The 72,089-nt window shown below is 42.4% G+C and overlaps 1 long non-coding RNA gene across 2 annotated transcripts; it reads left to right on the top strand.

The window, feature by feature from the left end:
• Positions 1–26,800: 26,800 nt before the first annotated feature.
• Positions 26,801–57,790, top strand: LOC126486926 (uncharacterized). 2 transcript variants are annotated; one of them, XR_007588233.1, is made up of 7 exons: positions 26,801–27,030; positions 27,323–27,437; positions 29,369–29,456; positions 33,045–33,107; positions 36,273–36,435; positions 39,955–40,108; positions 45,135–46,185. It is a non-coding gene; the product is annotated as an uncharacterized lncRNA (long non-coding RNA). The 2 variants fall into 2 exon arrangements; XR_007588234.1 differs by lacking the exons at positions 36,273–36,435; positions 39,955–40,108; positions 45,135–46,185 and adding an exon at positions 57,251–57,790.
• Positions 57,791–72,089: the final 14,299 nt, after the last annotated feature.

Raw genomic sequence — 72,089 nt, 5'->3', positions numbered from 1 at the left:
TTTCTGCTGCTCAGTCTTTCATCTTCTCTCACTGTCTCCCTTGCTTGGAGAGGCGTGTAGAGATCATTTGGTGGATGCATGCTGTTTGACTTCTGTTCACAGTAATTTACTGAACATGAGGACAACATACCTAGGCTCTTGGGAATGCACAAATCAGCTTGTCTGTTCACTCACACACGTACTGGAGAAATCAACTTCTTAGGGCTGGGTAGAAGTTTTGAGGCACAGGGATGTCAGACCATAGATTTTGATGCAGAAACTCAAAGGCACAAGTGATTTTTTCCCCTCTGTAGCTTTGGAACCTGTCTTGGAACTAGCTCTGTAGACCAGGCTATTTTTGCACTGGACCCTCGGAGTTCATTCTCCATAAGGCAATGCCCCTCCAACTTTCCCCTTGGAAGACCCTGGTCACCAAGAACAGTGAACAGGCACACAGGGAGGGGTGTCTTGGCTATAAAAGTTCTTTGTTTATGAACAAAACTTTTGTTTTACTTTAAAACTTCTAAAGACTGTCTTTTATTTTTAAAATTTATGCTGTATTTTGAATCCTACTTCACAACATGGATATATTTGTCTCACTCTAGAAAGACTTTTTTAAATCACCGCTTACTTTTTCGGTTTAATGTAAAAAGATTTTATGTGTATTGTACGTGGATGCCAGTTACCACCACACCTGGCTTTTTCCGTGGGCTCTGAGGAGCCAAACTCCAATCCTCGAACTTGCAAGAAACTCAAACTTACTTTATTGACCAAGCCACCTCTCCAGCCTTCCTACCCCTGCCACTCATGGTTCTTAGCTAATGATCTGTCTCCACACAAACTTTGTGGAAAGCCCATGCCTAATTTGCACTCTAGCCAGGTACATTTCCCCCCATTTCTCCAGTGCCAAAAATCTCCCATTATATAGTTATGACTAAAATATTTTGCTTGATATTATCATATTATCTGATGCTCTTCATTCAATCCAAAGTATGATATTGTCTTTACTCACCCGACAATTGATTGTCCAGACTCAAGGATTTGTGCAGGGACTGTTAAAAAACCTGGAATTAGCAACAAACTCATGAGAGAGTATATAAGGATTTTTTTTTCTTTTTGGTGGTGGTGGGGGAGTATGAGGGATATTTTCACTTTGGGAAGGTGGAAGATGGGCAATAGAATATTTATGCTGCAAAGAAAGGGCTCTAGAGAACATTGAATCCATAACACCCTGATTCTAAATGAATAAAACCAGAACCCAGATAGACCATGGATTGTTCATTCTTCAGAGAATGCATTACAAACCTGGCCAAATATCATTGTTTCTTCCATTGATAGGAGGTAACTACACTGCAGATTAAACAGTGGCCATGTACTACGTACTACTTCCTAAGTTATCAAAAAGTTGTCGAAGGGCTAGAGAAATGGCTGGGGGAGGGTTAAGAGTACTTCCTGCTTTTTTAGAGAACCAGAGTTCTGTTCCCAGCACTTACATCAGGCAGCTCACAGGCACCTTCAGCTCCAGAGACTCTGACACCCTCTTCTGGCCTCCGGGACACCTACACTCACATACACAGACACATAGAAACACATATACATAATTAAAAATTAAATAAAAATTTAAAGTTGTTGAACATTTGTAGTTTCTTTTTTTCTTCCTTTTCTTTTCTTTTCTTTTCTTTTCTTTCCTTTTCTTTTCTTTTCTTTTCTTTTCTTTTCTTTTCTTTTCTTTTCTTTTCTGTTTTTTTGAGACAGGGTTTGTCTGTGTAGCCCTGGACCAGACTGGCCTTGAACTCAGAGAATTGCCTGCTTCTGCCTCCTGAGTGCTGGATTAAAAGTGTTCACTTCCACTACCAGGCAACATTCATAGTGTCTTCACTCTGCAAGGAGATCAGTAGAACTAAAATAGACATTTTAATAGGTGATTCTGGAATCCTTTCCCACTTGAATGCTATTATAAATCAACAGCATTCCAATCTGTGTTCAACAGTACCTAATAAACATTCCCATGCCACGAGAAAAAGTTCCTAAGTAGAAATAGAGCGGTATGTGATGACATAATCCAAAAGCACGGGGCAGGGCTGGCAACTTTTGTTATAAAGAGTCTGACAGCAACAACTTAAGGTTTTGCAGGACAAATACTATCTGGTGAAACAAATCAATGAGGCGAAGCACCACAATGTAAAAGCAGCCATAAACAGTGTGCGTAAGAATGAACTTGTCTCTGCACCAATAAAACTTTATTTATAAAAACAGAGAGGGAGCGAGTTGGCTGGTTCCTGACCAAGAGACCTATTGTTTATAGGCTCTAAGTGGTGCATGTATATGAAGTCACCCAGAATGCTTGTTTTAAAAATACTGATAATTTTTCCTTTGGTTACTTTTATTTTCTTTTAAATATCCCCTACATATTTTAATAAATTGACTGTAAATCTAAGCGACAGGGTACTGCTAGAGATACGTGTGTGGCCTGGCAAGACTTTAGGTGATATGACTCATCTCAGTTACTTCGTCCGTAAAATGGCATATGCTGTCTTTATTTAATTACTCATTCTGGACTGGCTCCCTCAGGACTCGTGGTAGGATGTAGTAAAGACACGAAGGGCATAATATTTATTTAGAGGTGGCTTGTTCTATGTCTCTGCCTCTTTATTTTGCTTCTTGAGGGTGCCAAGTTTCTATCATGGCCTCCTGGGTGGCCTCTTCAGCTGTCTCTTCTTCTTTATCTGAATCATAAAGAATAATAGTTTCTTGAATTCTAGGGGTGTGGAGAGGAAAGCTCTCCCGATTTGCCAAATGCCATCTATCTAGCCCTTAAATGCTCTTCAGCTGGGATGTGTCTACACCCTTTAATTGCTTCATATTGAAGACTGCCAGGTCTCCAGCAACCCAAGAAAGGAGATAAAAAGGAAAGAAAGCTAACCGAACAGCCACGGAGAGATGATAAAAGGTAAGGATAATGGCCGGGTGGAGAGAGTTAGGCAACATCTTTCGCTGCTATGAAAAGTGTTAGGCCAGTGTGTTTGTTGAATTCGTCTTGCTGGTGGTCACTGTGTGTTCATTCCGAACATCCAACAGTTAGCTAAGTAAACACACATGACTGATGAAAGAAGAAAGGGAACTATTTTTACAGGGGCCATTAAACTTTAACTACCATCTGGCAGGGGCTGATTAGAGAAGATCAAAATTAAGGCAGTCAACCCAAATGCTGTGCGAATACCTCGGGGAATTAACATGGATAAAGACAGTGAACTTGTGGTTAAATAAAGAGACAGACATAAGAGGGAAGTGGTGAATGCATCCTTTATGGCTTTGGACCTCATGGTCACATTCATTGCCAAAGGAACTCGAAGGGGGGCGGGGGTAACCAGGAGGCCATGAGAAAATCCAAAACACCTGGAAATGATCAGATGCTCTGCACCAATCATAAAATAGAAAGCCGGAGAACGACACAGCACCACATCGTGGGGGCTTCCTCCCTGCCCAGGAAGGGGATGTTTATAGGAGAGGTGTGTTGAAGTTGGCAAGTAGTTAATATTCAGATCAGCCTACTATTTAAAAGTAGGAAATGATTGTATATACTGCTGGGAAAACATTTGGGACTTTCTCCTCGTGAACACTAAAGACTCTATAATCTCTGGGAATCGCTATTTGCTCACTAATTAAACAGACACCCAGCAGGCATTTGAGGGAGAATATGAAGAAGGGATGTTGAACCTTGCTGTTTGGGGGCTGAGCCTCTCTGTGTTCTACGGGTTGGTAACACAGGGCTTAACCCTGGGGCAACTTCACCCTGTTAAAAACACACAGTTAAGTCCTTGGAGAAAGTTTCCCCCTTTCCTCTTCTTAACTTAGCTTTTTTTTCTGTAGATGGATGGGCTCAGGAGGCCACTGTCCTAGCATCTGATTGAGGAACTGCAGTGAATAGCTGTGTTGGGGGTGGGCTAGCCAGCTCCCAGTTCTAAGACAAGCATTTTTATCTAAGGGAAGTACGGGATCTTGACCTTGATCACCGAGATGAACAATTGAGTTAAAGCTAGGATAACCCAGACCCTAACACAGAAATATCCTGAAGGAAGGAGACCTGAAGTTCACACGTTATCTCTCTGGTTTCTTCTTATCTAAGGACTTATTCTATACAAAGTCCAAAGTGTGTTCCTGTCCACTCCATAATTTAATCTTTAACGCACTCCTCAGAAGTTTGTACAGAGGAGAAAGCCGGGACCCACTGCGCAGTGACTAAGTGACTTGTCCAAGGGTAAAATCACTTGGTTGGTAACTGTTGGTGTCGGGGTGTGAACTTTGGTCTTTCTCTTTATATGACTGTCAATTTCACACTCCTCTGACTCCCGCCACAGTGAAATCCTTCCTGTAGCCCTACTGCCGATTGTTTTAGCTCTACTCCTTGGAGTCCCCATTGCTGGCTTCCTTCACACACTCTTCCCTTCTTGAAGACGACTGAACCCAACTTGTCTAGAGGGAGAGTGCTGAAAGCAGTGAACACAGTCTGGGAAAGTGTTGTAGTGAGCCAGCTGTGACCCCCTGCAGCAGAGGTAGAGGGTGCCCTGCACAGCCAGGGAAAGAGCCTAGCAAGAGTCACAGATCTTCGCCAGAAGGCCCCTGGCCCAGGGCACTGTAAGAGCTTCTGCAGATGAAAGCCAGGGAGAAATAAAACAAGTAAAAATGTCAAGCTTTAAAAAAAAACAGTGCCTGGAGACAGCATGTAAGAACATGCACCCTGTTGCTTAATTTTAGAATATTCTAGGGAAAAAGAACCTGATTTTAATTAAATTTCAAATAATACACATGCACGCACACACACACACACACACACACACACACACACACACACACACACACACAAAGATAACTCAAAGGGATGTAAGGGATGCTAGAAACCCCATCATTAACACGTCCTCCTGCTTCAGTACTTCTGGAATCTCTAAACATCTGGTGATTTCACCATCAGGAAACAGTGCAGTGTCCATCTGTTAAATCAGGCTTCGGCTTGATTCACCTGGGAGGACCAACCAGATGTGGGCGTCCCGTGCATTATTAATGATCTCAGCCTTACCTTTGTCCATGCCCTGCGAGGGCGCACTGTGAGCTACAACCCATAAATCATTAAAAAGTGAAGAAGTCATATTTTACACATAATGAGGAACATTTTTTTCTTGTTTCTTTCTTAGTCAGGGCATAAATCATTAGAAACGACTTAAATCTCATACATTAGAGAACTTTTAGCTGTTTTTTTTTTTTTTTTCTCTCTCTCGTTTGGACAGAAAAAGGTTTGCAGATATCACTTCAACACACACAAGAAGTTCCCAGATTCAAAGCCACTCTTTAGCTCTCTCACTGGAGGGGGCGTGCTGGGGGGGGGGCTTGTGATCCTTTTCACCTGTTTATAAATAGCTCCGTACGAAATTTCAGCACACAGTCTTTTGTATTCCATGGTCATTAACAGGCAAGTTTATAGGTTATGATGTAATACTTTTTTGTGACCTGAGACAACACCATGGTGTAATGACTAATCTCCCAGGCTCTGTCCAATTTGATGGTGACCTTGGGCAGAGTTACTCAGTCTCCTCAAGTCTCATTTCTTTTTCAGTAAGATGAATATGACGGCAGTGATAGAACTTACCTCACAGGGTTGTGGTTAGAACCAAACGGCATCAGACATAAAACTGACACACACACACACACATGTCAGCTCAGCGAAGAGTTAGTGTATCCTAAGATGCCATGAGCAAACTGCTTACCAAAGATTTCCTGGGCAAACTTGACTGTCAGGTACACATGCAGCGCCCATCTTTGTGTGCACAGAGCCTTCCTCATAGCCGGCACTCTCAGCAGAACTGGTCGGAGCTGGTAGCCATACAGTCAAACCTCATTTTCACCCAAAGTTCATAGTTGACATCAGGATTCACTCAGTGCTCTACAGTCCACGGGTTTGGACAGATGTACAAATTCCTCGTTCTAAAACTAGTCTGTGCTTCATCCATGCTCTACTCTCTCTCAACCTCTGGCAACCGCTGGTCCATTTACTGTCTTCATGATTTGCTTTCTCGAGATGTCATTGTTGGATCATACAGCAGGTAGCATTTCCAGACAGGTTTAATTGGTAACACGTGCTTAAGACTCTTAGATGTTTCCTTGTGTGTTGGTGGCTCATGAGAAGCTCTATGTACTTAACGGCTTGAGAGTATTCCATTGTTTGGGTGTTAACTACCTATTACCTCCTGCAGGATATCGTGGTTGTTTTCACATTTTGGCAGTTGCAAATCAAGCTGATGAGCAGATTTTGTGTGGACGTAAGAGAGAACTTAAAATTCTCAAAGATATTGTCTGTAGCTACAGAATAAATGCGGTCTTTTCTTCCTTTCCTAGGGTCCTCTAGTCTAAACATCACAGTGAGGTGAGAACAGTGGGCATTTCTTTCAGGAGCAATCTGAAAACTGCCGAGTTGCCACCCTACCCTCAGCCACCAGTGTGTACTTCCCAGGGTGATGGACTTGCTTGCGCCATACCCTCTTTCTGGCTTGGCCGCTCTTCCCTTTCCCGTCCTATGATTTGAGATCAGTTCTAGTCCCGCTCTTATCTGTTGGAGGCACAAGAGACAGCTGCCATCGTTTTGGCTTCCCTGTGTCTCGATTAAGAGTATCTCAGATAGAACTCAAAGAAAATCATATAGGCATCCTCCTGAATATTAACCTTCATCAGGCGATGAAAGGAGACAGAGACAGAGACCCACATTGGAGCACCGGACTGAAATCTCAAGGTCCGAATCAGGAGCAGAAGGAGAGAGAGCACGAGCAAGGAACTCAGGACCGCGAGGGGTGCACCCACACACTGAGACAATGGGGATGTTCTATCGGGAACTCATCAAGGCCAGCTGGCCTGGGTCTGAAAAAGTCTGGGTTAAAACAGGTCTCGCTGAACATAGCGGACAATGAGGACTACTGAGACCTCAAGAACAATGGCAATGGGTTTTTGATCCTACTGCACCTATTGGTTTTGTGGGAGCCTAGGCAGTTTGGATGCTCACCTTACTAGACCTGGATGGAGGTGGGTGGTCCTTGGACTTCCCACAGGGCAAGGAACCCTGACTGCTCTTCAGGCTGACGAGGGAGGGGGAGTTGATTGGGGGAGGGAAAGGGGAGGCGGCGGTGGGGAAGAGACAGAAATCTTTAATAAATAAATAAATAAATAAATAAATAAATAAATAAATAAATAAATAAATAAAAAAGAGTATCTCAGATAAAGTGGGGAGTTCCATAAAGCCCTTCCTTCCAGATCACCTTTGCCCCTTTCTCTCTCTCTCTCTCTCTCTCTCTCTCTCTCTCTCTCTCTCTCTCTTTCTTTCTTTCTCTAATGCCTCCAATAGTGCCCGCAGCTTCGGAACCCCAACTCCTTCCATCTGGCATGGTAAGATAGGGAGGAAGACAGGCAAGACTCACTTCCTTCCAGGGTTGCAGCCGCGGAAATACATTATCAGTCTTGCTAATCTACTATCCTAATTCATTTTCCAAGTGAGACTGAGCCAAGCTGTGGTCATTTTCCGCAGTGCTGGTGGAGACCATATTTTATTCGTGCTCGATTCTGCGGCTGACCTGCGGCACACTGATTTACGAGTCAACATCAGGAGCATGACTTTTTATTAAAAGGGAATGCTGGGGGATAAAACTAACGCCTACTTAATCAACTGTTCTTCAGCCATATTTTATCCAGATATTTCTGGATGTAGCCATGTTTATGTTTTTTTCCCCTCAGCCGGATTGTATTCTAGTGATCTGATCACTTACAGCCTTATGGGGGGTTCTGTAATTGGTGATCTGCCCAGTAACAATCTGCCTTTTGCTCTGCGTGAGAGAAAGCGATGCAGAGAAAACACCGAAGGCTGGAAGTTGTAGGTTAGGGGCCCCTGTGCTGCAGGCTCTTTGGACTCTGTCTTTATGATTGGCCCGCAGGTTTTATGACCGGGACTGCTTTCTAGTTGCCTTCAGATGATTACTGATACAATATGGTGAGATCCAGAGCCTGCTTTCCCCCTGAACTCAAGCCGAGTTCATTTCTATTCATATAGCTGCAAACTACGCGATGATTCAGGGGGAAAATGGGGGTATTCAGAGTACTGTTTATTTTTCTTCTGTAAAGGACAAACATTTGCTGATAAGGGCATGCCAGGATCTTAATCTGAAATGTTTATGAGTAAAAATACTACATGAACTTAGTCCCTAATATTACTTTATAATTTCCTAAAGAAGAGTTCAAAATGTGATGTTATTGAATGATAAATATGATTTATACAATAATCTGCTTTGGTGAACAATTGATCAGAATTTAGAAACTGCCTAAATAGAATAAGAATTCATATTTGAATTTTTTTCTTCTTAAAATAATGTTATTTTACATACCAGTCCCAGTTTCCTCTCCCTCCCATCTCCCCACTCGCCCCATCTTCTCTCCACCCCACCCCTCCACTCCTCAGAGAGGATGAGGCCTCCCATGGGGAGTCATCAAAGTCTGACACGTCACTTCATGCAGGACCAAGGCCTCCCCTCTGTATCTAGGCTGAGCAAGGTATCTGTTCATAGCAATGGGCTCCAAAGAGCCAGTCCGTGCACTAGGGATAAATACCCGGTCCACTACTAGCGGCCCCACAAACTGCCCCAATTACACAACTCTCACCCACCCATTCAGAGGACATAGTTTGGTCTTAGGCAGGTTCCCCAGCTGTTAGCCTGGAGTCAGTGAGTTCCCACTAGCTCAGGCCAGCTGTTTCTGGGGGTTTTCCCATCATGGTCTTGGCCCCTTTGCTCATATTATCGCTCCTCCCTCTCTATGACTGGACTCCAGGAGCTCAGCCCAGTGCTTAGCTGTGGATCTCTGCATCTGCTTCCATCAGTTACTGGGTGAAGGTTCTATGATGACAATTAAGGTGGTCATCAATCTGATTACAGGAGAAGGGCATTTTAGGTACCCTCTCCACTACTGCTTAGATTCTTAGCTGGTGTCATCCTTGTGGATTCCTGGAAGTTTCCCTAGTGCCTGGTTTCTCGCTAACCCCATATGGCTCCCTTTTTCAAGTTATCTCTTTCCTTGCTCTCCCTCTCCGTCCTTCACCCAGCTTCACCTGACCCCTCATGTTCTCCTTGCTCCCATTCTCCCCTCCCCAATCCCTTACTACCCTCCCCTGTCCCTACACTACCACTTTACTAAAGAAATCTTGTTTCCTTTCCCCTTCCTAGGGTGGGGGGAGGGTTCATGTATGTCTGTCTTTGGGTTCTTGTTTCCCGTCTTCTCTGGGATTGTAAACTGTAGGCTGGTTATCCTTTGCTTTATTTCTAATATCCACTTATAAGTGAGTATGAGAAAGAAATCAGAGAACTATCACCCTTCACAATAGCCACAAACAACACAAACTGTCTTGGAATGCTAATAACAAGGAAAGACCTGTATGACAAGAACTTTAAGTCTTTAAAGAAAGAAATTGAAGAAGATATCAGAAAATGGAAAGATCTCCCATGCTCTTGGATTTGTAGGATCAACATAGTAAAAATAGCAATCTTACCAAAAGCAATCTATAGATTCAATGCAATCCCCACCAAAATTCCAGCACAATTCTTCACAGACCTTGAAAGAACAGTACTTAACTTCATATGGATAAACAAAAAACCCAGGATAGCCAAAGCAATCCTGTACAGTTGAAAATTTTCTATATATACTATGTATAAATATTTGGAAAGAGAGAAAAGAGAAATATAAAATATATCGTACACGTTAATCAGATTTTTAAAAAATGTACCACAATACCATTGACACAATTTCAATTTTTTCTTTTCTTTCCCTTCCTCCCCTCCCTTACTTTCTCCCTCTTTCACCTCTCCTTTCTTTCTATTTTTTTGAGAGGTATCTCTCAATGTTGCCCAGGCTGTCCTTAAACTCCTGGGTACAAGTGACCCTTCAACTTCGGTCTTGCAGCCGGCTGGGACCTGACCATTGGGCCATCATGCTTACCTTTGTACTGTACTTTGAATTTTTAGGCTTTGATTGATTTTCATATATTTGGTATTTTATTATAATACTAACCTCTATTCCTAAATGTAAAATAAATGCAAACAAAGAGATACTCATTTAAGTGAGTTAATTTCCCTGTCTCCAGCAAGTTTCTAAATAGAGATATTGACTATTAAAAATAGAGTGTTCTGGGGGCCTACGAAAGTACTCCTTTATGGAAAATGATAATAGCATAATTTATCTGCACTTACTGTGTGCCATGACATGTCAGTCACAATGTGGGATTGGGGCGCTTCTCATTCATTGCTTGTTATGTATTCCTCATTATTGTTCTTCAAGGATGGCAAGTATCAAGCCAGATAGTGGTGGCACACACCTTTAATCACAGCACTTGGGAGGCAGAAGCAGGCAGATCTCTGTGAGTTCGAGGCTAACCTGGTCTACAAGAGCTAGTTCCAGGACAGGCACCAAAGCTACAGAGAAACCCTGTCTCAAAAAGCCAACACACACACACACACACACACTCACAAACAACGGATGGCAAGTTTCTCCAGAGACACTGGCTGGTTTCATTTACAGCACCCACGTCTCAAACTGCTACGCTTGAACCCAGGGCTTCACGCACGTCAGACAAGGGCTCTACATCCTTGGGCTACATGCCCAGTCATGCATTTGTACTCCTCTTCAAGTTAAAACACCTAGAACCACTCTAGTGACATTGTTGTTTGCAAAAGCTTCAAACCATTTCCTGTCCCAGGATCCGTCCATTTAGCAGGTAAAGAGAGGTGTTGGTGGGCTTGCTTAGAATTGCTCAAAGCCTTTACAGTGTGTAGCAGGAAACCAGGTTTTTGGTTTCATATAAGGTCTTAATAGTAGTCTGGTCTGAATTGAAGTAATCTTCCAAGGTCAGCCTCCTGAGTTCTGGCATAAATAGTCATGACATCTGACTAGCCAACCCAGAATGAACAACCCTGTAACGTCTTGAGTGATCTGGTACCAACTGCACTGATACCTTTTGATACCTTTGCAGCTACATTGTTTCCTTCGGCTCTGCCCTAGTCATCCTGACCTTTTACCGTCCCAGGAGCCAGGAATCCTTGAATGTTCTGTTTCCTTTTCTTAGAAAGTTCCAGTCATCACCACCCATTAACAGACTGGCTTAAACACCATTTCAAAGGGGTCTTCTCTACTTCACACATACATACATGCACTTATACATGTACATGCAAGCACACAACACATACTAGCGTGTACTTGCACACGTATTGATTTTCCCCACATACTGAAACCAACAGAAGCGAGGGGCCCATCCCTCGAGCCCCCTGCCCACAGGTGCCCCATGAATCTAGTGGAGTGCGTGAGTGGCTTATAGAATGTTAGGAGATTAAACAAGAACTAAGGATTTGACAGCTCAAAGTCCAGACTTCATTTGAACTCAGAACATAACAGATTAGAGCGATTTGGGCCTGTGGACCCACCTAGCTGGGTGACTCAGGTTTAAGTTTCAGGCCTTGTACTGGAGACAAAACACCAAATTCGGAGGAAGATGGTCACGTCTTCTGCCTTCTGTAGGATTACTGCTCGCTTTGTGCGGCTAATCGGTTTGTAGAGCATCTAGATATATTTATTCGCCCTAAGTTTCCTGATTAAAATCTCAACATTTTGAAAAGTTAGGAGCTGGGTCCCGGTTGTCTTATGCTAACTTTCTTTTAGCCCTGTGTGTGCCCCGAGGGCCCAAAGGCTGTGACAAAAAAGCATTCTGCATAGAACATTTACACGCTTGATGTAGTACATGGCAGTTGCTAAGGCAGGAAGGCAGAGGTAATGAGCACCGTGAGACTGGCGCACAGATCCTCTTTGCAGCTCTCTCTGCCTGTAATTGAACTATCCCCTCCTGATCCTTCAGGTGCTATCAGCCTGCTTTGCTGCAGACTTCAAGAAAAATCCCTCAAGGGCCAAAGACACTTTCCTGGTGTTACAATTCTTATTTCAAGTGAGAGGCTAAATGTTTGGCTCCTGAGAGGTTTTTTTTTCTAAGTTTCAAGGAAAAGGCAGTTCTGTATCTGCTGCTCTCTGTCATCCCAGACAAAAAACAGAGCACTTAGATCTGTCTGTCTAATTATTGCTGTGCTGAAGGAAACACGGAACATTTAGAATGATACAAGGGTGAGACAAAACTTCATTTTTCAACTGAAAGTCAACACGTTTGTGATTTTGTGTTTTTCAATGATTCTTTTGAAAAGAAGTTAAAGGGGAATTAACATTTTATTAAACAAAAAAATTGCGGTATCCCTTTTTAGGGGTAAACACACGATCCCTTCGAAGATCCCTTTGACAGTAAACATGGCTGTGGCTTGGAAACTGCAATTTAGAGGTAGAGGTTTGGTTTCTTATTGCAAGGGAAACCTATGCCCTTGTCCTAAAGTAGTGTTTGTCTCAGTTATCATAGGCATTATTTTTTTTCCGACGTTAGCTAGAAATTGCTTAAATTCTTCAGTAACTTGTACCTGTGGTGTCGAGAGCCTAGAGAATGGCTCACAGTGGTGCTACAGCAGGTTTCTCTGTAGCTTTGGAGCCTGTCCTGGAACCAGCTCTTGTAGACCAGGCTGGCCTCAACCTCACAAAGATCCACCTGCCTCTGCCTCCCGAGTGCTGAAATTAAAGGCGTGCGCCACCATGGCCTGGCTCGCTTTTTACATTTTAAAGATCTAGCCTTTAGCTTTCTATTGAATTTGTCCTTTCTCTTTGTATATCTTAAAAATACCTTTTTTTTTTTTTTGGTACACAAGTCTGACCAGAATACATTTATATACAAAATTTCCTCATACTAGTGACAGCCACCACACCGTGGATTTGCACGAGGCGCTGGCATCTCTGGAGTACGTGTCATTTCTATGGAACAGCATAAAGACTCGGAAGCATGAGGAAATTTGTCAAGGTGCTGCAGCTGATTAGAGCTGAGTCCTGGCTTCACACCTCGCTTGTCTGGCTCAGAAGGCTGGCCCCTTGGCCACCCAGGACTTCCTCTGCTTAACTATCTCATCTGTTTCTACCTTGCCCCCCCCCACTTCTTTTCCAACACAAAAAAGAAAGGGTAAAATATATTTTTTTCCCAGAACAGGATCAATTTTAAAAGACATCTTTTCCTGTATTAAAATGTAAAGTCTCTATTGTCATCAGGCTAACGTTTACTCAGTTTTTGTATTTAAAAGGCACTTAATATAAAAATAAAAGGGGAAGGATAAATAATTTGGTCTATTTTCCAACTCTAGTCAAATTCCAGCGTGTTCACACCTAAAATGGCCCTTTATTTTAGTTACTTGTAATTTTCATGCGTTTGGTTATTCTGAAGTAGTCTCAGTCAGTGGGTCTTTTCTGGGAGTCTGGGAGTAGATTTTAAGTAGTTGTCTTCTACTTAGAAGTAGCACTTCATTTCCAATGTATGTAGATGATAGGATTCATGAAATACAAGTTAACTTACAAGAAATCATGAACTTAGCAGTAGCCTCCATTATCACCCTTCCGACCAGAAGATATTAAAGAGTTAGGATGTTTAGTGCTGTATGGAGGTGGGGTGGGGTGACGGGGTGTGTGGAGTTTTCAGGGTTGCTGGGCAGCTTGGTTCTAACCAGTTGGCGGGTTCTGGGTTTTGTAAGAGACCCCATCTCAAAAAATAAGGTAGAGAAATAATTGAGGAAGACGCTTGGCATCAAACTCTGGTCTCCACACACATGTGCATGAACACCCACAAGCACACACTCATGCCCCACACGTACACCCGCATACAGAGATTCTCAAGCATATCCATTTAAAACTAGAAATTTCTCCTATGCTATTATTGTGTGTGTGTGTGTGTGTGTGTGTGTGTGTGTGTGTGTGTGTGTGCATAACACTTTGGGGAGAAACCAAAAATACACAGGGACCCTAAGAGAAGTCCTGATCTCATTGGTTCAGTAGTTATAGTAGTTATGGAGAGAATGACGGGACTCAATTCCTACAGAAAGGCCAATTAGCATGACCTATTTGATACTGCTTTCTGTTTAAGCAAGGCTTGTTGCTTTGAGAAGACAATGGGTTAGGAAGTAAGTCTTAAGTTTTTCTTCTTTTTTCCCCTTCTGTCTTTTTAGTACTGAGAGGAAGAAGACATCCTCCAGTCCCCAGCCCTGCTGGAAGCTGCACAGGAGGAGTGGGGACAGGTCTTTTCTGTGTCTCTGTACACACACATCAAAGGCTCTGCCATGGAGATGTCCAGGCTGTCCTCTGTGGGCAAGTGAATACTGGTCAGGTTGGCTGCCAACCCTTATCTCTTCCTTTCCCCGCTGGGTTCCTCCAGGGCCTCCGGAGCTGGGTTTGCATTCAGGCATGGAAGAAGAGACCTGTCCTTTCTTCCCTAGTGTAAGCCTAAGGGATCTCTCTCTGGGTCTGTGACAGCCTGGACTTAGTCAAGGGACTGTGTCAAAATTGCTTAGTGGAGTTAGCAGGTGATGCAGGCTCTTTATTTTATTAGGCCCTTGAGATTATAAAATGTACATTTAAATCTTGTTTCCTGAGGTTATGTCTAGCCTAGAGGTGTGTGTGTGGTGTGTGTGTATATGTGTTTTCCAGTCTTCCATTTTTTCCAATCTGAGTGGTAATTTGGTTTGCATTTGTACACGTAGATGCTGTTCTTATTATTGGAATGTCCACCTCTGGCATCACCTTTCTTCTAGGTAAACAAGCTGGTTGGGATACATGTGAAACTAAGAGCAAGTCAACTACACAGGAGAGGTCATAGCCTTTCATTGTGAATAAAGAGAATGAACTTGGACTGCCGTTATTCTTCTGATGCCCCTTCAGCTTTCATCTGACTCTTTGGTTGTTATAGCCTGCAGCACGGATCAGTCAGACCTGTGAGATACAGTTACAGTATGAACATACTTTCGAACATATAGTTAAGTTGAACTTTTGACAAAGATCAAGAAACCAGTATATGGGAAGGGTGAGCAGAAACCTGAGGATCAGAGGACAACAGATTTCAGTTCCACGAGCAGTTTCTGGAGTAGAATTTGTGGAACGCTTGTCAATTTCATCGGTCTGTAACAGCTGACTTGGAAATGTAATTGGAATTGGCTTCTTGGAAAGTTATATAGAGGTAAAATGCTAACAACTCAACAGAAAAATAAGAAATATATATATTTGAAATTGAGTGTATCTTATGGTTACACAAATATCATAACTTCATATTTCTGGTCTTTATTTCCTTATTTTAGGATATAAACAACATGTATTCTAAATAAGCTTTTCTTTTATTATGGAAATAATAATTTCATGTATATTTTGAGACATAAGTAGTCTTAAAACAATTGATAGGTTTTCGAATTTTTACTGACTCTATCAAACAAATATAAATCTTCAGGCATACTTTTTTCGGCCAAAACGTCTTCAGTGAAACATTATCAGTTGTAGTGGGGAACAAGGACAAGCCTGCAGGTGTCTCTGTGTTCCAGTGCACAGCGCAGCTTGATTGTTCTTACGTCTGCAGGTGTGTCTGTGTCCCTGCATACAGCACAGGTTGATTGTTCTTACGTCTGCAGGTGTCTCTGTGTTCCAGAGCACAGCTCAGGCTGATTGTTCTTACATCTGCAGGTGTGTCTGTGTCCCTGCATACAGCGCAGGCTGATTGTTCTTACGTCTGCAGGTGTCTCTGTGTTCCAGTGCACAGCACAGTTTGATTGTTCTTACGTCTGCAGGTGTGTCTGTGTCCCTGCATACAGCGCAGGTTGATTGTTCTTACGTCTGCAGGTGTGTCTGTGTCCCTGCATACAGAGCAGGTTGATTGTTCTTATGTCTGCAGGTGTCTCTGTGTTCCAGTGCACAGCTCAGGCTGATTGTTCTTACATCACGTCACTGCTTTTCCCTGCAACCTTGATAGATCACATCTATAAATATCTCTTGGGGTGAAAAGTAATTTAATCTGTGGACCAGTACATTAGGTCCCCATGACCATCCTATCACTTGTCAGTGTACCTTCATGATGCACATGGAACTGAAACCACCAAACCTATTTCACGGTGGCGTGCTAGTTTAGGCCAGAGTCTTTATTCTCAACTTCTGTCAGTAAAGTTTGCTAAAAGGTTGTTCACTCGTGCATGGAAAAAGATGCCGAAGTTCATGATTTGGTTTCAAAAGACTGTCTGCTTACAGGCCTGGGGAGCTGAAGTATTCAGTTGTTCTCACCTCGAAGTTGACATAGAACCCAGGTAATAGTTCTTCAGAATCTTAGAATTCTGACAGACAATCTTGGAACTTGGAGTTTTGAGACACAGGTCACCTTCTGAACTCCGGCACAGTGGATAATGATAAAGTGTGACCTCTTGGATAAAATGTCTCCTGTCAGTATTGTTTGCACTCGCACAATCTAGCTGAGGACTAGCCTTTTCTAAAGAACCTTCTAGAACCCTACCTGGCAGAGCTTCACATGCCTTTCTTTTCTCTCCATTCATTTCACTTCCAGATTCCTTAGCTAAAAACAGTTCTCAAAAGACTTGAGTTCATTAGGAAGTGAGTAGGGTCCTGTAAATACAGGAAGGCAATGCAAGAGATGATGAAACCTAGAGAGTGGGCTGGAGAGATAAGATGGCTCAGAGGTGAAGAGTTCTGCCTCCTCTTCCAGAGTCCCTGAGTTCAATTTCTAGCACCCACAGGCTCACACCCATCTGTAATGGGATCTGCTGCATATGTACAGCTAAAGCACTCATATACATAAAATACATAAATAATTTTTTAAAGTTAAGAGAAAAGAAAAAGAAAGAAAGAAAGAAACCTAGATAGCTTTAAAAGTAACTTCTAGTTCTGCTGTGTGTGGCAGCAGAGATTCCACACAGGACATCATCCACGCTTGGCAAGAGTCCTACCACAGAGTCCGTCCTCTGCAATCCTTTCCTTGATGGTTTTTCATTAAATAGCTCCCAAAGGACACTCTTTGGAGCCCAGAGATAAGCCCAAGGGTCTTTTCTATGAAGTCTGTAACTTTGGGTCACTTAACCCTTGGGATATCTGTTCCTAAACAGGAATGGTAGCGTCTGCTCCAGCTTGAGGAGGTTAGGATGAGGTGATGCTGACAGGAAAGACAACTCTAAATGTAAAAGCATAACAACATATATGCCGCAAGATAGCTGCTAAAACCATATGCACGGGCACACAGCCTCTCAGGGCTCCACTTTGAAATTTTTCTCCAAATTTTTAATATAATCTATTTGTTATATTAAGATGGAATTATGTCTCAAGAAGCGATTTTCTCAGTTGCCCTGTGGGGTGTATTTATGTCGCAGAGGAATTATATAGACAGGGTAAAGTCGTTTGGGTGTCTACTAAATCTTCCCTGCATCTCTATTAGTGGCGCAGTTTCTGTTCCATAAGCTAGTGGTAATAAGTTGTATAAATAATGTTAAAAATTACTTGGTATAACTCTGGCAAATATTTATTTTAAATACAAAATAACTCAATTTTCTGTGATGAAAAGACTAATTAATTCAACCACAAGAATATCACTTAATCTTTAGTGGAAAAACCGGGTGGTTTATAAACCAAAACGCTTGGTTTGATTGCTTGCGTGTCCAACAGTAAATTTAGCGCTGATATAAATGGCAATATCATGGTGATAACGACATTACCCTCATTTCGGAGCGCTCTGCTAATTTGTCACCTTTCACCACCAGCAGAGGGAGCCCCGAGAATTAGATCCTCTCGAAAGAGCTCTGCTAATTCCTTTGTGTTTACATATTTAGTTCATGATGGGAAATAAAAACTCATCGCAGATGAATGAATGGGAGTCATCATGCCTGGATTCAGCTGTCTGGTAGCGGTTGGTTCTAGGCTGCCTACTATAAACAGCGTTAGTTGAGCAAGAACATCTCTAGCTGCCTCCCTCCACCCTTTGAAAATATCAGACGCGAGCTTGCACCACCTAACAAAGTCCATCACAATACAGCAAGGCGCAATCTGCTCTGCGGGACATCAGAAAGGGAGCGCTCCCGAGGAGCTATTTTTTATCAAGGGCACTGCAATAGTCCTCCGAACGACTTCCTGTTGACTACATCGCATTCACAGAACTGGAAAAGAGACCCAGATTACACAGCCAGTTTAAACATAGCTATCCAAAATTATAGCTTGTTTTAATATAAGAACATACGACAATAGTCTGAGTACAAGGTGATGAAGCTTCAACACGACTCATGAAAATCTTTTATTTATTTATTTATTTTTTTAGTCTTTGTTGCTTTTCTCATTTATAGCTCATTGAAAAATAGAGGGCACAAGGGCAAGCATCGCCACTCATGTAGGGAGCACATTTTCATTGTCTTATTTTCCTCAGTTAGCTTCAACAACACAAAGAAATGTTTATTCTTCATGCACCTGTCACTAAAGAAACCTATTAAAGCTAAGACTGCAGTAACTGCATTTGGTTATTCCACAGCAACTCACACCTTACCAAAGGCGTTGTCGTAACTGCTACCTATAATGATAACACCCTTCACACGGCATTAAGAAATTTACAAGCATGTGTCTACCTTCTAGGCTCGTAGAGTGTGGCCGGAAATCCAGCAGTAGTGACTATTAAGGAGTTGACTTACACAAACATCGACTAAGTACCTCTTGGGAGCAGGCACTGTGCTAAGTACTCAAATGTGCTTAAGAGAGCATACCTGCTCATAGCTGAGAGAGTGGGAACGCTGAGGACACAAGGATTGCCAAGCAACATGGTCCAGGCTTACACCAGGTGACACACCTATCAGCTTGAAGATTGCCGAGGGCGGGTAACAAATCTAATCTTTGTAACTATAGGACTTGGCATATCTTTTGAATATACTTAGTGCTCAATTGATAGGTAAAAAACAACTTGTTTTAGGTCAGAACACTGGTAAAAAATATGATTTAAATTTGAATGCAGGACTCGTTAAGGCTGGATTTTTTTGTTATGAACGACAGTCCTTTGACATCTATTTGGAGTCTCAAAAGACTGTTAGTCTATTAATAGTCTAAATCTTATACTATTAGGAGGTGGTTTTAATCAGTAGTAAAAATGCTTTCTTGGAAAAGATGACTGACATTCTCTGAGAATATCATAAGTAAATTATTTTAATTTATCTAAATTAAATTTTTGAAGTTGCTTTGCGAACACAGTAAAATATGTGGTTTACAGCAGTCCAGATGAATCAGCCATTGATAAGGCGTTCTGAGCAGCACATTTCCTCTCAAACTAAGGAACTTGCTCTCCGTTATTGACAGAATGCCTTACAATGTGTTTGCCAGTGCTCAGCAGACCCCCCTCGAAAGACCCCCCATCCCTGGGATGCGGTGCAGTCTGCTGTGGGGTGCTTAGGGGCTTTGTTTCCCTGACTAGGCTCATCAGCAGCTCCAGGTGGTAATAACTATCCAACTGATTTGCACTCATAGAAAAAAAAATCTGCCTGAGGTCACCATGGAGATTCTTCCCCCATCCTCGGCTTCATATCTGACCTGGTGTGTTTCTGGAAAATAATTATGCATGGCAGGAAGTTGCCATACAACAGTCAAGGTGTCCTGGGACTCTCTAGAATCTCTGATCAAATATGCTTTGTTGTGAAGAATAAATTGGAAAACATGGTTTTCACCAATGTGGTGCACAGTGCAATTTATTTATTGCCTTTTCTACTTTTCTGTTCATTTCATCAGTAAAGACCCAAATAAAGAAAATTATTCCCTAGCACGGGGAATGTTAGCACCGGTGTCCAGCATTCAGCATGATCCCATGGATCTAAGGGGGAAGCAGACCCAGAGTCTAGCCAAGTTAACTAGCACAGAAGAGATTTAAATAATGTGCTGGACATTGTTATGTACCAACTAGAAATTATGAAGAAAAATGTGAAAGCCAAAAATGGCATCTTAGTTACCCCTTTTCCACTTTGAAGGCGTCCTTAGGTGGCTAGCTCTTTTTTTTCCTGCTTTTTTTGTTCTTTTTTAATCAAAAAGACGATGCTAATAAGGGGAAATTAATGTGAGGGTACTTTTTATATGTCCCCACTACCTCCCAGTGCAGATGAAGTCACATTGTAGGATCTGTGCTATCCAACATAGAAATTACTAGACAGATGCTGCTACTGAGAGCTTTAAATGTGACTGGCTCCAGCTGAGACATGCTGAATTGTAAAATACACAGCAGACTTCAGGAAATGTGAGTAAAAAATGCAAATTATCCTATTAAATGTATTACAGGTTGAAAACTTAATGCTTTGAATATAACGTTCAATAAAACACATTATGAACAGTAGGCAGCCTGGTATGGGAGTGAACCCTTTTAATCTAGCTCTTGAGAGGCAGAGGCAGGCAAATCTCTGTGAGTTTGAGGCCAGCCTGGTCTACCAGCTTGGACCAGCCTGGTCTATCAGCCTGGTTTAGTGAGTTTTTGGTTTAGCCAGAATTATATGGCAAGGCACTGTGTCAAGCAAAACAGAACAAGACAAAAATGCATTGTGAAAATTATTTCCTACTAGTTTAAAAACCATGACTTCCATAAAATGTAATCAGTTTCATATTCTTTTTCTGTTGGACAGTGCTGTCTGGTCTTTCTCTCTCAGATATCATTGCTCCCTGAGGACCAACTGCTTGCGAATATCAGCAAAATTCTCAATCAGAATTGAAACTCAACCCAAAACGGTTCTGAGAAGCAATTTGTTGATACCACATTAAGAGACTTAAAAGCGTCACAACCTTTTAAGCAAGGGTTATATTCCTAGTGCTATGTCCCTGCAGTTCCGTTTCTAGGTTTCATATCCAAGAGGTGAAAACACAAGTTCATGCAAAAACTTGCCCACACACATTGATAGCAGAATCATTCATAAAAGCCAGTGTGGGGACAACTCAAATGCCTGCCAATGATAAATGGGTGAATGCGATGTGGTATAAGCATACAATGGAGTATTCTGTGGTTATAGATAGGAATAACCCACTAACACATGCTGCAATGTGGACGAACCCGGAAAACCTACTAAGGAGAAGAGGCAGATTAGAAGACCACACTTGGCTGTATTCATGATCTCTAGAAACAGAAGGCAATCCACTGATGACTTAGTTCTGGTAGCAGCAGAGCCACTAGTGAGGGGAGACACTGACAGCTGAAGTTGCTTTTTTTGGGAAATAACAATGTCCCAGTATTGACTGTGGCACTGGCTACAATATACCTGCGCCTACAAGGGTGAACATTCAATTCTGTACTTTAAATGGGTTGATTATATATTGTGTGAACTGTGTTCAATGAAGTTGTTAAAAATGATTACATTTCTGGGGTCGAAGTTAAGAAAAATTATCCTAAGGAAACGAGAAAACCCCTTCTGTGCGTGTTACACATTTCGGCATTATGCATAATAGCAAAAAATTAAAAACAACCTAAGCGGCCAAGTCGAGGTGTGACTAATAATTTATGATATGACCCCATCATGGAATGCAGGTATTAAAATAGTGCACTGTTAGCAAACTCTTGTAAGAGTTTATAGAAATATGAGGAAATTCCTGCTTTTTTATGGGTAAGTGAAAAAGTCACCCAACTGTGATAGATATTATTTACCTAATACCATAACCGTATAAAATGCCTAGAGAGAAACTAGAAGGAAATACTGGTCCCCAAACGCCAGTGTCTGAGTTGTGTGCTATGCGAGGCAGGGAACTCTTCATAGTTTATTTTCCATAATTAACGGTTCTTAATAAAATATTTCATTAATAAGTCTTATTTGTGTATTGCGTGGATTGGTGTGTGTGTGCGTGTGCGTGTGTGTGTGAGCATGGTATACACAAAGGCTGGAGGAGGTGCTGGGTGTCCCATTATGTCACTCTCCTGGTCCCTTACAGAAACTGGAGGTAGGCTGGCAGCCAGCAAGCCCCAGAGCCCCACAGCACTGGGATTAGAGGTGTCTGTGATCACAGCTGGTTTCTGTCATAGGCGCTGGAATCTGAGCCGAATCCTTCCTCGGCTGCTGCAGCAACGCTCTTCCCACGGAGCCATCTCTCCTATTTCTTTTTTTTTAAAAAAAAGTCAGTTCTAACATTTTAATTTCTCAAAAGGAGAATAGGTTGATAAATATGTACTTAAAAAACAATCAGTGTTAAAACAAAGAACTTTTATTTGAAAACCCCTAAACCTAACAAAAACGTTGTGTCCCTTCCCACTCGTTGAGCGCGGCTGTTTTTGGTACAGGCACATGAAGGCAATTTGCCTGATTGCGGTGATACTTAAGTTAGCTGGAAAGAAAAGCTCATCGTTGACTGGTAGTTTTATTTTGTTGATTGACACCATCAATCCCAAATCCTAACACTTTCCATCTTCTCTGTCCTTTCTTTGGGCACCTTAAACCTGAAAACACAAGTTGTTCCCAAACGCAAGCCTCTGGTCTTTGTAGCTAACGTTCCCTTTGCTAATGGATGCTTTCAAATCTCCCGGTTCTTCACAGGGAGCTTTCCCAGGTCTCAGTTCCCTTCTCCTCCAGGCTCTCCTTTGCTGTGTCCTCATTATCCAAGGCCGGCTTTTCCTCTCCCCTCCACAGTCTGGGTGGTACCGGTCTGACCCTAGTAATATAGCTCTCCAGAATATTTATATCTGCTCTCAGCACACACCGTCGACCCCTCTGTGCGGTCTCAGTGGTCGCGTTTGGGAGGACCAGCATTTTCTCTTCCACGGGCAGGGTGGGAGGTCGCCTCTGCACTTTGTAACTCACTTGCTTAAGTAACTTTCGAGTCTGTCTTCTTGCTAGAGTTTTCTTAGATTCTGGCAGAGTTTCTGTCGTCCTCGACTGGGGGTCGTGCAGGGCATTGCGGGGTGCTTATTGATCTCACTTTCTGCTTAGCAGGAAGTTTCTCTGCCCATTCTGCTGATGAGAGGCAGGCAGAACTTGGTGTCCTGCATTTCATCCCCTTCTGCTGCTGGTCAGGAATTCCTTGCACCGTTCAGAGACTCTTAGACCATTCTCAAAATAGAATTTTATGGAAAGAGCTAACTCCAATCCTTTATTTATTTGTTTAATATATTTATTACATATGCATGCTCTGCATACCGGAAGAGATCACCTGATCTTACATGGATGGTTGTGAGCCACCATGTGGTTGCTTGGAATTGAACTCAGGACCTTTGGAAGAGCATCCGGGGCTCTTAACCTCTGAGCCATCTCTCCAGCCCCCAATCCCTTATTTATTGGTGACAGAACAAAGGCTCAGGGGCTCCAAGGCCATGCAGTTGGTCATTCTATAGAACCAGAACCAGAACCAGAACTCAGGACATTTGGCCCCCAAGCTTGTCCTTAACCTTTTCCTGTCTGTCTCGTGTTTCTACTGACTAAAAATTTCAGAACATTTTTGGGAAGATTTATTTTATGAGTGTGTGTGTGTGTGTGTGTGCCTGAGAAGGTCAGAAAGACCTCAGTTTCCCTGGAACTGGAGATTCAGGTGGTTGTTATCCGCCTGACCCATGAGAAGAACCCTAACCTCTGCTTCTCTGTCAGAGCTACAAGCTTTAACTGTGGAGTCATCTTTTTCCAGCCTTCCAAACTGACTTCATTGTGTCTTTTTCTCTCAAGTCCCTCAAGAATGGTGTACATTTAAGCTTTGCTTTGGAAACCATTTAAGCATTATATTAAACATTGCTTTGTATCTGTTAGGAGGAAAAGCTGTCTTGATCTGGCTGGGACTGAGGGGTTTCCCGGGATACAGGACTGAATGTATTGAAAGGAGAGTCTCCGGCAAAGTCAGGTACCGGGTATCCTAGAGTTCTAATTACTGTAACAGGCAGTATTGTGAACATTCATTCCCATGTCCATTTTACAGATTAAGGAAACTGAGGCTCACAGGGTGAAATGATTTGTGCAAGAAAACACAAGCTTGTAAGCGGCAGAAACCAGAGTAAAGTGTAGATGCGCTAAACACAGCTCATCATCTTTGTGCTACAACGTGGAAGTGTGGCTGCTCACAGCTGCTCGGGTCTGAGCAAGGAAAGATAACCCGGTGAAATACTAGTTGAAAATTGATTTATTATGGGCTAGCTTCTTTGAGGTCTTGCCAGTTTGCATGATTGACACATAAAGAGAGGAAAAGCAGCTGTTGAAAACACACGAATTATTTAGCAGTGATAATGAATCAGGTAAGATTTAAATCACGCAATCCCAGGTTGTCTAGTCTCCCCTTCTTAGAGTGGAGGGTTGGGGTTGGGGAAGAAAAGAGACAGCATGACATTTGTTTATGTATCTGGGGAGAAATGAATGCTGTTAGTGTTATCCAGTAAGTTTGAATCAACGGAAATGCACTATTGTATTAAAGAAGCAATAGAGGACCGAAGAGATGGGTCAGCGGCTATGAGCACTGCGCTGCTCTCCGTAGGACCAGAGTTCAGTCCCCACACGGTCTGTGACCCTAGCTCCTGGGTGTTGTCTTTTGACTTCTGAGGATGCCGCACATCCATGGTGCATAGAAATGCATGCCGGTAGAACACACGTACATACACAAAAAAATAAAATCAAAACTGTCAGCAGGGGCTGGAGAGATGGCTCAGCGGTTAAGAGCATTGTTTGCTCTTCTAAAGGTCCTGAGTTCAATTCCCAGCAACCACATGGTGGCTCACAACCATCTGTAATGAGGTCTGGTGCCCTCTTCTGGCCTTCAGGCATACACGCAGAAAGAATACTGTATACACAATGAATAAATAAATAAATATTTAAAAAAAAAAACTGTCAGCAGTTAGACTGTAGCCAGAGTAGTTGTTCGGTGCCTTAGATCTTGTTAAAAGGTTTGACTTTATACCTCAAACCCTCCAGAAGAGCTTGCTGAGATCAATTTATTGATCCATTCTTTTATTTCCTTAGGAGGAAGGCAGTGATTATAATTAAACAGTTTAAAGCTAGTGCTTGAATTTTATTTTCATAAAGAGACATTGATAGAGATAAGGAAAAAAACCCCATAAAACCCATTCAGTTCCTCCCATCAACAAAACCTCCCACCGCCATTCACTTCCCATCTTTTCAGGGATAATTAAGCAAACATAAATTGATATTCTTCCTCATTCCACTGAAGGAGTGAGTTAAATACTTTATTCTGTGGATGGATTTTTTGTTTGATTTTTCGAGACAGGGTTTCTCTGAAGCTTTGGAGCCTGTCCTGGAACTAGCTCTTGTAGACCAGGCTGGCCTTGAACTCACAGAGATCCGCCTGCCTCTGCCTCCCGAGTGCTGGGATTAAAGGCATTGTGTATGAATTTTTTTTAAAAAATGCAATAGCATGTCTGGGGCTGTTTTAAAGTTGAGTGTAAGGAGTTACTAAGTCCTTTTTTACAGTCCTGTAATATTCTATGGTATTCAACCTAGAATATACCATGTTTATTCAACTAGTCATGTTTATAGTAATTATGTTACTAAAACAATGCTTCATTTAATGTATTGAATAAATAATACCTTTGAAAGGTTTAAAAATAGTTTGTAAGGCCAGAAAGATGCCTCAGTGGTGGACAGTGCTGGCCGCTCAACCATGAAAACCTCAGTTCAGATCCTGGCACCCACAGGGATGTCTCAGGATGACGTGGAATTTCAGCTCCTAGCCATCTTATGTCCTCTTCCGGCCTCCATAGTCAATTACACACACATGCACACACATAAATCAAATAAGTCTTTAAAAGTATATGCCTGAGTATACACATATTCACATATATAGGCCTCTTGCATTCATTGCTGTCAATAATTTACCCACCATTCATATGCTCAGATAAAAATGCTGCAACTAGCATCAAATATAGCCTTATGAATATGGAAATAAATAAAAACAAATATCTATACTTAAATTTCCTCCTTTTATACATTGACCTATGAACCTATGAATCATACTATCCTCTGTTTGTCTCTCTCCACCCAACAAAATATCTTGTGTGTGTATATATATATACATTATAAAATACATATATATAAAATATCTTGGATATATATTAGACTCTAATTATATATATATTTCCTCTCTATCTATCTAGTCTAGTATAGATGTATATTAGGGTCCTCATTGTTTCTTTTGTGTAATAATTGCATAAAATTCCATAGTGTGGATATATTGTATTTCATATAACCGATCCCTATTGATCAGTGTTCAAATGTCACTTTGTCTGTCCACACGTCCGTCCTCAGCACACTGTGACTACTCTCTGGCAGAGAGACTGGAGATTTCATGGTAGGTCACCCCACCACTTCCTTGTTTTCCCTAGAGTCTTTCAGGATAAAGATCCTCTTGGTTTTGTTACTCAGCACATGGCAGAACCCTTTACCTTCTGCGCCATAAACAGTCTCTCTGAATATTATTGAAACGCTGTTGTTACACAAAGAGGAACTACGGAAGGTGTGGCTGCAATTATTACACTGCTTTTCCCCACTGACAGAACTGTTGTAGACGATACAAGGTAGGAGTGTGTGGAGAATGCCTGGTGATACCTGGGGATCTGCTTTTAGTTTTTCTCTCTCCTTTTGGGCATGTAGAGAATGTTCATCTATTTTTAAAATGTTCCCTGACCTGGTCTAAAATGATCGTTCTCAATGATCCCTAATGGATAACTTCAAAAGCTAGAGCTTTGCATCACTAGATAACACGGAATACAAACCTTCTTTTAGATTGGTTTTGATGGAAACAATTTGCATATCCTATGAAATACCATAAAATCCGTCCTGTGCAAGAGACATTATTAGAAGCTTTTTATTGAAAAAGCTAAACATAAATTATGGTGAAGAGGCTTTGGCTGTAAGATAGTTTAAATGGAAACAATCCAGTAGGAGGGAGATTAATCTACTTTCCTAAAATAGAGGCATATTTTTCAGTAAAACCAGAGCAGGATCTTGTTGTTGTGAAGGATGTCTTCAGCTTCAATGTACACTTGGGATGTTGAGAATAGCCAGCGTCAAGCGGCTTGTCAGGACAGAGTGAAAGAGGCAACACGGAAACAGAGCAATAATTTTCTCGTTTTCCACACGAGGTTGTAGTTCTGGGGGTGTAAATGTTTTTACTGACGAGGTAAGTCAAGATTTTCCCCTGCGATGCTCAAAGAATAAGGATTTAGACTTCAGAGATGGTGTCGCGTTCTGGCCTCTGAAAGGCAAGGTGGGGTTGGTGAGGGGTGGGTTTGGCGACACCCAGCACAGAGTTCCGGATCCCAGGTTTTGTGATTCTGGGGAGTCTCCTGGGCCTTAATTGTCTCCTTCATTGTGTGGGATGGCTATGGTAAATTTGACACTCGAAAGTTTCAAGTCCCCCTCCTCCTTCCTCCATATTCCCTTTTCCTTATTTTATTTTATTTTGAGGGCAGGATTTCAGTATGAAGCTCATGTTGGTTTGAAACTTGGTACAATCCTTCCACCTCAGCTTCCTGAGTGCCACACTTGCAGGCATGCACTATTAAGCCTCCCTTCAAGCTCTTGAAGGTAAGCAGCCAGCTGTATGCTAGACTACTTCTCTAAAGCTTCTGTATCTAAACTCTGATTGGCCCCCTCGCTAAGGACTGTTTTAGAAGTCACACTGGGGTGTCAAATAAGATCTTGGGAAACAAAGAAAGCCTGAGTCCTGGGAAGTTCTCTCTCTCTCTCTCTCTCTCTCTCTCTCTCTCTCTCTCTCTCTCGTCCTGGGACTGGTTTTTATCAGGGTTAGAGGTGGAGAAAGATCAGGAGCCTCTTGAAAGTCTCCTTCCCCCCACCTCATTTCTGTCTGGCTGCAGTCTCCTGAGTGTGTTCCCCTTCAAAGTCAAACAATTGTTGTGAGCATATTTTTTTTTCTGCTGTGCGAAGATCATACCGTGATTTCAAGATTCAATATTATTTGTGTATGCTCCTTTTTTTCATCTAATCATATTCTTCTGGGCACCCAGAAAAAAATGGTTAGAAATGATGGTTGGTTTATAGCAATGCAAAAGGGCACTTGCTACGGCTGATTCCTGGGTGAAGTGTTTATACTGCAACCTGTCAGGCATTTAAAAAAAATTCCTTAATACATGCAATAGAGCATATAGAAAACAGGGTAAAGAAATAAAAGGTGCATTCTGACTAGTTTGTTGATTTATTTTAAAGAATTCTTAAGTTATCAAAAAATTCGTCGATACATACAGAAGGACCTAAACAGTATTCTGACTGTGCCCTTCAGGAAAGGTTAAAGAAAGCCAAAGTTGTAGCTTAGAAATGATAATATGCAGGTTCAGTGGGAAGTTTTAGGTCATGGCTCATTAAAAAAAAAACCCATATGATGTCTAGATAAAATTCCAAAATAATAAATATATAAATACAGTTCTGTGGTTTTTTTTAACATATATAATCTTGAATCTTGGGGGCAGGACACTTTTATTCAGTTTTCATGTTGGCAGATATTAGGTGCTTAATATGCTTAATGAATAAATGAATGAATTAGTGAATTAGAACAACTTCAGTCTCTTAAAAGTTTTTGACAAATTGCAGCATTTACAGTACTTCTAATGTGATAAGAGTGAGGCTCAGATCTACATTCTGAATGTCAAATGTCTCACGGTTGAGTGATACATCTAAAAATATGAGCCAGGAATCCCTCAGTATTTTAGGAAGAAACCATAAATGTCATTCATAAATTTGCTGCCTATGTAAAAGTGCTGGCTTTTGATTAAATATGTAAGAAGAGGTCCATCTCCTGGCCACATTACAATTAGTTACTGGTTTGTGACAAGGGCCGATGAGTTAATGTGTCATCAGTGATCGCAAACGAACCTCAGCTAGCATCCCCAGTCAGTGTGATGACGTCAGAGGTTTATAACTGACCTTCTCTCTTAGCTTAATTTTGCTGTTTTCTCCCTTAGAGCACAGCTAAAAAGCTATCTTGTCAAGTTGTGTGATTGGCTTGTTTATTGTGTGGCGATCTTATAGAGTAATATTTTATGCGGAGCGGTTCCCGCAAGTGATTTGAAATTAAACCTCTTCCTTGCACCTGTAAGGATGTGGAAATGACGGCCCGGCAGCTCGATGATGGCTCTACAAAGCCGCATTTCCTCCATCATCTTCAAGGTCGTCGAGATTTATGATCTAATCACCCAGGGCTCCTTCACAGGAAGCATTGGAATCTGATTAAAAGGAAAAACAAATAGCCATATAGATTTATTAATAAAATGCGCATGACCTTTTCACATGTCTACCTCTTTCAACATATTGCCAGTTTAAATCAGAAAGGAGTTTTTTTGGGGGGGGGTGTTGAATTTTTAGAGTTGCGACAGAGTTCCCACCTACTTGTGCACACATGCATCGGGGAGGGCTATCTCTTCCCTCCCTCGTTCTCTTTGGGGTTTAATTACTTCACCTACATCCTAATTCAGGTAACTCATAAAACTTAGTCTTTGTTGTAGGTCCAACAGCTGTCTTATGTCAGTAGCAAGGAAAATGTTCACAGCACACCGGAATGCTGCAAGACGGTTTATGGTGTTGCAATAAAAGGTAAATTGAATTTACAAAGATGCATTTGTCACTGATTAAAAACTTACAAAGTTAATTGGAAACACTGTGGAGGTGTTACCACACAACTCGAGGTGTAATGGGGGCTCTAATTCAGCCTGGAGGTGAGTTGCGGGTCCTATTAGGGCCTCACATAAGATACCCAGTGACACAGTCCAATTTAAGTAGCAAAGCAACACAATAAAGATCTCAAAAATTTTTTTTTTAAAATATGAGGTGAATGTAAATTTATTCACAATTAATTCTTGTAAATGGCTACAGGAAAAGGCCCTCCGTGCCACAGAAATACCAAACACGCTAATCACACGGTTTTCCCCACAGAAAACATATTGAAGGGGTTTTGTTTCCCCAATCTGCAACATTTCTTGATTTCTTGATGTTTACATTGGCAGGACCTTGAGTAAAACCTATGAGTGGAGAAGGGAAAAGCCAGGCTCAAAGCGCCGGCCGTCTGAAGTCAGCAGGACCTTCCCGAGGGACCTGGCGAATTATCTCCACATAATTCACTTAACCTTTGGCATTTGGGGACTGGGGAAACTGAACGTATTTCCAAACCCGAGGCTTTTAATTGCTGGTTTTAGTGTCACAAGCACAGGTCAGTAGGCGAGATGATGATTGAAAAACAGTTGTAGAAAGCTTTTCACCTCTGGTGTGCATCCTGGACGGAATTAAGCCGGTGGCCCGGGACGGTCTTCAGATTTCTGCAGACACACGCCCTTAAGGCCAGAATGATGGGCCCCATATGAACGTTCTGAGCATGTGCCTTGAGGTGGCTGGAGAATTTTTAAATTTTAGGCTAGGTGTGTGCTGAAACGGAGAGACAAGACAATTAAACTGGGTCGTATCAATAACCATTGCTGTATTATTCCAGGGTCGTGGACTTTTGTGTCGGTTGTCTTAGAGACTGGATGCTTAAATTCAAAGCGCGTGTATTGGTTGTTATACATGCTTTGTTTCTGTATGTCTTATACTTTAAATATCCAACACCCTAATACATTGGCCCAGCTCCAGTGCCCCTCCTGTCTCCCCAGTTCTGGGATCACAGCCTGGCACCAACATGACTGGCTTTTTTCACAAGTACTGGGGATTCAAACTCAGGTCCTTGTGCTTGTGTAGAAAGCAACACACACACACACACACACACACACACACACACACACACACACACGTTACTACCCCCTCCCTGAGATGGGATCTTACTATCTCATGTACACCGATTTCATACTTCTTCAGCCTCCTGTGCAGCTCATAATGTTGAGACTGGCTTATTTTTCATTTGAATTCAGGTCATTAGGTTTGCACCACAAGCCCTTTTAACCGGCTGAGGCGTCTTGTTGGCCCAAGCAGACACATACCTTTTTAGAAGGCATCATTTGTTGAATGCTTGCTACCCGCTGATCACGTTTTGTGTTTGATTCACATAAAAATATTAGAACGTGTTATGGTTAACCCCACTGTATGGATGAGGAGGAAATAGTTAAAGAAGTTGCCTACGTAGGTGCCGGAGTCAGGATATCCAGTTGTAGAACAGCCTTTCTGCTCTCTGGCCCACTCCTGCTGCGCTTGCCTGTCAAAAGCCTGTTTTAAATGTGCAAACTTTTTACTTGAACTTTGCGAACAGTTATCCGGGTCTGGGGGACTAACTGATACCAGTAAGTAGTTGAGTAGCAGGAACACAAACCAAGTTCAAGTCAGGCTAAGTTCCTGTAAGAGTTGATATGGCACAGCCCAAGGCTCGCAGGATTTGGTATCGGAGCCCTCCATCTTTCTCTGACAGATTGCCTTTGGCCTACGTAAGTCAATTTCTTGAAATCTAACTTTATTCATAAAATGGAAACAATGTATCTTAGACTTAGGAATTACTGGGGGAGGGGAGTTAAATGATACAACTGGGGAGAGAGATTCCCTGGACGGTGAAGTGCTATTGGACGGTGAAGCGCTATTAAAGGCTTCATTTCTTACTTCCTGTAACACCATTTTCAGAATTTTTGCCAGAATCTCTGCTTTTTTTTTTTTTTTTTTTTTTTTTTTTGTTTTTTTTTTTGACAGGGTTTCTCTGTGGCTTTGGAGCCTGTCCTGGCACTAGGCTGGTCTCGAACTCACAGAGATCCGCCTGCCTCTGCCTCCCGAGTGCTGGGATTAAAGGCGTGCGCCACCACCGCCCGGCCAGAATCTCTTCTTAAATAATGCTGCCTACGAGGAACCTGGGCAGAGCAGGGAAGATGCAGCGTCAGATTCCAGGCCTTGGAGGACTCAGTCCCCCACAGTCAGCAGCTTCGTTCAGAATTGTCTTGCCACAATCAGGAAACTGTGTCATGGCAAAATGCCTGTGCCTGGCCAAAGGAATCTCTCACTGCACAACCAGAGGGCAGCTAGGAGATTGGGGGGAGATTTTAAGTTAAACAAAGTAGATGTCATGATTTTACTACCGAAAAACTTGGAGCACCATTTCCTACGGAAGGGCAGTCCAAGATGTCAGTTTCTGGTTATTCTGCACCTTGAGGTGTTTGAAGTATCCTTGCCAAAACCAGCCCACACCCCACCAGCAGGGAGCTCCATCCTTCCTTTAATTCTTTCCACTTACTCAACGGCCTTTCCTTTCATCTTGTGTCTGTGACTTATTGAATCTTGTAAGGGCTTTGTGTTTAAGGCTGTCCCTGTATTCCTGCTGTTCACGAAGCAATTACAGCGGCAACCAAAATCCATTATTACATTTACAAGATACCAACTGTCCACTGCTGCCAGTTCTTGGCACCCATTCTTAATGAGACATGAGGAGAATCTGAATGTTTCCCTGCTTCAGATAGTTTAAAGAAAATAAATTTGAATCCTCGTTCTTTTTTTTCTTGCCATCAAGATTCTAAGAGAGTGGAGATGTTATAAAATGGACAAAAGTTAGGATGAAATTTATAAATATAACAGTCAGTTCTCAGAATCTTTGTACTGGAGACCAACCACCTTATAAAGTATAGATTACTGCTCTCCTATTCTCTTTTATGAGTAACCAAATTACAGTTATTAAATTTGGGGGCTCATCTGAGCCCACAGGAAGCTGGTCAGGGTGGCACCTGGGATCTAAGTGACAAATCCATTTATAGAAATGTTCCCAGGGAATTCTCTGCCACAAAAGATAATGAGTCTCAAACGAAAATGACCAGAAGATATTCTCAGTCTAAACCTAAGGAGGGAACACGACTTTCCATGAACAAAACCAAATCATTCACATAAATGTGTAAAATAATTTTTAATCCTATGAAGACTTGTGTCTCAACAAATCGTTACCTTTGAAAGTGTGGTGAAGTAAGGGAAAAGAGAGAAGAAATGATCATTTGAGAGAAAAGTCTGAGCACCAAAAAATAGTAAAATAAAGCAAAATTAATCTGCCTTGGCCTCGAAGTGTGCTACTTCCTCTATCCTATTCTAGACCAGGTGCTCAATTTAAGACAGAGATCCGAGAGATTTCAAGGCTTGAGTTACTTCATAATGATATTTAAAGTCGTCACATTGACTTTCTTGATTATGCATTGAATCAAATTATAAACAAATAAACATGACTTTGTTTCTTTCTAGAAAGCATTGGCAATGGGGCACATTATCTAAATTATGCTATCTCTCGGCAGAAGAGCTGCGCAGGTAAGATGACAACGAAAATGTTCTATTTCTGAGGTAAGGATCTTACTTACCATCGGATGCTCTAGGATTATCCTCCCCTTCACAGAGCTGAATGTAGATGGAGTTTTGAATGGAGACAACTTCAATCGCTGTTGACCTCAGAAATGAGGACAGAGAAGCCAGTAAGCATGAACAGTTACATACTTGGGCAGTTTCTATAACATCTCTCATTTATTTGGGCCTTAGTTTGCTCATTTTAAATGCTAGCATGCACAAGACAGAGACTTGTGGAGGGGAAGCTACACTAGTTAGTGAATGACCTGTGGGCAGCTTGAAGTTGGTTATGGGAAGGGAATTTACGCCATGGAAATTGCCAAAAGCGGCAGACCAGGTCCTCTTCGTGTCTTTGGAGCTGTTCATTGCGACACTCAACAGCATACCCCTGGAGCTCACAGACATGTGAATAGAGTTCCGTAGTCCACTGAGTTTTGGAAACATATTTAAACAACCTAACACCCTTTCTTCTCTTTCTCTTATTCTCTCTTTATTTTGTCCTTTCTCCTTTCTTTTTTTTTATTGCCCCATAAGAAATACCAAGGCTGAGGTATATGACCTCTGATTACAACACTTAATACATAAGAAATTCTCCAGATGTGCCTACATGTCTCTAATCCTTAAAACTTGATCTTTGCTATTAATAGTCTTCTCTTACTCCCTCCCTTTTCTCTTTCTCTGAGATCTAGCTTTCATTTATTGTAAGCAACATGCACTACTTTCTCTAGTGGATATTATTTTGCACAAGACAAAAGAGCAGAGCTATACACAGTAGACCTGAAAGTCCCCTCTTTACTGTTTTTTTTTCCCCAAGGCAGATCTACCCATGTTTTAGGGTGGTAACGTGTGCTTGAACCCCCTACAATGTTCTAGACTGTGTTGGAACACAGAAATGGTTCCTGTGGGCACATGTAAGTTCATGGCTATTCTTTAGAGGCTGGTTTTCCTAGTTAGTGGGCTAATAGACTTTTAAGAAAATGTGGAGTTATGAAGTTATACTATGCTTCTAGAGATGGCCATTATTTCATACACAGATGAATTGCATCATATATAGAGACCCAGTTTGGGAACAAGCTTGTGAAATAAAAGCAAATGATTTTGTTAGGTTACTTTCAGCATTGCAGAAACTCTCACACTGTTTTCAAGTGGTAAGACACTCAGGCCCCTTTTGGTGATTATCTAGAGACAGATACACAGAGAAGATTTTGTGAAATTTCAAGAAATGAAATGCTGTTGGCCAGACGCTGAATCTTCTGGAAATGAAGCTCTTACGTCATGTCTTTTGCAGTAGGAAATCAATGGCAATTCTCACTAAGAATTAGTGATGTTAAAGGATACATTCACAGAGAGCTCAATAACTGATGTACTTTTAAAGTGCCCAGAAGAAAGTTGGGATAAGTGAATTCTACTTGAAGCTCAGTTTTTACTTCAACTGATCCTGTTTATTACTTAAATTATTTTTGTGGTGCATTCGCAGGTTTATTCCCAGTGCTTCGACTAGTGTTAAAGGAGCATTAGAAGACTAGTTTATTTTAAGGACAATTTATTCAGTTCGCCCCCCTTTGATTTACTGTCAGAGAGTCTTTAAAGGTGAACTATAGAGACAGATTACTAAAAACAGTTCAGACATATACAGTTTACTTTTCCAAGATATATGATCGCTTTCAAAAGTGTAATATAGACATAGCAGTGCCCCCTCTTCTGGGTTCGACTGGAGATCTTGTTAGCACTACCTGGGTCTGCATTGTGATAATCGTTGCTAAAATAAGGTGTGATGTAAGGAGACTAACCCAAAGCATAAAGTCAAGGCAGATGATGACATGGATTAAAGGAATTACTGAACTCTTATTCCAGGACACATGGATAAATCTTAAAGATGGCCTTCTTTAAACTCCCCCTGGGTCTTATTGAAGTCTGCAATAAAAAACTCAGTCTGGTCTCAATGTGCTAAAGGCTACCGCTGAAAGGGTGTTAGCCTGAGAGAATCCAGTGGTGAGCTGTAGGTGACACAGGCACGGGACTGTTAACAATTAGCCTCCTTCTTCTCAGATGTCACAGAATTCCTGAGGGATTGGGCCCACAGGAAACTTAACTTTCTTCTTCTTCTTCTTCTTCTTCTTCTTCTTCTTCTTCTTCTTCTTCTTCTTCTTCTTCTTCTTCTTCCTCTTCCTCTTCCTCTTCCTCCTCCTCCTTCTCCTCCTCCTCCTCCCCCCCTCCTCCTCTTCTTAGCAAAGGCTTTTTCAGAAAACATTGGCTGCTAACAAAATTAAAGATAAGGCTGGAATAATTTGTGTTATGTCACGACCCCCTGGTTAGGTTAGTCGTGAAAGCAGCTGGCAAAGACGAAGGCTGGGGAGATCAACTTGAGAACATAAGCCCCGAATAAATCTGAAATCCGACTCACAATGAACAGAGCAAATAAACATGTTACAGCCATTCCCATTAGAAGTCAGGGTAAGCTAGAGTGATTTTAAAATTATGTTCAAATATTCCTAAAGGATAGAAATATCCTCACTTCTTTTGAGGATGGATATTTATGAAATGCCAGTGATGCTGTGCCAGGGACACATCCATCCTCCCTCCCCTCCATTTTGCTTAAAAAAAAAAAGATAGCTCTAGCAGAAGGAAAATGGTTTCTACTATGAAAATAGAATTCTTTTTAGGAAAAGAAACAATAAAAACTGAAATGAGCCGAATTCTTGTAAGCAGGAAAAGTTATTTGTTGATGTTTTCATTGAATTTGTGACCGACAGTCAAATATAATAAGTACACATCTGCTGAGTATATAGTAAGCAAGCAAATGAATAGGTTAGTTTTTAAACCAGAGGAGGATAGAGAAATCAGTGAACAAGCAGAAAAAATTCGAAGGTGGCTAAGTACCTTTATATAACATAAGTTATAAATTCAGTTTGCAAAGCAATTTAATATTGCTATTTTTCTTTATTTTGTATAGAATGCTTCATGAATTTGTGTGTTGTCCTTGCCTAGGAGCTATGCCATTCTTTCCTGTATTGTACCAATTTTAGTACATGTCTGTGGCTCTCATGCCCATCCCTCCTCCACTCGTCCACAGACACCACTTTTCCAGGTTCCACTTTTTATTTGCATCTTATTTCTTTTTGTATCCTCAAGCTGAGTGGCTGCATGCTGTCCTCCCAGATGGTCTGTGATGGTAGGAAGCCTGTATTCATACCCAGCTTCGTTTCCAGCAGCAGAGCTGAGAACAGCAGCCCTGGCTGGGAACCCACTGTTCTTTAATCCTTAGAGCTTGAACTTGGCTCTCAGTTGCCTCCAGGTGAGTTAGCTAGTTTATCTCTAAAGTCATGTTCAGCTCTGTCTATGAATCTTGGTATTTATGGCTTTAAAAAGCTTCTGCATTGCTGGGTGGTGGTGGCAAATGCCTTTAATCCCAGCACTCAGGAGGCAGGCAGATCTCTGTGAGTTCGAGGCCAGTCTGGTCTACAAGAGCTAGTTCTAGGACAGGCTCCAAAGCTACAGCGAAACCCTGTCTCGAAAGTCTTTTGCGTTAACAACAGAATATGAATTGTTCCCTTTAAAGATCAGGCTATTAGATAGTCCAGGTGCATAGAAGAAACAGAAAAGTTCATCTTGTAATCCACTTTACATGTGGGGCTGTCAGATTTCCTGAGACACATAGATGATCGTGTCCTATTTTTGGCTCAAAAAACCTTCAGTAGCTTTCTGCTCTCCCTTGTGAGGCAGCCTGTGTTAGTGGCCGGGGACGCTGACCCCAAGGCCCGAAGGCTTGGTCGGACTTTGATAATTAGGTAGGCAGCTACCTCTGGGTCTCCATGAAACTCACCAAACTGGAGGAATTTTCTAGGTCTTTGTTTCCTTGTCGGTGGCTGGGTCGGGATGATGATTATATAAATTTCAAACACTATTTACTATTTACTGTTCTTGTTATATCTTCTGAGCCCCTCCCCTTCTCAGACTCAGGGACTTTAAGCTTTGGGGTATTTTTTCGGTACACATACAGGAGATTTCTAAAGAAACATAGCAACATTTTTCTAGAGAGTTCTGCTCCCCTTACCGGAAGCTGGGAAATCTCTTTTGATTGAGCCCTAGGAGCAGATGGCTCAACACTTCCCCTGGTATCTGATCTCTTGGTGTGAAGGCAGTTACCTGGGCAGCCTTGAGCTACTGCCCAAGCTGAGTTCCTGTTGAAGTCAGCACAGGCGGTCAGACGGGAGAAGCAGGGCAGCCCAGGAGGAGTGTTGCTTTGTGTTATGGCTTCAAGCACAAGCTCATCCTCTGTCGCACGGTGACTATCAGGGCAGGTGGGAAAGTAATTACTCTTTCCCAGATTGAGCTCTGGCCACTGGCCTTTGTGGCTGTGGTTTCCCGGCAACATCCAACCGAGGATCTAAGCGATGCTTCCTCTGTGTAAGAGGATTCTGCCTTAATATGCTAAGCATTCAAGGAACAGAAGGGGCACATTTGGCACGCTTAGCCTCTGAAGCACTGCTGCTTAGAATAGCTGCTTTTATGCATGTAACAAACATGGTTGTGGATATATCTAGATTTATATTAGAAAAACACTCTAGGACCCCAGAACGGGTGTATGCAAGCCCATTGACATTATCCCCTCTCTTGGAAGGTTCTATGACAAATTTGTGGTTGAGTTATGGTCATCAGAGCCAGATAAGAAAAAGCGTGGACAAATGATAGTCTGTTGTATATTATCAAGATGCTCCTGTGTTATCCAGGGTGATTATCCTGATTCTGAAGGTATATCATGTTGACTACCAGCTTAAGTATTACACACTGCTGTGCCCCCTCTATGACCTCCGCAGCTATGGAGTCTGCCTGCTGGCTTCATGGGCCCTTGTGTGCAGAGGAGAGTATGATGGGGGGAGATAATGAGGACGATTCTCAATCTGATGACGTTACATGGGAGATTACACACTTGGAGTTCACTGATAGGCAGCAACGGACGGTTTCGGTGAAAAATAGAAGAATATGGAAGGAGGACTCTGTTACGTAGTTTATATAGATTTTTGGTGATTTCTTTGCAAAATTATGCTTTTTAAAACCATGTCCACATTGTTTAGAAAAATGATCGTTTATTGTAGAATATTATTCATGGTGGCCATTTTGGCGGCTGTTGTGAAGAGGCAAATAAGACAAGGACTAGGAACTTCCTACCTGCCTAGTGGTTTAACTGGCCTGGTTTTCCCAGATAAAAGTCAGTTTCCCAACAATCCTAGGCAGCTCATATTTCCACACCTAACTATTTCCCCCCCTATCTAGGATATTTGCATTCTTCCTTAGGTGAGGGTGAATATTTATAAAACACAGAGGACAGTGTCAACCGCACGGTAACTGTCCAACAGGAGAGACAAATAAATGCAAAAGTTCATGAATTAAAAAGTGAAAAATTGCCACAGCGATTTCGAGAAAAAAAGGGCCTAAGGTTGACATTATCAGTAGCTCACACAGAAGGCGATTTTAGGATTTGCACCAAGAGAATGAGCTATTACACAGGTGGAGAGAAGTCAATAATTAAAAACACAAATCTGTTTCGCACAAATTGTCATTCATGCTGATGGTAGAAAATATATTTGAAAAATATAGATTGAAACAAAATTCCACTTTCCAGAGCCATCATCTTAATATTTTGTTGTTCATTTTGCCCAAATTTTCCCTCTGTGAGATATATATCATATATATTAAGTATATGATATATTTGTGTGTTCAATATATAACTCCATGTGATATATGATAACTATATAACATATACATTAAAATATACATGTCTATTCAATTATGCTTAAAAATAACATGTATATAAGCATATTTAACATATTTTTTAGCATCTGTTTTTTTTCTCGTCGATGAAGCAAATTCCTGCAAAGCGGTTTAAATTATCGCTACACCGGTTACCCTGGGGCAGCCCTTGAGCTGTGTGTTTGTTCTGTATGTGTCACTTGGCTTTGCCCTTACAACTCCGAGGAGCCAATATCGTTGTGTTTACTTTATGGAGGTGAAGCTGAGGATCATGCGAAGGAACTTATCAAGGCCACACAGCTGGTGTCTGACCTGGAATTTGAATCCACTGTGCTCTGAATTACTGGGCTTTCATGCTAGACATTTCCATGGGCTAGGATAATAATTCATTATATTTATAGTATTAAGGGCAAATTCCATCAAAAGTGTATAAACCAGGCACCACGAGCTACAGAGCGCATTCAACACATCCTCTGTATAGATTTTGGCAGGTTCACCTCACTGGCTGACATTTCTTCAGCATGAAAATAAAAACATCTTGGGTTTGTGTTCTCTTCTGCTTCAAACCAATTGCAGGGCTGATATTAGGTATCATGCCTCCTTCAGTTTCCCTTCTATTCACATGTGAATATAAGAGGATCGGGCCAGAAACTGTTTATTAATATACAAGGTACTGAGCATGCTTGAGAAGGCTTGTCCGGGGCTGAGGTCACAAACGGAGTGAGGTCTATCCCTTTCCTTAAGCAGAGCCCCATGCAAAGCAAACACTGTTGGGCTTCAGGCTGTGGTGTGCTTTGGAAGCAGAGGCGTGAGCCACTGTTGATGGAACCGGAGGGGGGAGGGCTTCCTCCTGGCACTTCCTGTTCCGAAATGCTGAGATGACAATCCTACTTGAACACGTCATCAGAGGAAATTGCACTGGCAAATACGTTAGTTATTTGACATATTATGGGGTGAGCAACAGAAAAGCTTTCTGTATGTTCTCAATTAGCTTATTATAAAATAAAAAATCAACTGGGCCTGGAAGAATTTTAAAAAGACCATCATTTCTCCTTCATTCCAGTGTGAAAAAAAAAAGCCCACTATTCTAAGATTTGAGTTTAACTTCAGATGAAGCATGGATATTTATGGTTTTCTTTGTTGGTGATCCTGGAAAAATCTTCAGAGAAATTGTTGGGAATGAAAACCTATCTTTCAAATTTCTTGGTAAAATGCAGGTAAAAAGAGTTCAATCATACTTTGTTATGGTAAGTTAAAATGTATATAAAATATCCTTAGCCAATAATCTTATTTTATGTACATGCTGCTTTATGTAATAAATTCAAAGATTATTGTTTTTAATGAAGAAAAATCATAAGCCCTTCTTAGTGGCGTTAGAATAGAAACCTGTGTCCTGGATAACTAAATATTTCTGACTATTCATATCTTATGGACTGCATATCCATACCCTCCAACTTTCCAACTATAAAGCTCAGAACACTTTGGTAAATAGGGTAGCTGAGGCCTCATTCATGTACTTAATTTGGAATCAACTATAAAATACAATGATCACGTACAGAATGAAGAGCCAAGAGAGTTCATATGCAGTTTCAATCCAAAGAGGCATGTTCAGAAGGAAGGAGAGGGAAACTGGCAGGGTGGCAGACTTAATTAACGTTTTATTTTTTGTGTGTGTGATTTTATTTTCTGAGGATGCTCAAAGTCCCCAGTAGTGGCCTTCCCTCGTCTGCTAAGGAAGTAAGATGGTAGCTGGATGCTGATCGCTTAGATCTTGTTTTAGGGCTCGTCCCCTCCACACCCTTTGTAGGGACTCTTGCTGGTCTGCTTGTGGGACAGAGTCCAGTTAGAATCTTCTTACGGATTTGCAGTTTAGCAAAGTCTAGGGAAGGCGGTTGTGCTATTGCCTGTTCAAAACGTCTGGTAGCACCTCCGTCACCAGGTCCAGATCGCTAGAAGCCCGGACGACAGAGTCAGCGCTAATTGAGGCAAAGGAGACATAACTTGCAACTGTTCTAAAATTCAGGAGAAAAGTGACAAAATCATGAATTCAGATTTCTAATTTAGACATCACGGGGGTACCGTTGAGAACTGAAGCTGTGCTGGTCCACAGCTCGCTCATGAATTAGATTCCGTCCTGAGCTGCGGAGTCCTTCACGGCAGTCTGTGTCTGGTGCCCAGCTCTATTCCAGGATCTTCAAAAACGTTGGGCTTCCTCCAGAGGTTCTGATTGGTGGATGCGGAGAATGTGTATCCCATCCAGCTCCAGCGCAGCAGGTGCTACGTACAGAGATAAGGGATGTGTTTACCTCTTTTGGTAATTATTTGCTAAAACATTCGTCTAGGTGCTCTTTTAATTTGTTACATTTTCTTAGAGCTCTGCATTTGGAGATTGGCTCCAAAGTTAAGCAAAGAAGATGATAACCCGTCTGCTAGGCCACCCCCTGGTTTTATTGCCGAGTCTGCCACTCAGTTTTCACCAGCTGGGTCACCTTGGCTCAGGGGAGACTTTCTTAGCTAATGCTAGTCGGGATACTGTTGTTTCCGAACAATTAAAACACAATCCATATCTCCTCTAATCGACAAAACCCAATGATTACAATGAAAGTGCTTCCAATATTTTAAAACCAGAGCGGCTGGGAGCTGCCGGGTACCAGAAAGCCAATGAGAGACAGGCCCCGGCCTTAAACAGCAGACCGGAAGGAGGCGAGACAGGTGAAAAGCGTTCTTATTACATGGCAATCCATCATTTTAAGGAGAGAAGAGCCCCGAAGAACAATGGAGCTATGCAGATGCTGCGAGTTTGGCTGAAGGAACAAATGCGACCCCACAATGGTGCTGTCACTTGACAGTGTCTATTTATCGAACACAGCGTAGAGCCCTGTGCTAGGCTTTCCGCCAGGGCTTGAATTACAGGCGCGCACGTTTGCAAACCCTCCTTTTTCTGTAACTGGGAAAGGAGAAAAACAGATAAAGGCTGTTTGCTTTTTCCCTCTCCTTCAAGTTCATGCTGGGGCTAATTACACAATCTCCTGAAAGATCCCCAGTCCTTCTGGATACTGTTATCTTTTTTGAAGAAGGGGGCTCTTTCCCGATGAGCACACAGTATCCCAGAGTACAGTAAAACAGGATGGGATAATAAGAAAGCAAAGCCTTGCTTATACCAAGACAAATGTTCTAAGTTTCCTCAGATGTACAGCATCTCCTGGCCTCCTCCTTCCCATTCTCTTCCCGACCTTGACCCCGCCGACACCATCTTGTTTAGAATAGCCAGCATCCCCCACCTCAGGACTTAATTTCCTTCACTTCACAGAAGCACTGAGCGATAAAGAGTCTGGAAGACGGGATCCGTTTCAGTGTGGATCCCGGCTGGGCTTTGCAAACCCAGACTGGGTAACTTCCTACTTGCCCCACCCCTTCCATCATTAACCAGAGGGTCTTTTGGGGTCACTAGTTTCTCTGTGGGGGTGTGGAACGACCCTTCAGAGTGCTGTGATGTGCCCGTTTCCACTGTAATTCAAGTAAGACCTGACTTGAGGTCAAGAGGTTGGGTTTTAGTGAAGAAAAAGGCAGTCACAGAGACCTTCAGGGAAGAGAGGGCCTGCATCCCCAATCACAGGAGAAAAATGGGAGAAGCCTTCATCCTCCATCCTCAACAGCTCTCCTCCTGGTACTCCCACCTTTTGGTGTACTTTGGATGCTACTCCCATCCCTAGGGCAGCGTCTACCTGTGCTGTTGCTCTGTAAGGTGCTGTGTTGTGCGTCCTTTCCAAACTCCTGGGCTGAAGCCCCTCCTAGCTTCAGATTGTGTATGTGGGTACAGGTGATGGAGCGAAAATAAGGCTTTTAGTCCAACCCAACACACACACACACACACACACACACACCCGTGCGCGCGCACACACAGAGCAAGCCTATGTGTGTTGATGTACATGTGTACACATGTGAATGCACATGTATGGCTTACTGAGAACTGAGGTTGACATTGGGTGCCTTCCTCCAGCACTCTCTACTTTATTGATTGAAGAAGGGCGTCCTACTGAATCTAGAACTCACCATCCAACTAGCCAGCTTGTCTTGGGGATACCCTGTCTCTGCCTCCTGAGTTTTGGGGTTAGAGGAAGCCACCACATCTGCCTGGTTTTTATGTGGGTTCTGGAGATCGGAACTCTGGTCCTCACGCTTGATGCCAAGTGCTTATCCCCCAGTCAACTCCTGGCACCCCTAAAACAATTTGACTGATGTTTTTATAAAAATAGAAGGTTTGGACAGACATGGAGTCACCAGAGGGGAGAGTCACCCATGAGCTGAGAAGAGGAGACTTCTGGGAAACCAGCACCTTGATCTTGGACCTCCAGCCTCTAGCACCGTTTTCTAAACTGCTCGGTGTATGATATTTGGTTATGGCAGCCAGCGATAATGATGCACATTCTGGATCTGGAGAGAAAAGGACCAAGTTTTTGTTGGGTCTAATTCAGGTGTACAGAGCCTCTGTTTCCTAAAAGTCCACAGTGGGCTGGATACCATGGCAGGCAAGTTCACTGCTTTTTCTGGCCTAAGTGTAGTGCTGTCTTCTGACTTATTTAAGAAAATAATATAATGTAAAGAAATTTTATAGGAAATTTTACATAATTTTCTTTATCCTATACTTTGTTATATTGTAGTGCATTTAAAGATAGTATTAATGGGGGCAGGAGAGATGGCTCAATAATTAAGAGAACTAGCTGTTGTCCCCAGTACCCACAACTGTCTGTAACTCCAGCTCCATTGATCCCACAACCTCTTCTGTTCTTCATGGGTCTTAGGAACATGCATGCCACATATATACACATGCAGGGGAAACCCCCACACACAAGGAGCACATATAAGAAAGGATGATATTAATGTAAAGGCTCTAACAATTGAATTTACCCAAATCCTTAAACCTACTCACATCTTTAATAGTGGTTGTTACACAGGGCCAGATGAATTTTCCAGCATAATTTTTTTAGGGGAAAAAAAGACTAGGAAACATAAATGAGAATTAATTCCTATAAATTACTTGGAAAGGGGAAAAAGCCAAATGGAAATGACAAATAGTATTGACCCATGAATTTATAGCTAGGCAATAATTTGATACCTGGCTTATTTCTTAAGGACTTGGCACATTTCTTTTCTTTTTCCCCATATTACGTTTCTGTAACCAAACAGCAAGCCCCACATGTATCTCTGTTGCCTAATTAAAAACTTTTTATGTGTAGCAATTTGCTACCATTTTGCATTATCACCCCAGCTCATTTCTCATGGAAAAAAATTAGCACCGGTTTAAAAAGGATATTTCTTTAATCACTGCTCTGATTGTCAGCAGCGCCATTTTGGAGATGGTTCTGAGCGGACTAACAAATCTTTTATTTTATCGGCTGTCTCATTTTGCTCTCTTGCATATTTCACATTTATGGTCTATTCAGACATTCTCCTGTTTTGTTAAGTAGGAGTCTGTGTGGTCTTTGATGTAAGACATAATTTATTTGACAAGGAAATATGAGTCTGTGCCCTGAATCCACATTTAACTGATGGGTTGAGAAATTGTAAAATTGCAACAAGATAGACTCTCCCACAAATTGCATACCACTTGCATTTTGCTAATCTATTTGGCAGCAAATTTGCATATCCCTGTTTATCTATGAATATGTGGAGATTCATGCAACCATGCAACTGTAGCCATGCACAGTGTTTTTTTTTTATTTGTAGAAAAAAGAAGTTTGTCATACATGTCATTGATGGTTTCTATGGACAAATCTTGTAGACTTTATTCCTGAATTAAAGTCACAATATTTATTTTATCTTTATAAAGATAGTTATAGCTTTATAAAGTGACTCATGATGCCTTCATGTGTGTGTTGCTTTCTCTCCATCTAGCAAATGCAGGCCCTGTTAGCATTTCAAGATTTATATATTTTACACATGCTCCCAAGTCTATATTCTGGTAATTGGAAACTTACTCGAAGCACATTCCCTCTGCTCACACTGCTTGTCAATTAACCTTTGCAAAATGAAAGTTTTAAAAAATACGACTTTCATATTTCAAAAGCAGGTTCATTTTCCATCATCACAGAATGCAGAAATTGAGTAAGTAATGCTCTGGGGCTGCAATGCATCTTACACAGCATTTAAGGCTTGAAGCGTCTTTGATGTTCACGCGTGATGACCATTTGAATGCAATGAAGGGGATTAAAGTGCTTGGAATGACTTGTGTTTTGTTTATAGGTGTGAACAAAAAAACTAAACATTTTCGTGGCTCTTCCATTCCATGTACCCTTCCCATCAATGCCTTTGATATGTTTGTAACAAACTGGAGCATACTAAGTAACTGGGAAGGAGAATGGGTCGTTCTGTGACGTTTGGAATCTACATTTGGTGGAGGAGCTGGGATGACCGCAAAGCCCGGACTGTTAACTATACGTGAGGTCAGAGCGTCAACAACTTCCAAGAATACTAGGAGTGAACACCAGGAAAAAGCTAAATGCTAAATGTCAAAAGGCACAGAGAAATGTCTTTACTGGAAATAGCCTGACGTCTTTGGAGAGGCTGTGGTTCCCGGTACAGCAGTCGAGCAGAGGGGAAGAAACTCAGCGTTCTCTCCAGACGTGTTGTGTTTGTGCCTGTGAGCTGAAGGCTGTTTTTCTTCCTATTCTGATGTCGAGGAGCAAATTCCAGGACGGACATCACAAACACAAAATTCATCGTTGAGAAGGAGAATGACAAAACCCCGCGCTTAGTGTGTGTGAGAAGCTCTTCATATAAGCTTGTATGCCATTATGTCTCTGCCCTGTGTGAAGTCGGATTCCCCTGCAGACGAAGATCTCAAACATGGAATGTCCTCTTACAAAACCTTTTATTACTTGAGCACAATTTAATAACAAACTTACCCCTTGGGAAGCCTTCCAAACCTTGTCAATATTTTTGTCTTGGAGCCAAAATGTACTTCTCTACCCCAAATGACAGAAATTATATATAACACAGACATGTAGTCTCCCTGTCCTTGTCACCTTCCTTTTACAGACTCTCAGCCATCATTGCATGTTGGTGGAATGGAAATCCAGGATCAGTTTTTACCGTAACTATAGGAAACAATGCACATTTTTTGAAGTATACAGAATTATATATGACTCCAGGCATACCTGTTTACTGAGTTGTTGACTTGAATAGGCCCAGTTCCTTTCATTAAGTCTTAATTTTCCCATCTGCAAAACCCTTCTGCAGAATTATGCAAGTAGAAATAAAATTAAATAAAATAAAAAAATTGGTACTAAGTAGATGCCCAATAAATGCTGTTTTTCTTTAAAGCAGAAGTGTAGTTGAGGCCATAGACACTGAGACCGGACAGGCTGGATTCACAGTTCAACTTAGGCAGCATTGTGACATGGGGACTACCTTTTCTCCTTAGGGTGATAATAAAAGTTAGTTCCTATGGGGTATATGCCGTTTAAATGAGTTAATATCTGTATGGAATTTGAAATAGTTGCTGGCATCTGTTATGCATTATACTTAAGTATAAGGAGCTGTCATTTCCCCGAGATATGACCCTGATCCCAGGGGTGTACTCATTGTTTTCCAAGAACTTGAAGAAAGTGGAAAGGGAGCCTCTTGGTGAAATATAGCCCATTCCTTAGCCAATTCCCCAAGCCATGTTTTGATGGTAACACATTAACTTTCCTTGAGAGGAGGAAAACACGTGAGCTACAATTCTATCTGCTTTGGGCTATGAATTTGAGAGATGGCTGCACAGGAGAGAGAAAGGAATATCTTTTCTTCACTCACCGCCCAGTTCACAGCCTTGGCCTGTGTAACGAAGGATGGATTAACAGGAAGGAAGCACATAAATTTATTCAATACAAGTTTTATATGATCCAAGAGCCCTTGGAAACAAAACAAAACAAAGAAATAGGGAAACCTCTACATTTTAAGGCTAAATTCCATAATGAAGGGGATAACCGTGCAGAAGTATTGGACGAAGAGGTAGGACCTCGTGATGATACACTGGAGGACTTAGTAAGACCTCGTGACAGTATCCTGGAGGACTTAGAAAGACCTCTTTCAGATTGTTTTTTGTCCCTGTGTCTTCACAGACAGACTTCCTTACTCCAGGTACAGAATCTATGAAACGAAGGTCATGGGAACCACTTCTGGAAGTCTGGGAACACTTTGGGTCCTGCTTCTGAGAGAGGGGCAGAAGGACCTGCTTCAGCTTCTCTCTCAAATGTCAGGATCCGTGTGCTGGAGTTATGTGCCCTGAGCCCCATCAGTAGCCTTTGCTGCAACCCCAGAAGGGCCGGCCGACTGCCACTCACACTAGAAAGTCAATGCGCATTAAAGGAAAGCCTCAGAAAGAATCTCTAAATACTCCATTCTTCACCTACCATCACTCTAAAAATACTAACGAAGAACTTTCCAGTTATTTCAGTACTGTAGGAAGTAATACGAGGTGTGGGTACTTCGTTCCTGTGGGCTGGAAAGGAGGGCGGCAGAGGGGGTGGAAGGGCAGATGAGAAAGAAATTCGAGATTCGGTTTCTTCTTCTGCAAATCAAAAAGCGACCATTTCAAAGCGTAACAGTGAGGTATGCATTCAGCCTGAAGGGACTGAGAGGTCTGGGAGGGATTTGTCAGCCAACTTCTGGGACAAGCTGTGTGAGTTGCTCAGACCCTTATCAGCACAAATCAAAGGTAAGGCAACAAGAAGGTAAACAGCACACAGCTTGGGAGTGACAAGAAGTTATTCTCATCATAACTCGCCGGAGCATCATCAGTGTGATCAAAGTAATTGATTTTTCCTTCGTCATTTCATCTTTTTATCCTTCTCCAATAACCTCTTGCAATCTTTGCTTCTTGCTGTAACTAGAGGCAGTCTTAACTTCCTGAAGCCAGCACCCCTTTCCTTTGCTTTAACTTCAGAGCTGGTTTTGGCCCATGATGAATTGCTGAATGGTTGATAACTTCACGCTCGTTTTTGCTAACCTTTCTTGACAGCTCCTGGATTGCTCTACCTGGTAATTTGCTCTGTAATAATCGCGACTGTGAGCCGGGTCCTTGTTCTTATTCTTAGCAAGGATTCTTCACACCCTCTGTAGGCGAGAGCGTGTAATTACAGATACCAAGTGTTCCCCAGGGGACGGCCTCTCGCAGATGCCGCCAGTTTTTCTAACGCAACTGTTAAATGTAATGAAAACAAAGAATCTGATACTCCAAACATGCAGTTCAAATAAAATTTTAATTAAAAGTTATGAAGGCATTTCATTGATTAACAATCTTAGTAATTAAAGAGTGTGGTTGGCAGTTTTTTTTCCTCTTCTGTTTGGATTTGTTCTTCCTTTGAGATCTCTAATTGTTGTATGGCTTTACATTTATTGATAACTCTGTTTGATGAATGCAGATGCCACCTTTTACGGCCATCGTTGACAGAGTAATCATATTGTGAGAAACACCAGGCTTATGTGGTAACAGCTGCTGCCGTTATCCGCGCTGACATCCACTGGGGAAACGTGTTTGCTGCTATCATGGGCACATGGTAAATGAAAGGTGCAGTAAAGCACAAGCTAACATTTTGAATATCCTTACCACGGTTGGAACTTTATTGCGTATAACAAGCCCTTTGATCTCTGTCCAGTACTTAAGTCTTAATTATCAGACTAATTGCACAGACTATGTTCATTTTCACTGGTAATCCTTTTGTGATTAGCTTCTGTGTTCAATAACTGACTTATCCTTTAATTAAAAGGACTATTAACCTTAAGGCTGCTGCCGTGTCTTGGGATTAGCCCATCTAGAGTTAACGTTTAATATCATTGTAAAAGCTTTTGCTGAAAGGTGTATCATAAAAATGCGGGGAGGGAAACCCTTGAAAGGTGTCTTACTTTCCGGATGTGCACAAAAAAAAAAAAAAAAAAGGCTCTGCTAAAGGTGAGGTTTTAGCAAAGCTTCCTTGTAGGTTAAATTCACTAGGGTCTCTTAGCTGTACAACCTCCAGATTAACCCTCTGAACTCTGCACTCATGTCCAGGAAAAGAGTGCTTACTTAGGATAAAGCAGACTTCCCCCCCTGATTTTAAAATCATTACATGTGCACGTGATCAGGATGCTTAGCTGCAAGGAGTCCAGGATAGAGCATTTCTTCTTCGCGTTTTCTATCGTTATAGCTGAAAGTGTCTTTAGATTGATTCCTTTGGAATGCTTCGCAGAAGTTCGGAAACAGACACCACAGTGGTAACTTCACGTATGTCGCAAGCTGTGTGTCGTCTGAGCGGACACAATTTAGTTTGCAGGTAACTGGCGAAGCCACGGAAGTGCAGATTGGGGAGGATCAGTACCACAGCACAGAGAGCATGCCAAAGAGCCAGATGCAGCTGCTGGAAGCGCTCGTCCCTTTTCCACGTCGGCATCTGGGCTCTGCAATGAACATTTTCCCCAGTGTGTACCATGTGCCGCGTCTTTCGCTGTACCCAGTCGCGGAGGACGTGGAAGAGAAATGGCTCCTCCTGTTCTCTCCTGGCTTACCCAGAGGTAGAAACCTTAAACTGATTTCTCACCCGTGGTGGTCTTCTAATGTTAAATACAGGCTGCTGGGGCTGAGGGAGCCTCAGAAATGCCTCCCGTCTAAGGCGGTGGGGCCAGCTGGTGTCCCCAGAAATGCTGCATCCCCCAGTTTTGCTTTCGTTAGTGATGTGAGAATAGCACCCCGGTAGTTTTCCTGTAGTTGGACATGTTCTTCAGGAATTTGACACTAATATGAGGTGGTTAGCCTGGAGTGAAGGGCTGTGAGAATCACTCTTAGACTTGCTAGTTGAATGCTTTTTTTTTTTTTTGGACACACAGCACTCCTTGCTGGTGGTAGTGGTGTAACAAAGAGCCAAATGCCCACTGGGAATGTTATATAGCAGTTAGAATTCACTGTTAGAGCAGAATATCAGCTCTAGAGAGAGATTAGGTCAACACTGCCTCACTGGTTACAGCTGGATGGCCCTGGATAAGTTACTACCCTTTCTGAATTTTGAATCCGTCCCCTTTAAAATTGGGATAATCCAAGTGTTGTCATGAGGTGGCACATGGGAAGGAGCCTAGTGTCTAAATGGCAACAGCATCCAAGTTTGAGGCTCTATGTCTTCAGAGACAGGAAGTGAACAAATTATGTGATTATTAGGTATTGTGAGTCTGATGAGAACACCCCCTTACATCCTGCTTATGGATGCTCTGTTGGTCAGCACAGGAACGTTATGAAATAGGCTAGCTGGCCCACAAGGAGACCGATCCGGTAGATACGAGGCTTGCTCAAGCTGGCATGCCATGAATGGTGTTCTTAAAACCCAAGCTCAATTCTTCAGGCTCTCTCTGCTGCTAGCAACTCCAGCCCAGTAGAAAAGGGAGCGTGGATCAATGGGGAGGTTTCCTTCCAGATTCTCCCACGAGCCACTTTTCCCCAAATGCTTTCCATTTTCCCTCCTAAAGAGAGTGGTTAAAGTACAGGCATTAGTTATATTTATTATACATAGAATCCAGGATAATTTCTTCTCATCAAGGGATGCATTTATACCTCTAAATTAGAAAACACACCTTGGTATCAATATGTGTTTTGAAATATACTTCGAAAGAGCTTATAAAGTTGAATCTGTGTTTGGGAGAAAAATCCTAATTATGCGTTTAATTTCTATGAAACTGTACACTAGCTATATAAGGTCGTCTATGCCATTTATGGCTTATCAAAGCTCAGAATAGCCTTGTAGGGAAGCGACAAGTGGCAGAGCACACAACCATTTGCAGCATTATGCAATTGTGAGCCGTGGAATGTTAAAACAGAGCCAGGGTGCTGGAATCGACACTCTACCATTCAGGAGCAAATTGCAAAGCAGGGTTCTCAAATTGGTCAGCACGTTATCCATAAGAAATTGGACCAGCCATCCCTGGGCAGAACTGCATGTGTCTAGGGCAACTCCTAGCAATTTCTTGGTGCTAATAATTTTGGTGTCAGGAATAGGAAGGTGTATGGGAAAATGGTTAGTAGTTTCAGGAGAGACTCTACAACTTAAAATTGTGTGTGTGTAGCTAATTTTTGCTTTCTGTATTAAATTTAAATATAGATGCTTTATAAGAGATTTTTAAAAAAAAACAAGTTGTGGTTTTTACAATAAATAACTTAAGTCAAATAGTACAGGATGGCAGACAAGCAACCTCATGAAAGAGCATCCTGAGAAAGGCTGTATTCAAAAGCGCTGTATTTCATGGCACTCAAAGTTTGTGTGGGGTGGGGTGGGATGGGAGATCTCTTTACTGTCTAGACTTTCTTTCCTCTCCTGGTTTTTGAGATAGGGTTTTTCTGTGTTTCAGACTCACTATGTAGTCCTGGATGGCCTGGACATGCAATTTGCCAGTTTCTGCTCTCTGATGCTAGGATAACAGATGTGTGCCACCATGTTTGGCTTACCTAGATTTTCGAACTGTCGAAATTGCCCATCTTTGGGCAGTGTGGTTAAGGAGTTCCATTCACTAAGATGTTATATGGTATTCCAGAGTTCTGAGAGGCTCATTGCTGCTCTGGGCTGTTTTCTGCATGGGGACCGGCCTCGGTAATAGCTCTCTATCATTCTTAACCCTTCAGTCAATGTGTGCGTGCATGCGTGTGTTCTCCTTTCTGGTCTAGGGGCAGGGAAGAACCAAAAAAAAAAAAAAAAAAAAAAAAAAAGAAAAAACAAGACAAACAGAAAATCAGTTCTGACATACTGTTTTGCTTAGACATGACCAGGGGTGATATGTTATTTTCCAACTGAATATATTCCATATTCAACCATTTTCTGTGGGCCTTGTGTTTTCCTCTGATGGATCTGCTGTCGAAATTCTGGACTCTTGGGCAGATACTCGGAATATTCAGACAGCTTCTTCCAAAGATTGATAGGCGTTTCCATCAGCAAGACTCTCCCTTACAGTCGATGGACTGTAAGAATGACGGTGTGTGGGAGGGAGCGAGGGTTCAAGACTGTATTCTTGCCCAGCGGTGGTGGCGCACGCCTTTAATCCCAGCACTCAGGAGGTAGAGACAGGTGGATTTCTGTGAGTTCTAGGCCAGCCTGGTCTATAAGAGCTAGTTCCAGGATGGGCTCCAAAGCTATAGAGAAACCCTGTCTCTAAATACCAAAAAAAAAAAAAAAAAAGACTGTTTCTTTTGTACTTCCTGCTCAAAGGACATTCCAATAGTTGGCAACAAGAAGATATTCCAAGCCTGACCTATGAGGCCATCTCTCCTGAAAGAAGCTTGTCATATGGTGGTGAAGAACAATATGGGGGGGGGTAAAGGCTCAGGACCCTGGTTGGGTGTGAGCTCGAGAGCTGGTGGTGGGTATGGCTGCTCCTGTCAGCACATCTGTAGTGATAGGGATGGAGAAATGTCTTGTTTTTAGATTGCAAGTGCTTTGGAATAATTTTTTTGTACACTGTGAAGATGTGTATTTGCCAAGGTGCCTTTGGATTGTTTTAATAAAGAGCTGAATGGTCAATAGCTAGGCAGGAAGAGGTTAGGCAGGACTTCTGGGCATAGAGAGAGAAGAGGACATGAATCTAGGCATGACAGGAGGTGCAAGACGGAAGAGAGGTCAAAAGCCATGAAGCAAAGTATAGATTGATAGAAATGGGTTAATTTAAGTTACTATAAGAGCCAGTGGGACAAACCTAAGCTATAGGCCAAGCTTTTATAATTAATAAGTCTCCATGTCATTTTTTGTGAGCTGATGGCCCCCCAAAATGTCTGTTTGCATACAAGCCATCTAAAACTCAAAATATTTAAAATGCTTGGTTTGTATACATTGATTTTCTCAGTCACTTCTTCATTTAACAATTTACCATTTCAACTAAACTGTAATACACACACATATACATTCACACACACATATACATTCACACACACGGTTTTTTTTCAAGACAAGGTTTCCCTATGTAACAGTCCTGATGGTTCTGGAACTCACTCTGTAGACCAGGCTGGCCTTAAACTCACAGAGATCCACCTGCCTTGCTTCCTGCGTGCTGGGATTAAGGTGTGCCCCACCACCACCCAGTTGTAATCCTGTTTTTTATAAAAAGAATTCTTCATCATATCATAATCACTTTATTGACAGAATGGTGGATGTTCAAAATGGTTTATAGTAAGGATGCCGTGAATGTATAATAATAACTATTTGATGATCAGACTCTTTATTTGCAGGTGTATTGGATCAGATGTAGAGAAATGATCAGATAGTCAGGAAGGTTCTGGTGAACTTATTTGATCCTAAGTAAAGGTTTCTTATGATTTCCATTGTAAGCTCATTAATTTTTGCTAGCTGGTGATGGATGGACCTGTGAGTCTAATTTACATGTTTTATCCCCGCCGTCCTTCTCTGCCTTCCAGTGGGAATAAGAGCTGGATGACTAGAGGAATTTCAGACAGTCATTCTTAGAGCGGACCGTCGGCTCCAACAGGGGTTACACAGAAGGGGATTATAATGAGTACTACCTAGCGGCAGCGTAAGCTAGTCATTTCTGTTTCTGATTAAAAAATTGCATTGCTTTGACTTTATTTCATGTGTCTGTTACCGCTGGCCTTAATTATGGCAACCCTTTTCTTAGTGCACCACTTTTCCTTTTGGTTATAACTTGTTATACTTTATCCATATATTAAGGGTTTATAAATTATGGTAATTATATTCACTTCCAGGATTTAAAAATCTATTACGATGTCTGGGCACTTGATTCAAAGCTATCCTTTAAAGTTAAAACCTTAAAGTTTTATAGCCTCTTACTGACTTATAATAAAATATATCCGGGGATCCTACAGATTGACTTTTAGATTACTTTGTTCTTTCACTTTCTAGAATAAAAGTAAGTTCCTCTGAGCAAATTTTAATCCATTGACTGTGTTTCAGAGAATGTTTGCTCAAGCTTTCTTTCTCCTTCCTCCCTCCCTCCCTCCCTCCCTCCCTCCCTCCCTGCCTCCCTCTCTCCCTTCCTCTCTTCCTTTTTCCTCCCCCCTCTTTCTTTCTTCTTTTAGAGATTTATTTACTTTACATGTTTTGGTGTTTTGATTGCATGTACGTCTGTACATCATCTGCATGCAGTACCTTTAGAGGCCAGGAGAAGGCATTGGATCCCCTGGAACTGTAGTTACAGATGGTTGTGAACCACCATGTGGGTGTTGGGAATTGAACCCAGGTCCTCTGTAAGAGCAGCTGAGACATCTCTTCAGTCCAAGAATGTTTTCTTTATATGCTTTGAAATTTTTATTTGCAAATGTAATTTGAATGGAAGATGTTTACCTTTGCTTGTGTTTGCTTTCATCCTGAGCACAAAACTCCTTTGTAATTTTGTAGCTATTTCCTGGGTTCTCCTGTTCTGCACTTTGTCTTAGGTTCTACCAGCAACTTAGAGTTAGTGTTGTAAGGGGACACTGATGCCTAATCCTGAGACCCAGTCTTCATTTTTAACATGGACCCTTCAGAACTGCGGTCATAATGACATTCCTTTAGCGAGTTTGCTAATGACATTCCTTTAGTGAGTTTGCTACCCTTCCTGTTTCCCATGTGCTGAGATGTTTATCTTGATTTCAAATGGAATGGTGCCCTCTAAACTGCTTTCTCTTATCTTTCCTTTTTGCTCTATTTCAAGGTCATAGCAGGAGTTAGTGGTTAAGGTTAAGCTGAGTCTTGTGATTTCCTCGATAGACCAGAAATCTCTAAACTTAGTACTCACTATATGCATGACTAGAAATGCCAGAATGAACTCCATTAATATGTATAATTTTCTCATGAAATTAAGGAAATTATATAATTATAATCTAAAAAATAAATAGTTGAAAATTAATCCCTGATTGATGTCTATGCTTCCATTTTCTCTATTTTTCTTCCTTTCTTTCTTGTTTTCTTTTCTTTCCTTTTTTTTTTTTTTTGAGACAGGGTCTCTCTATGTAGTTCTGGCTGTTCTAAAACTCACTATGTAGTTCAGGCTGGCCTGGAACTCACAGATATCCTCCTGTCTCTGCCTCCAGAGTGCTGGGTTTGAGGTGCCTGGCTTCCTTTTTCTTTATTTTCATTCATGCTTTATGCTACTGCAAAACATCAACCTCGGTGGCATCAAGTGAAGATGGACGCTTAAAAGAAATCCCACACTCGCTCAGAATTGAGTATAATGGAGGGTTATATATTTAGGGGTAGCCTCACAGATTACAATCCTCTGCTGGAAAGGGGAACAGCAACCCAATCCCAGAGCCAGAAAAGAAGCCGGTTGCGCACTTTACTCGGCATCCATAGTACAAGAGGCCACGCCCAAGTGGGCGGGTAACTTAAAGGCTACTGGCTGTAGGAATTACTGCAGCAATCAAGATTGATTTGGATGCTTCTCCCTGTCTGTGTATGTGCATGCTGAGGCCAGAGATCAACTTCAGCTACCATCTGTCTTGTTTATGGAGGGTCAGGTTCTCTCAATGGCCTGGAGTTCACTAAGCAGGTTAGGTTGGCGAGCCAGTGAGTCCCAGGCTCCTCTTGTCTCTGCCTCCTCAGCACTATGAGTACAAATGTGGGCCACCATTGCTGGCTTTTCTGCGTGGGTTCTGGAGCTCAAGCTCAGGTCCTAGTTCCTGTTGCGGGAGAAAGGAGGGGAAGTAATGAAATATCCACTGCCAAATGCTAGCTTTAGTAAAGGGTTATGATGGCTGTGCTTAAGTTTTGTGTATAAACCAGAATCCCAGTGTAATAATTTACAATAGAGGGGGTCACTCAAGTCACTATTTTCTGTGTCTACTATCTGTGTACTCTCTCTGTCTTACTAAGAAACTCGAGGAACTCAATCTGCATTCACAGGGCTCCTGGGTGAAAGGAGAGTTAGGCAAAGTCTGGATTATGGCAAAGCCTCGGAGGAAATACTCAGAGGTAGGTTCTGTTAACAAGCCCACCTTTAACCCAAGGCTGACAACCCGATAGATGTTTTGGGAAGGCTCTACAGATAGACTTCTGAGTTTATGACAGGCTAGTTTTATGTTACCTTGATTCAAGCTAGAGTCATTTGGGAAGAGGGACCCTCAATTGAGGGAAATGGCCTCACTAGATTGGACCGCGGGAAAGCCTGTGATGCATTTTCTTAATCAGTGAGTGATGTGGGAGGGTCCAGCACATTGTTGGTCCTGTGTAGATGGTCTTATGGGTGTATAAGGAGGCAGACTGCGCAAGCCTGAGGACCAAGCCGTTGAGAAGCATCCCCCCCGGGGCCTCTGCTTCGGTTCCTTCCTTGACTTCCTTACATGAAGCTGTAAGAAGAAGTATAAACCCTTTGCTTCCCAAGTTGCTTTCGGTCATCATGTTTTATCATAGCAACAGAAACTCAGCTAAGACACTCACGCAAAATGGACATTAGTAAAACCCAGGTGGCTGCAGCCAGTGGGGTGCTTAGCAGCATGACTCCTGAGTGGTCCTGGTCAATAACACTTACACAGCGGGGAGCCCTTTTCTACTGGTATAAAGCCTATAGGCAGGAAGGACTTTGAACAGCTGGTCTTCCTGCTTCTCCCTCTTGCGTGCTGAGGCTGCAGGTGTGCATCGCCACGTCATCTTACGTGGTCCTAGGGGCGGAACTCGGGGCCCCATGCACGCTAAGCACGCTCTTTGCCATCATCCCCATCCCCATCCCCAGTCATTTGTTGGGAGACAACCCAGGTTCTCTGGAAGAACAGTCGAGGCTTTTAACTGCGGAGCCACCTCTGTAGCCCCTAACCATTTATTTGTAAAGAAGCCCATTCTGGCTTTCCCCCTACAGACTGTAAATACCCTCCCCACTTTCCTTCCTCCCACTGGCCAGCTTCAGAAGAGCTCTGTCACAGAGGACTCTTTTCTGGCAATTGTCACCTGCTTTCTCCATTTCCTGGAAATTAGGTCTTTAAACGTCTCAGTAATTTCCTGTCCTCTGAACTCAGTGAGAAATGTTTTACTTTGGTTTTCTTATTTGTCTTGGGGAAACCTGAAACTGTGATTGATTGGCTTTGGAAAACTCTGGTTTCTGTAGAGCACAGAGCTGAAGGGAAAGATGGGGTCTGATGTTGTGTATAAATGCATGTTTATCAAAGATAGATGGCTTGGATTATTTTTGGAAAATTATGCACACAACCCTGGATGACCCGGGGGGCTTCTGTAACCCTGCCATTTCTTGTCCCATTTCAGCCTCCTTGGATGACTACACATTTTCTGGTTGGCTTTAAAAATATTTATTTTATGTGCTAGGGAGATCTAACTCTGGTCTCAGTGCTTGTGTGACAATATTTTATTTCATTAAGTAATTTTTATTATTTTGCTAGTATTTTATGTGCATATGTGTTTTTCCTGCAGGTGTGAGTGTGCACATGTGTGTGAAGTATATGTGGAAGCCAGAAGAGGGCATTGGAGCCCCTGGAGTCACATACAGCTGCAAACTATCGTGTGGATGCTGGGAATCAAACCTGGTTCCTCTGAAAGAGCAGCCACTGCTTTTAACTACTGAGCCATCTCTCTTGTCCCATATTTTATTTCTTTGAGATAGGGTCTCATTATGTAGATTGGAACAGAATTTACTATGTAGACTACGCTGGCTTTGAACTCAGAGATCCACCTGCCTATTCCTCCTGAGTGCTGGGATTAAATGCATGTGTGCCCAGCTGTGGTGGGCTTTTAAATGCAATCCTTCTTGGGTTCTCCTGTGTGAACTGGTCTCTCTTTATACCGATCTAGAAAGGTTTTGTTCACTCCTAACGGCTCCAGCACTAACTTTGCACTGTCTGCTTCCAGGACTGTATCTCCCCCTGAACTCCAAGTCCAAATACCTGACTTCTTTATAGATCTTTCTACCCAAAGATACATAGGCATCTTGATCTTGATGCCATTGTACCCACCTGTCTCCTACTGCCCCAACTGTCTTCAGGCTGTATCTGCAGTTATTTAGGCTGGAAACTCAGGCTTTGATTCTCTCCCCTTTTATTACCCTCTTTATTATTATTATTTTATTATTACTTTATTATTATTTATTAACTCCTTCCAAGTCAGCCACTGATTACCACCACACCATGTTACTACCAGTTCATTTCAAGTCTTCGTCATCCAGGTTGGCAAGATTCCAGAGAGAGAGAGAGAGAGAGAGAGAGAGAGCGAGCGAGCTTTTCTTTTCTTTCTTATCATTTCTTTTTCCTTTTCTCTTCTTTTCTTTTTCTTTTTTCTTTTTTTTTTGGTGTGGCATATATGTGTGTATGCACCAGTGTGTGTGTGACTATGTGTGTATGCTAAAGTGTGACATATGTCTTCAATATTTTTCCACCTTTATTTGTTGAGACAGAGTTTCTTATTGAACGTGGAAATCAGTAATTTGCTAGGCTGGCTGGGCAGTGAGGCCCAGGCTTCTCTCTTTGCCTCCCAGTGTTACAAATATAGATGCCTACAGCCATGTCTGGCTTTTTATGTGGGTGCTGAGGATCTGATTCAAGGCCCTCAGGCTTGTACGCTGCACACATTCTACCCACGGAGCCGTCTATCCAGTTTTGTGCATGGTAATTTTTTAATTTTAATAACTGATACATATTATCAATATGATGACTATTGGTGTTAAGGACCCAGGTTTTCACCATGGGATTTTGATTAGCACCATGATTACATGAACATGTCATAAGAAGAGCTCTTCACCAAGCGTCTCTATCAAATTTTGATCATCTTGGTTTGGTGGCCAGTGAAAATATAAGGACTAGAGTATTAAGTAGTGTAGGAAGTCCTTCTGTATATGTGTTGCTTTTATTGGTTAATGAATAAAGAAGCTGTCTTGGCCTGTGTGTGGTAGGGCAGAGTAGAGCTAGGTGGGGAAAACTAAACTGAATGCTGGGAGAAAGAAGGTGGAATCATGAAACACCATGGAGCCACCAGAGGGAAAGACGTGAGCTGCCAGCTGGAAACTTGCTGGTAAGCTACAGCCATGTGTATCACCATTAATAGATTAATAGAAATGGGTTAACTAAAGATATAAGAGCTAGCTAGCAACATGATTAAGTGATTGGCCAAGCAGTGATTTAAATAATATAGTTTATAAGTGATTATTTCTGGGGTCTGAATGTCTGGGAACGAACAAGCAGCCTCCGCTTGTTCTCCAAAGTTGCATATTAGGCAGCAAATCCAATCCTTTGCCCTGAATATTTTATCAGCAAAGGAGGCTAGTTCTAGAATTTCTCCTCTCTGAATTCCATATACCCAAATGAGCCATGAAGTAGGAGGAAGACCATGATTCCCACAGAGAAGGACGGAAGAGTGTCATGAAAACCAGCGAGGCACAGAAAGCTTGGAACCTGCACATGCAGTGCACGAGAAACCAAGGCTTGAGACTGAGCAGTGGTCCTGCTTTCATCTCCCTGTGCAGGCAAGAAACATGATGACGGTGAGTTTCTGAGCCATGGCTCTGAGATTTAACCGCTCGCCTTCCCTCGCACTTTTCCCTACTCCAGCAGAGATTTTGCTCTTTCATACAATTTAGGGAAATGCTTTCTCAACAGCTTAGAGTCTTGCCGAAACATCAGAAGTTTTGGGCAAGAGGAGAGAAAGTCAGTCAGGAAGGGAACCACCATTTGCTACCAAGAGCAAATTGAGCAAGACGTTGTGTCGTACTGACAAATCCTTCCTTTGACTGAACTCCCAAGAATATCTTAACTCCAGGTGAAGGAATGAAGACCTTCACTCCCAAGTTCATGGGAACGAATGGCAACATTCAGCCATTTAGAGATAATTTACCCATCATTATCCCAGATTTCCTGATGAGTCTGAGGAGCTCGGTGGAGGCGTTAATGTGGTCACCGCTGTTTCTCTTCTGTCGCCTTTCATTACTTCTCACGGTTCAGCGCAATAATCAGGGTAGGAGCTCGCTAATGTATCTGTTCGGCCGTGCCCTACGCGAATGCTGTGGGCTTATGGATTTCTCACTCCCTTAAAATCAGATGATGAACACTACATCTGAGACCTGACTTTCTTTAGTAGTTTGTTTGTCTATAGCCTGGCAGAGTGTTCACATAAGGGTCCTACAACGTGGAAGAACTGCAGTCTTGCATTTTGAGCGCATGGTATTGATTGCCAGAGAATCAGTTAAATTGCGGTGTGAATAATGATTGGCACTGGCCTTAACCCTTTGGGCTAAAATTGCTTATTTATCATCCTGGCTCACGGAGGAGATAAACAGTCGCTTGCTGATGATCTAACGAATCAGCTGTGAGTTTCATTTGGCATGTCAGATGAGAGCTAATTTAATGAGCTGCAGTTCCTGCCAATTACCTGGGAACAAATCCCTCGGCAAGCCATTCTGTACATCATCAAAATGTTTAACCAAATTCTTACTCATGGCAGGTAAGATGATTGGGTGTTTGATTAGCCAGCATGCTGTCGATATTATCTCGCGTGCATTCGTCCTGTCTACTTAGCCAATCGCCTTCATTCGTTAACAATGACAAATTATAATATGTAGTCATCCATTTCTTTATTTTAAATTACTCTGCTCAGTCTGTACACTAGCTGTAATAACAGAACATCCCCGTGTGTGGGCTCGTTGACTTGCAGATGAGGTTATGTGTGTAGTGTGTGATCTTATTATTTGGCAATATAATAATAATAGTAATAATAACAACAACAATAATATAAGCCCTTCCTTTATTCACATAACTTTTGAATACAATGAGAGCAGGAAATATGAATGACTCCATGGATAAAGAGAGTATGGTCCTGTGAAAAGGAGGGAGGGATGTTTGGGCAAAGGTTTGTGAGCTAGTGTTGACTCAGCAGGGAACAATGAGAGGCTAGAACGTGAAGCCAGTGAAGTGCCAAGTGAGGAAGATAATGAGGTCAGTATAGCAGCCTGGGAAAGAGGAGGACCACAAAGCCCTGGCTGCCCGAACATCCCGGCTTCCCTGGCTGGAGAGCTTCCCATGCCCTTGACTTGGCCACCTTCTGTTCGTCTTCTTTTTGTATCTTTGTGCATTTCAAGAACCACATCTCCCCAGCACCATTTTCTCTTCCTCTCTATCCCTGGCTTGAATTCATTTGCTTCTTCAGTCCCAAGGCCACAGCAATCTAGACAGGAAGTCCAAATTGTTGACAGTCAACCCACAAGCACAGAACCTTTGATATGACTTCTGTACACTGCCCGCCATGCTACCCTCCTTGACTTTTCTCCCCTGCATCTTTTATCTTTTTCCTTCTCTCATCAGTACAGCACATACTTCTGGTCTCCAGAACAGACTTGGGGTTGGGGCATGGGCAGAATCAGGGCCAGGGACTGGGGCAGGGCTAGGGCTAGGGCCAGGGCCAGGGGCAGGCATATTAGGGCCCAGCAGCTTTTGTCTAAGTAACTTGTCAAGGAGTTTGGGATATAGTTTCTGCTGTCCCGTAATTGGTAATAAGAATAATGTCTTCACGTCTTCAGTATTCTCTCATGAGAAGGTACTTTCCACCTTTTTATAATTTACTATGCAGAACTTCCAGGCGCTGTATAAACAAATAGAATAAAAGCTATTTTTACTTATAGAACTCAGACACAAAATTCGTGGAGAATTTCTCCTGGGCAAACGTGTGTGTGTGTGTGGGGGGGGATAAAGGGGCGGTAGTGGGATGTGAGAACATGAAGGGAAAGAATGGTTGGGCGAGGGAAAGGTATGGAGTGGGAGAGTAATGAAAGAGAGATCCTAATAGAGAGAACCACTGTGGGGCTAGGGAGAAGCTGGTGCTAGGGAAATTCCCAAGAATCCACAAGGATGACCCCAGCTAAGACTCCTAGCAACAGTGGAGAGGGAGCCCAAACTGGCCTTCCCCTATAATGAGATTGGTGAATATAATGAGATTGTCATCATAGAGCCTTCATCTGGTAACTTATGGAACCAGATGCAGAGATCCACAACCAAGCAACAGGCTGAGCTCTGGGAAAACAACTGAAGAGAGGGAGGAGGGAATATCTGAGCAAGGGAGTCAAGATCATGATGGAGGAATCTACAGACAGAGCTGAACTAAGTTTTTGGAAACTTGTGAACTCTAGACCGACAGCTGTGGAATCTCCATGGGACCAAACTAGGCCCTCCATATGTGGGAGACAGTGGTGAAGCCTGGACTATCTGAGGTGCCCCTGGCAGTAAGACCAGGATCTATCCCTTGTGCCCGAGCTAGCTTGTTGGAGCCCATTCCCTATGGTGGGATGCCAGTCTCAGCTTTAATGCAGGAGAAAGGGGCTTGGTCCTGGCCCAACTTAATGTGCCAGACTTTGTTGACTCCCCATGGGAGCCCTTACCTGTTGGGAAGAGTGGATAGAGCAGGTGGGCTGTGGAGAAGTCGGAGGCACAGGAGGAGGGATGAGAGGGAAAACCGGTTGGAATGTTAAAATGAAATTTAAAAAATATTAAATAAAAATTAAAAAAATGTGGAGATTTTCTATATAAACAGTTCCCAGTTCTAAGTGGCCACCAACCAGGTGTTTTATAAATTACAATTAACACTGGAGTTAGCCCAGAACCCACATGTATAATAACACTCTTGTTTTAGACCCTACCCACAAGTCCAGGCTGCTTCTACTTCCTAGTGCTTAGATATCCATGTGAGGGTTTTGATGACTTTTTGCCTAGGTTGAGCGATTTGCTAGAATGGGGCATGGAGCTTAGGACAGGGCATTGCCATTGCAGCTTCTTACTTGGTAACCGTCCCATGGAAGTGAGGCATAGAACAAACTATGGGAGGTGGTAACCAGGTTCCACCCTGACCAGCACCGTAACGCGCTCACTAGCCTGGATGCTGTGCTCATCGTACAGTTTTGGGAGTTTTAAGGGGGTTTCAATACATCAGCATTGTTAATTAAAACCGTTGTCATTGGCTACTAACTCGGTCTTCAGGCTCTCTTAGCTCCCTGGAAGTCTGGGGGTGGCTTGAATTTGTAATAATATCTTTCATAATGCCTTGGCTTTTCTGGGGACCTATGTGATTCTATCCAGGGACCGCAACAGCTTTCGTTAGCATACAAAAACTAGCTTTTCCATTTGGAGACTCCAGAGGAGTCTTTTAGGAGCTACATGTCAGAAACTGAGGACAAAGGCCAAATGTCCATTTCTCAATACAGTAGTCATCCAATATTTATTTGTGACATCCATGTCTCATTGATAGTTCATTATTTAGTGGCACTGGGCAGAATGTTTTAGACCCTGGGCTCTGTGTGGATGTCCTTTCCTGACTTTGTGTCATTGTCTTATATATTTAGAGGGAGTCATGCTTGGTATGTCCTCTATCCCCACATGCTGGGCTTCCTCCACCAGCAGAAGTCCTTGGTACTCCGCAGAGGACTGAACCAGTGTCTCTGGTTTCCATATGGTCATATTAGAGACTGAGCCTTATGCCCTATGCCCTTTGTTCCCAAAACAAATTAAACTTTCCACATCATACAACTCTGGGGATTCCTATATATTTCTGGTTCCATGTCAAAGGTCTGGACTTGGTTAAGTCCCACAGAATCTCATCTGTCCTGCATATGGTCTGGAGAATTGCCCCTGGTTTGTTCCAGAGTATAATGTGTGTGTGTGTGTGTGTGTGTGTGTGTGCGCGCGCGCGCATATCCTTACATTTATTTATTTTTAATTTAAAATATTTTCCATAAAATATATTAGAGATTGTATCTCCCCACTCCTCCTAGATCCTCCCCACCTCCTTGCCCATCCAATTTCATTTCTCTCTCTCTCTCTTTCAAAGCAAACAAGCCAACAAACAAAAAATAAATGAACAAAAAAACCCAAAATATACAAAAAAGTAAAAAACCCAAAATATACAAAAAAGTACATACACAAAAACATGGAGTCAGTTTTTTGCTGGCCAACTACTCTTGAGCATGGGGCCTGCCCTGAGGTGTGGTTGATATATGCAGAGACACTCCATTGGAAAAACTAGGTCAGAAGGTTTCAGTTACAAGCAGTTTTGTGACTAGGGGTGGAACCCTGTCCATTTCAGTGCTGGGACTCTGTCTGGCTTGGACCTGGGCAGGTTTTGCGTGTGCGGCCACGGTCTCTGTGAGTTCACGTGTACATCAGTCCTGCCGTGGATGGGAAACAGTGATCGTGTTAACCACAGGTGTAGAACCTGCACGTGCCTTTTTTTTCTCAGGCTCTCCTTTTTAAAATCGGACTCCAGGAAGCTGAAATCTCTGTAAACCAGCATCTGGTTGCTCTTCCCACGGGAGGTGTGGTTAGATCACCTTCAGGATCACCCCTGGGATGCGGGGGGGGGGGGGGGAGGTGGAGGGGGCTGCCAATTAGTCCTCAATTGTGTATGTTTAAAAGTTTTATGTTGATTTACTTGTCATGTGTGTGTGAGTGTAGGGAGGTGGGTGTGCATATACCGTGTACGTGTGTCTGGGTCAGAGGACGACGTGGGGGAGCCAGTTTTCTCCTTCCACTGTGTGGGTGTCCCAGGCAAACTCTTCAGCCAGTTTGGTGGCTGCGGCACACCACACCCATCTGCACTGTATGCACCGCCATATTGCTCGTGGACCGGGCAGGGGGCTGGAGATTGAAACACACAAAGAGACACAGGTCATCCTTGAAACAGGAACGCCCCCTTTATTGTGTCCAGGGGCAGCTTATATAGGGATAGCCACGCCCCAGCCAAACGCACCAGAAACCATTCCCCTGCCATCAGGAACTCCTGAGGGTCTCTTGCTCAGAGCAGCTGTAGGCACTTAGATCAGGGGAAAACAAGTTGCTTACAAGAAATTCAGGATCTGGGGGTTCACTGCTCCCAACAGGTGTCAAGTGTCCTAACCTGCTGAGCCCTTCTTAAACTCTGACTGGGCATCCACAATAACACCTTACTCAAATATTTAATCAAATTTTTTTTGCATTAAAACTAAATAAATTCACAGCGATAGTAGTATAGCTTAAGAGTGATAATTATAATATATAATATATATATATAATATATAAAATAAGATGGGTGAACTAGTACCCATCATTTAAGAGGAGGCAGAATGGTGGGGGATGGAGGCTCATGTGCACGTGTGGAGGAGGAAGGCTCTCTGGTGAACATAGAGATCCCAAACACTCAGGCTTAGGAAAGGCGCGCCTCGCTCATGGAGCACTTTGCAAATGTGCCCGTCTTGCCTCTGCTTCCCAAGCCGCATCTAAACCATTCCCTTCAGCCTGTTTTTTAAACAAGCCCTCTTCTCACAATCCACACAGGTAAGCTAAATCACAGTACTAAGTGTCCTCGGAATATAGAGAAGTATAAAATAGCAACTCTGGCCTTGAAGAGTTACAATCTACTGAATTCTCTTAGGCAAATCATACAAACCCTGTGCCTCAGTTTCCCATCTTCTAAGATGGGCATGGCTGTAGTAACGGCATGGAGTTTATTGTGGGGGAGGGGAATCATTTAGTAAGTATAAGCTACTTAAAACTATGTCTGAACATAGAAAGCGCTTAATAAATACTATCTGTTTACCCAGGCAGGCGCCAGAGTGAATATAATCCCGCCACTGTCTGGTTCTGCCCACCCATCCCAACTCTCTTTCCCATAGTTTCCCTACAACTCATGGACAGCATTTAAAGTGACTGACGCTTGCTGGATGGGTCTGTGTGTGCTATCTGTAGTGACTTGGAGGAGATGCAAAATCCCAGGCTGCTCCTTTGTTTTCTGTGAGTTTTGTTCTTAGTGAGCCTCACAGGGGTTCAGAGTCACGGGGTGGGGATCAATGCAATGATCACACCCATGGTGATGCAATGGGCACTGTTGCCCTTAGACAGGTGATCAGGGGTGTCCCTCACATTGGGGAGACTATAGGCTCCCAGCCTTACAAAGCACCTTTCAAAGAGTGGGAGGAAAGGATTTTGGAATGTTTTCACCATAAAGTGAAAGAGAAATGTTTGTGTAAATATATTTAACTCATTTTATACATGTATTGAATACTCGTAAATATATTAAGCTCGAGTATGTATGTACTGAGAAACAGCATAGCATGCTGTCAATATCAATAATATTTGTTTTATATATTAATTTAGCTAAGTTTAAATTAAAAACATTTAAATGACCGTATCTAATACTTGGTGCCCGTGCTTTATTTCCTGTGTCATTCTCAAATCAAAGTTTCCAAAACCCAAAGTTGGTTGCCATTATTCCTACCCTGAGAAACTTTGCATTTAGAAATACTCCTTTGGAGTTCCTACCCCACCGACTTCTTGAATGTTCTCTATCCTCAGGAACCGCAGCTGTGGTCCACTTAGGGATTAAATTGCCTTTGGATAAGGCTTTCTAGTAAATTACCAATTCCATTCTCCCAGGGAGGATCCAAGTCAAGGCTTGATTTTTATTGAGGTCAGCTCCATTGTTTTAGGAGAGATCAATTATTGTTATTTCAAGCCCAAACTCAACCCCAAACCCTACAGCTACCAATTACAAGTAACTCTGGCAAGGAAAAGCAGTCAGCATCTCGAAATGATTGGATTATGGTTTCCACATTGTTCCCAGCACTGGAAGGGCATGTCCCCCCCCCCTCCCCGCTTTCCCTGCAGGACCACGTCCAGGATACACTTAGTCCCAGATTTCTGAAATGGGTGTCCTTCCATCCCTGTTGAGAGGCTATAGTCCATAAATATTGTGAGAAGTACAGAATGAAAAGGTTAAAGCGGTACATTCTGCCTGGATAAGGATTAATTAGATGATTTGCGAGGGTTATTATGCGTGCGCTAAATTTACTGACCTTTCTCCCTCCCCGGATGGAATGAAGCTCTGTGCTCGGTGCTCATTATCCCTAAATGTTTTCTTTTCTCTGTATCATCACCTCATTCATTTTATTTGGTCGTTTAAAAACGCACTAATTTGGAGCAGTAGGCTTCATTGATTCCTGAGAACAGAACATTCAGTGGGCACAGCAATGCCAGCCTTAGGCACACTCTTTACAACCGTCGGGGGTTCATTGGCACTAAGATGTGGCTCCTGGTGAGGTTGGCCAGGGTCCCAACAGATACTCTCCCACTTCTCTGTGGGTAGCGGGCATGTCGAAAGGCCCCACAAACAAGTTTTAAGACCAGGCTTAAGTACTGGCTTGCCGGTTCTTGGCTCTTTAGAATCCGTGACTTTCTCTGCTGATTGAAACTGGTTGCCCATCTATTACATTTTGTCAGTTTTTGAATCAGTTGCTGGTATATTGTAGTGCCGTCCAAGGACAGTTCAGAGAGACTGGGTAAGCGCTAAGGATTCTGGGAGTGGCTAACTCTGCTTCACTCACGTGTCCATCCATTGCTAAGGGCAAAACAAAGTGGAGAATCTCATTAGCCTTAGGGCCCCTTGGGGGCTCCAGGTGAGAGCAGTTGAGAAGATGCTGGGGTAGGGGTGAGAAGTCGAAGTAGGAGGGCAGTTTGACGCGATCATCCTGCCGGTGAAAACGGCTGTGTGTATGAGAAATTTGACATGGTGCATGGTGGGAGCAGGCATCATGCGGTTGCTGTGTGCTCTTCTGGCCCGGTTTTGGAGGCTGAAGATGACGGCAGGATGCTGCTGAAGGAATGCTTTGAGATGTGAAGTCTGAACTTCAAGGCAGAGGAAACAGTTCTGACCACAGGGCAACACTCCTCCATCTGGCTTTGTGGAAATTCTGACTTAAGAAAAGGATGAGGCCGTATGGGAACAGGTTTTTTTTTTTTTTTTAAAAGAAATTTGACATTTATTTAGTGTGTGTGTGTGTGTACCATAGTGTGCAAAGTGTGCAAGTGGGTCTGAGGACAATCCCCTATTTACTTTAATTTGAAGCCAGTTCCCATAGAGCCCAGCCTGGCCTCGAACTCACTCTGCAGCCAAGGATGATCTTGGCTTCCTGACTTTCCTGTCTCTGAGATCTCTATTTTGCCAGGGTTATAGGTTTGAGCCAGCATGCCCAGTTTGTTCAGTGCTGGGTATGAACCCAGGGCCCGGTGTATGCTAGACAACACTCTATCTGAAGCGATAGCCCTTGCCCAAATCTTATTCATTTTTGTCTATATTTGTGTGTGCGCATTCATGTGTGTGGGCATACTTGTGAGTCTGGGTACACATATGCATGGTGTGTGTGTGTGTATGTGTGTGTGTGTAGGTCAAAGGACAGCCTTGAGTGTTTGAGATAAGGTCTCTCATTGGCTGTGAAGTTTATCATATAGGTAAGGCCAGCTGGCCAATGACACTCCGCCTTCCATTGTCGTGATTACAGGCAGGCCCAGCTTCTCATATGTGTTTTCAGGACCTGAACACAGGTTCTTACACTTGTGAGGCAAGCGCTTTACCAACTGAGCCATCTCCTCAACCCAAACCTGTAGCTCTGTTATCTCTGTCCCCATGTGTATTTGAGCAAGTCTTGACTTTATGTAACTCTTGCTTTCAAGCATGATATCATTTAAAGAATTTCAAAAATGTATTTCAAGCCCTTTATCATACTTTTAGACACACCTCATTGGTGTGTTAAAATACAAGCTAATTCTCAAGGGAACGCGTGTTCAGATGGCCCACAATCACCAACTGTGGGCTCCCGTGTCTTGCCTGGGCCGACTGCTCTACATTGCCAAAATTTCCATCCCCTCCTGCTCACAAGGCAAAGTTGAAGGTGAGGCGCCAGTCTCAGGATTCTTAGCCCTAGACGAGCTCTGATGGGACTGAGAAAGATGGGGTTTTTGGGCTTTGACATTTCATTCTCTTGTTATATAGCAGCTATAAAAAAACGTCCCTAGCATTTTCCTGTCCTCCTTAAGGATCCACGCCAGCAATAGCAGAAACGAGGGGCTCCCTGTCATGCCTAATTGGTAGCTTACCTGGCAAAAGTCGCTATGTGGGACTCAGAGCCATAGGGTGCTTCAGCTCCATCACCCAAGCAGAAGCCGCTGAGGAGGGGATGGAAGCAGAGAAGAGCTTCATGGGAAAGAAGTCCCTTTCCTGAGGAAACTCGTGTGAATAATTGGCAAAGGGCATTTCCTAATTCGTTTCTGTAATACGACAGCTCTAATACTTGAGTATTATGAAGCTGGATGCTGTATACATCAGGGCCGCTCACCGGGCCACTCCGGCATCCCCGGGCCGCTGGCTTCCATAAGGTTGGACATGAACGCTTTTCCTTAGGCAATGGTCTGCTCTGCTCAGGGCTTTTTCTCTTTCTTTCTTTCTTTCTTTCTTTCTTTCTTTCTTTCTTTTTCCAAATGTGGCATATTACAGTTCTGAAAATATTACTGATGCAGATTTTATCCCCAGGCCATTGAGTCAATTTAGATATGTCACGCTCATAAAAGCTCATGTTTATTGAAGAGGGTTATTAAATTTACTGTAAGATTTCATAAAGACCCTTTTAGGTGAAAAATGCAGGTAAAATGGTTTGAGTGGATGCTTTATAAACCTTTTACGAGCTAAAAAATTCTAAATGCAAATGTCTTACGTAGGAAGTAAAAGCAATTTGTTTTTCTCATTAGGTGCCAGACAGTCTGCTAACGTAAGGATGACAGATTTTGAGATCTATGAAATCAGAGCCAGCCTCTTAAGTGAGGGTTGCTGGATGCTTATACCCTCTATCAAAATGAACATTCATACCAAGATTATATTCAGACATAGACATGCCTGTGAGGTTTGGGTTAGGCTTCTCTTTGAACCTGTAATATATTGTTGAGATCTCAATACATTTAGTCTATCACACACACACACACACACACACACACACACGCGCGCGCGCGCGCGCACACACACACACACACTCACACAGTGTTACAGAACACAGTCCATAATTAAAGATATTCATCACCACGTTCATTTAAACTGGTACAATAAGAGGACCTCACACTGTTTCTCTTCATTACTATGCAAGACCAGAGATGATATTTCTTGATTTGGAATGATGCCAGAGAGCCATTTCAATATTTGAACTTTATGTATTATTGTTAATCATGATGATCATGCACTTTTCAATATTCATGGTACTTCATAATACTTTTTATTAGCTGTTTCTCCTCACAGTTGAATCAGGTCAAGGAAATGGCTTATTATATTTCTGCAGGTGAAGAAACTGGCATAAAGGGATACAATGGCTTCCTTGCTTTCAGACTCTAGAATATTTACCGTTTTCATGGAAACACACAGTGCCATGTTTTTATACTCTGACATTGAGGTGTTTACCTCAGGCTCTCTTTGGAATCTTATAAAAGTAATTTTTCCTTTAGAAGGCTCAGATGGATTTTGGAGAGTAAGAAATACCACTGAGGAGCAAAGCATTGGTTGGACAGGCTGTGAATAAATATTGGCAAAAGAAATGCATATTAGAGATTAAATTCATGCGATCTTTGTAGGAATGCTTTGTGCAAAAGGAGCACATTTACTAAGACATTGAGTAGGCAAATGGCCATTAGAATAGGACACTGGCTGGTGGGTAAGCTGGATGCATCACGTGTTTCAGAGGTAAGTGAAATAAAACTGCCATGTGATAACAACATATGTCTCCAGCAGCTTTTCAGAAAAGGTGGATGTTCTAAACATAGAAGACTAGACCAAGAAGACAGTGAAGACTTACCTCCTGTCTGCTGACAGCAACAGATTTCTTTCCTTAGCCTATTAATGATGGCATATAATAACCTCAGCTGAAAGTATAAAGCATATGCACTATAATTAACTCACCTAGCCCCAAAGGGCCATGGCCATCAACTTTGATATCATCGAGACAGACTGCAACCCAGGTAGCTAGCTGCTCCTTGTGTAGGAGATTTCACAGTAGTTACAACCATATAGCTGGGTCTACTGGGAAGAAAACTGTGCCATCCCGCCCTTTAATCTGCCTCTCCTGGTGTCTTGGCTTTATTGTGATGTTGCTCTTGGTATACCTGGATTAGGTATCTTTTTGTTAAAGGGAACTTTATAAATTATAATTTAGGTGGTTTAAGCGTAGTGCAAATCAATCTTTACTTGAAAGCATATTTTCTAAATGTTCATTTTTGCCAGAATTATATTCTGCAGCTGGTCATGGTGGTACATGCCTGTAACTACAGCTATCAGGGAGCTCAAGGCATGAGAGTTCCAAGTCCGATGACTGTCTGGGCAAACTTAGCAAGACCATCTCAAAATAAAATAAAAAGGACACGGCTTGTGAATCAGTGGTAGAGTGTCTTCCTGACATGTATATGTCCTGGGCCCAATCTCTAGCACCACACACAACTTACAAAATTGTGTTGTGGAGTTATGTCACTATTAAAAGACAGAGATGATCTCCAGGAGTTACACTGATTCCTGTCTACCCAGAGTGCTCTTTAATAACTGCTTTCTTCTATTTAAATTGATCCTTCTGAGTCAAAGAAATGTGTGTGTTGGGAGAAGGGTTCAGGACCAACGCTACAGCTGTGTTATACCTGAAGATGTTGCATAGCCAGGTCATTTGAGACTGTTCTGCATTTGAGGGGAGAAATACTGTGTAATAGTCACTGATGACTTTGGGAACTCATTCAGCAGTTGCCAGGGGAACGCTTCCGGTGTAAAAGATACAGAGCTGATCTGTTGAGGCCCTCCAAGGAGCATCCTCAGGAACGTTCAAAGACTTCTGTGCTCTCAACTATGTAGTATATTGACCTGACTTTGGAATGGCTTGGACCTAAAATCTTACAGGACACACCCTATTCTGATGATGCTGGCCGCTTGGGAAGAGTCACACTGAAGCAGGGGCAGGGGTCACCTTAAAACAGGCTAACAATCCTGTTTATCACATTAAGTAAAGGGTTGGGCTGGAGAATGTTTCTAGACTTGTGTGACAGCAGAGTCTCCTTGTCTCTGTCACCAGCAATACCTTTCCAATGGCTGAGCACGTTATTCACAGTAGGTGAGACTAGAAGGTTTTTGGGTGTCTCAAATGCCCATCTATCTTATGAATGGCTTCCTCGGGTGGATAGGGATTCTCACACACTTGCTCTTTAAAGAGAATTGTTTAAGAGGTAGACAAATGAAGCAGGTACCACAACCTTTGTTTTTACCAATGATTGACCTCAAAGAGAAAGAAAGAAACAAGATCTCTCTCCCTTTCCCTTACTCCCTTTCCTTCCTTCCCCCTCTCTCCCTCCCTCCCTCCCTCCCTCCCTCCCTCCCTCCCTCCCTCCCTCTCTCTCTCTCTCTCTCTCACACACACACACACACACACAAAACCAAACAATAAATGAATTAATGTAAAACCAAG

The sequence above is a fragment of the Alexandromys fortis genome, unplaced genomic scaffold (genome assembly GCF_014885135.2).
Source record: "Alexandromys fortis isolate MF-2015 unplaced genomic scaffold, M_Fortis_MF-2015_v1.1 scaffold_8_1_9099942, whole genome shotgun sequence".
NCBI lineage: Eukaryota > Metazoa > Chordata > Mammalia > Rodentia > Cricetidae > Alexandromys > Alexandromys fortis.
This window is presented reverse-complemented; position numbering and strand designations above follow the sequence as displayed.